At 48.7% G+C, this 72089-nt stretch overlaps 1 protein-coding gene across 1 annotated transcript; it reads right to left on the reverse strand.

The window, feature by feature from the left end:
* Positions 1–5159: 5159 nt before the first annotated feature.
* LOC140419371 (sorting nexin-14-like) lies at positions 5160–45757 on the reverse strand. The gene is made up of 5 exons (XM_072503268.1): positions 45388–45757; positions 34780–34900; positions 8739–8815; positions 5289–5367; positions 5160–5216 (listed from the first exon to the last, which is right to left on the reverse strand). The coding sequence occupies exons 1-5, from the start codon at positions 45522–45524 to the stop codon at positions 5160–5162; spliced, it is 471 nt and encodes a 156-aa protein (XP_072359369.1). The 5' UTR covers positions 45525–45757.
* Between the last annotated feature and the right edge of the window lie 26332 nt (positions 45758–72089).

A 72089-nucleotide genomic window follows, 5' to 3' on the forward strand; every position in this document is an offset into this window, starting at 1 on the left:
CCTACAAGCAGAATGTAGGGAGTTAGGAGCCAAGTTAAAAGGTCGGACCTCAGAGGTAATAATCTCAGGACTGCTACCAGTGCCACGTGGTAGTCAGAGTAGAAATGAAAGAATAGGCAGGATGAATGCGTGGCTTGAGAGATGGTGCAGGAGGGAGGGGTTCAGATTTTTGGGACATTGGGACCAGTTCTGGGGGAGGTGGGACTATTACAAATTGGACGGTCTACACCTGGGCCAGAATGGAACCAATGTCCTTGGGGTTGCTTTTGCCAATGCTGTGGGGGAGGGTTTAAACTAATATGGCAAGGGGATGGAAACCAAGTGAGGAGGTTAGTGGGCAGTAAGGAGGTAGTAATTAAAGCCTGTAAGGAACTAGATCATGAATTCAGCGTGACTAAGGGGAAGAGTAGGCAGGGAGCAGATGATGAACGTAAAGGGACTGGTGGTCTGAGGTGCATTTGTTTTAATTCAAGAAGTGTAGTAGGCAAGGCAGATGAACTTAGGGTTTGGATTAGTACCTGGGAGTATGATGTTATTGCTATTATTGAGACTTGGTTGAGGGAAGGGCATGATTGGCAACTAAATATCCCAGGATATCGATGCTTCAGGTGGGATAAAGAGGGAGGTAAAAGGGGTGGAGGAGTTGCATTACTGGTCAGAGATGATATCACAGCTGTGCTGAAGGAGGGCACTATGGAGGACTCGAGCAGTGAGGCGATATGGGCAGAGCTCAGAAATAGGAAGGGTGCGGTAACAATGTTGGGGCTGTACTACAGACCTTCCAACAGCGAGCGTGAGATAGAGGTACAAATATGTAAACAGATTATGGAAAGATGTAGGAGCAACAGGGTGGTGGTGATAGGAGATTTTAATTTTCCCAACATTGACTGGGATACACTTAGTGTTAGAGGTCTAGATGGAGCAGAATTTGTAAGGAGCATCCAGGAGGGTTTTCTAGAGCAGTATGTAAATAGTCCTACTCGGGAAGGGGCCATACTGGACCTGGTGTTAGGGAATGAGCCCGGCCAGGTGGTTAAAGTTTCAGTAGGGGATTACTTTGGGAATAGTGATCACAATTCCGTAAGTTTTAGAATACTCATGGACAAAGACGAGAGCGGTCCTAAAGGAAGTGCGCTAAATTGGGGAAGGACAACTCTACCAAAATTCGGCAGAAGCTTGGGAATGTTGATTGGGAGTAGCTGTTTGAAGGTAAATCCACATTTGATATGTGGGAGGCTTTTAAAGAGAGGTTGATTAGAATGCAGGACAGACATGTCCCTGTGAAAATGAGGGATAGAAATTAAGATTAGGGAACCATGGATGACAGTGAAATTGAGAGACTAGCTAAGAGGAAAAAGCATACATAAGGTCTAGGCGACTGAAGACAGACAAAGCTTTGGAAGAATATCGGGAATGTAGGACCAATCTGAAACGAGGAATCAAGAGGGTTAAAAGGGGTCATGAAATATCTTTAGCAAACAGGGTTAAGGAAAATCCCAAAGCCTTTTATTCATATATAAGGAGCAAGAGGGCAACTAGAGAAAGGGTTGGCCCACTCAAGGACAAGGGAGGAAAGTTATGCGTGGAGTCAGAGAAAATGGGTGAGATTCTTAACGAGTACTTTGCATCGGTATTCACCAAGGAGAGGGCCATGACGGATGTTGAGGTTAGGGATAGATGTTTAATTACTCTAGGTCAAGTCGGCATAAGGAGGGAGGATGTGTTGGGTATTCTAAAAGGCATTAAGGTGGACAAGTCCCCAGGTCCGGATGGGATCTATCCCAGGTTACTGACGGAAGAGAGAGAGGAAATAGCTGGGGCCTTAACAGATATCTTTGCAGCATCCTTGAACACGGGTGAGGTACTGGAAGACTGGAGAATTGCTAATGTCGTCCCCTTTTTTAAGAAGGGTAGCAGGGATAATCCAGGTAATTATAGACCGGTGAGCCTGACGTCAGTGGTAGGGAAACTGCTGGAGAAGATACTGAGGGATAGGATCTATTCCCATTTGGAAGAAAATGGGCTTATCAGTGATAGGCAACATGGTTTTGTGCAGGGAAGGTAATGTCTTACCAACTTAATAGAATTCTTTGAGGAAGTGACAACGTTGATTGATGAGGGAAGGGCTGTAGATGTCATATACATGGACTTCAGTAAGGTGTTTGATAAGGTTCCCCATGGTAGGCTGATGGAGAAAGTGAAGTCTCATGGGGTCCAGGGTGTACTAGCTAGATGGATAAAGAACTGGCTGGGCAACAGGAGACAGAGAAGAGTAGTGGAAGGGAGTTTCTCAAAATGGAGAACTGTGACCAGTGGTGTTCCACAGGGATCCATGCTGGGACCACTGTTGTTTGTGATATACATAAATGATCTGGAGGAAGGTATAGGTGGTCTGATTAGCAAGTTTGCAGGTGACACTAAGATTGGTGGAGTAGCAGATAGTGAATGGGACTGTCAGAGAATACAGCAGAATATAGGTAGATTGGAGAGTTGGGTGGAGAAATGACAGATGGAGTTTAATCCTGGCAAATGCGAGGTGATGCATTTTGGAAGATCCAATTCAAGAGCGAACTATACAGTAAATGAAAAAGCCCTGGGAAAATTGATGTACAGAGAGATCTGGGTGTTCAGGTCCGTTGTACCCTGAAGGTGGCTTCGCAGGTCGATAGAGTGGTCAAGAAGGCATACGGCATGCTTTCCTTCATCGGAAGGGATATTGAGTACAAGAGTTGGCAGGTCATGTTAAAGTTGTATAAGACTTCGGTTCGGCCACATCTGGAATACTGCATACAGTTCTGGTCGCCACATTGCCAAAAGGATGTGGATGCTTTGGAGAAGGTGCAGAGGAGGTTCACCAGGATGTTGCCTGGTATGGAGGGCACTATCTATGAAGAGAGGTTGAGTAGATTAGGATTATTTTCATTAGAAAGACAGAGGTTGAGGGGGGACCTCATTGAGGTCTACAAAATCATGAGAGGTATAGACAGGGTGGCTAGCAAGAAGCTTTTCCCCCAGAGTGGGGGACTCAATTACCAGGGGTCACGAGTTCAAGGTGAGAGGGGAAAAGTTTCAGGGAGATATACGTGGAAAGTTCTTTATGCAGAGGGTGGTGGGTGCCTGGAACACATTGCCAGCAAAGGTGGTAGAGGCGGGCACGATAGTGTCATTTAAGATGTATCTAGACAGATACATGAATGGGCAGGGAGCAGAGGGTTACAGATCCTTAGAAAATAGGCAACAGTTTTAGATAGAGGATCTGGATCGGCGCAGGCTTAGAGGGCCGAAGGGCCTGTTCCTGTGCTGTAATTTTTCTTTGTTCTTTATTTCCACAGAATCATTATAGAGCAGAAGGTGGCCACTTGGACTACACCAGCTCTCCAAATGAGCAACTCACCCAAACGCCATTTGCCTGCCTTCTCCTTGTAGCCCTACATATTCTTTTCTCTATCTACTCTGTTCAGATCCCTCATGATTTTGAATCCTTCTATAAAATCTCCTCTCAAACTTCTCTTCTCCAAGGAAAACCACCCTAACTTCTTCAATCTAGTTACATAACTGAAGTTCCTCATCTATGGAACCATTCTCGTGATTCATTTCTGCACTCTCTCCAATGCCTTTACATCTTTCCTGAAGTGTGCCACCCAGAACTCTCAATTTTCTTGTTGAGGCCAATCCAGGGTTTTATACAAGTTTAACACTGCCTTCCTTGCCCTTGTACTCTTATGACTCTATTAACAGAACCTAGATTACTTTATTAACCACCCTCTCAACCGGTCCTGTCACCTTAATTCAATAATTTATGCACACGTACATTCAGGTCCCTATGCTTCAGCAACCCTTTAGAATTATACCCTTTTGTTTCTCTATGTTCTTCCTACCAAAATCAATTACATTATGTTTCTCTACATCCAATTTCATCTGCCGCCTATCCATCCATTCCACCAGCTTGTCTACGTCCTTAACTGCACACTATCCTCTTCACAGTTCACAATGCTTATACATTGTGTCATTTGTAGATTTTGAAATTGTGCTCTGTCCTAAGTCCAATCGTTGATATGCCAGGAAAAATAAGGGTCCTGACAGCAGCCCCATGGAAAATTCACGAAAACCTTCCTCCAATCCAAAAATCATCCATGAGCCACGACTCTCTCTTTATAATTCAGTCAATTTTCTATCCATGGTGCTATTGTCCCTTTTATTCCATAAGCTATTACTTTGCTCACAATTTTGTTGTGTGGCACTGTGTCAAATGCCTTTTGGAAGTCCATGTACACATCACCAGCATTACCCTCATCAACCCTCTCTGTTACCTCTTCAAAAAATTCAAGTTAAACACGATTTGCCCTTAACAAATCCATCTGAATTTCCGTAATTAACCTGCAGTTGAGACGATTAATTTTGTCCCAGGGCAGCACGATGGCACAGTGGTTGGCACTGCTGCCTCACGGCACCAAGGTCCCAGGTTCAATCCCGTCTCTGGATCACTGTCCATGTGGAGTTTGCACATTCTTCCTGTGTTTTCATGGGTTTTGCCCCCACAACCCAAAGATGTGCAGGGTAGGTGGATTGGCCATGTTAAATTGCCCCTTAATTGGGAAAAATGAATTGGGCACTCAATGTGTTTATTTTTAATCTTTGTGGCCCGATTTGTTATTTCTAGAAGCTTCCCGACTTCCCCAAAGTTAAACTGACTGTAATTGCTAGGCTCACCTTGACACCCTTTTTTGAACAATGGTGTAACATTCACAATCCTCCAGTCCTCTGGCATCACCTGAGTCTAAGTCAGACTGAAAAATTATGACCAAAGCCTCCACAATTTCCACACACTTCTCTCAGCATTCTTCGGTGCATCTCAACTGCTCTTGGCGCCTTACCAATTTTAAGTACAGGCAGCCAAATCAATACTTCTTTCTTTTCAATTTTAAACCCTCCAAATGTCTGAACGACCTCCTCGTTCACTATGACCCAGGTTGTATCTTCTTCTTTGGTAATGACAACATGCAAAGTTTTCATTTACTACCTCGATTACACACTATGCCTCCATACTATCACAAATAGTCAGTCTGCTGTATGGGTTCTACATGATTCAAATTGTATTAAACTCAAGACACGGAGAATACTCACATTATGCACAGTAACAAATATTTGCAAATGAAACTTTAATGCTGAGTCATTAACGAAGGGAACATGACAACTGGATTTTCATTAACAATTATCTAAAAAGTCAAATTGTTTCAAATGAGCAAAAGGTATGTGACCCCTGCATAACAAGCAATAGGCGAACTTACTTCAGAAAGAGATGCATCCACCTTTGAGCTAATTGTCAAACCCAGCCACGGCTGGTAGTTTTCCAAAAGTAGCGTGGCCCTGACAACAGATAACATAGTATTATAAAGTAGCATTTTACCCATAAACAGTCTTTGTTGCTTTTTATTTGAAGATAGATGCAAGTGAAAAGAATGAAAGAGAAAAATAACCCCCACTGAAGACTCCATTTGAAACTAGGTTTCGACAGGTGGAGAATCGGACATGAACCCAACATATCAAAAACATGCTCCCTGGTTAAACTCCTGACCACGCTCCCGTCATTCACATACTACAGAAAATCATGTGGCACACATCAAACATTTTAAAAGCAACCATAATGATGAGGTAATACATCCGAGGACAAAAAAAGGCAAGGGGCTAGGCAATAAATGGTAGGACAGAGTAATTACTCACTAAACTTACTGCGTTCCCGAAAAGTGCACCTTTAAATGAAACAGCATTTGAACAAATCAGATTTTCCCATCACAATCAATGCAAAAGATGGGAGAAGTTTCACGTCAGAAAAGGGCATTATGCCCCGCAAGTTGAAACACTGTACATTCCTAAATTCAAATATTTACAAATATTTGTAAATCACAATGTAAAAAAATTTATAAAATATAGCACATTAAAAAATATAAAAGGTGCAAATTCTTTCTACTTACTTCCCACTCGCCGACCCTTCCTCTCGCTCATGGCAATAAAGCAAGTGGGAGGGAAGAAGCAAGCGAAGGGGTGGGAGGCAGGCCCGGCCAGCAGAAAGGACCACTTCAAACTGGTGCCAACTGGGTCAGTTTAATGTTGACCTCAGCGCAAAACAGCACTAAAATGGAAATTGCAACACTATGTATGAATTCTGACCACATTATATTCGCAACATTAAAGTGGAACAATTTAAAATGGGGGCTCACTGGACTGAAACATGTAGAGGAATAGAAAGACCTTGGAGTACAAGTCCCTAAACTTTTAAGAAAATTAAATAAAGTGGTTAAGAAGGATATAGAATAATTACCTTTATTGGTTAAGGTTATAGAGAGGTTATGTTAGAATTGTGTAAAACTCTACTTAGGACATAGCTAGTTCTCGTCACTACATTACAGGAAGAAGAAGTGATAGCCCTGGAGATGGTACAAGGAGATGCTAAAACAGCTTGAGGACCTTTGACGAAGCAACACAGTAAGGAAAATGTGTAATTTCTTTAAAATGTCTGTGGAATTTGTAATTGTTTTTAAGAATGTTTGAAAAGGACTTTGAAGAGTTTGTGCCAAACGTAAAGGGATCAACCGTAATTTTTCTTGGATAAGAAATACTAGTCCACGTGACCTGCAGCCATAATGGAGTGCTACAAGCAGAGGAACTGGGCGTAAAGGCAATCAGTGCAAATTTAGTCACAAAGAGGCAATCAGTGCAAAATTAGTCACAAAGGTAAGGCAGACAGAGACAGAAAGGGAAACAAAGAATTCTTGAGGAAAAGAAACAAAGCACTTATTCAGGAGAAAAGGAGACGGGAGCTCTTGATAGTATAGTGCAAGCTGAATAGAAAAGGTCTAAAACCTAGAAACCTGCATGAATAGCTCAAAGACACTTAAGAGATGGGTGTTTTCCCAGATGTATTCAAACCATGAACCGGCGTGTTATTGGTTGCTCGGTTGAAAGGGAACTCTGGAAAGCTACATGTTCAGGACTGTCGTGATGCGAGGGAGAGCGAGGATGTAGAAGGGGCATTGCTGATGATATTTATACCCAGGAAACTCAGAGGCTACGGTTCTTGTCATTTGAGACTCCTGGCCTACCTTATGTGAATAAGGAACAGCATATGGTGGAATAGTATAGCGCCAGACGTCTGCAGGGAGTGATGTGGGGGGTTATTAAGATGCATTTTTTGTATCGACTAAGTGAAATTAAGCTCTTTTTGAAGTGTCATGTTTAACTTACATTGGCTCTGATCCGTATTAAATGAAAAGTACAAGAAGTGAAATCTTGTTGGAAATCTCTTTATTTGGGAATCATTTGGTAAATTCGGTTTACAGTTCCCCCGAAGGAATCTCAACACTGCATATAATGCTACTACAGTCATAGCTCATTCTGGTCATTGCACTACATAAAGTGTGATAGAAACCCTCATTGTATTTTTAAAAAATAGCTGGATTCGTATTTGAAATGCTGTAACTTACAGGGCAACAGACCAAGAATTGGAAAGTGGGATGAAGTTGGATATCTTTTCAAGCAACACAGATATAATGGGTTAAATGACCTCCTTCTGTTATAAATTTCTAGATGCAATGTGTGCATTCTCACCTTAATCTGTCCTCATTCCATCTCATTATAATTACTCTTTGCAGACCTACTATGACCTGCGATATACCTGCAACGGGATTCTGAGGCCTCCCGACCACATGTTTCTCAGTGGCGCGAGGCAGCGCACAGTTCGCTAGCAGAGGGATTCTCTGCTCCCGCCGCTGTCAATGGGAATTCCCATTGAAGCCAACCCACGCCGCTGGGAAACCAGAGAATCCCACCGGCATGAACGGCCGGAGAAATCTGGCCATGGTTTGTAGTAAAACAAAAAATAAGCAGAACAAATAATGCTCAGAATTTTCAGTTGCCTGATAAATATGCTGTCTGATCTAATCGGTAGCGCACTGTAATGCTGCATGAAAGTGGCTTCACTTAATAGAATGAGATGCAGCAACTGACATACAAATAAAGAGGATAAATAGTTTAATACGTCATTATCAAGGCTTCATTACATAATGCTAACTAGATTCTAAACATAGTAATATCTTCCATAATACAAATCTGCATTCCACTCAATATGAATTTCTACTACGGAGATGGAGCATTTACCCAACCAATCCATGTAAATGTGAGGGACTCACTTTTATAAATTAAAATGTACAAATCCAAAGATGTGCAGATTAAGTGGATTGGCCATGATCAAACGCGGCGTCACGGGGATAGGGTGGGGGAGTGGACCTATGTAGAGCGCTCGATCGGAGGGTCAGTGCAGACTCGAGGGGTCGAATGATCTTCTTCCGCACTGTAAGGACTCTATGGATTTTAATAAAAATTCAGAGAAAGAGCAGGAGAGTGGCACTAATTGTATAAACCCACAGATGCAATGGTCTAAATGGTCTCCTTTTGAGCTGTATGATTTTATGTTCCTCCTAACACAACTACTAAACCTTCCAGGTATTTTGAAGGCAGATGGTGTTGCATTACCAATGAATAAACAGAAAGTTGATGCAAAAGCACCATCACTCCCCTTCCCTTACACCAATGGACTGCTGCTACATAGACAAACCAAAAACGTGTACATAGTTCCAACTTGTACACATTAGCCTCGAGTTATAAACTTAAAATGATCTCAGTGCATTCTAGCATTCTATATATTTTCTCTCAGGAATAGTACTCTTTGATGATGAACTTACTTATGTCTTTTACATTTGACTTTCCCACAGACAGCACAGCTATGACCTTGGGGAAACAATTCTTGCTGTTCCAGCTGCTGTTAATAAAAAAAGTAAAATTAGCAGAACACTAACTTTGAAACCGAACATAATAAACATTGCATGTACAGCATCTATTTTGATGGATGAATATTAAAGTGCAAATGAAGACAAAGAACTATGTCATAAATATAGCACATTAACAGTAATCCTGTTTTTGCAGCGTTATATCTCCAGATTCACCTCAAGGAAAAGATTTGCTTTTTTAAACTTAAAAAGAAATAGCTTCAAAAGATGCTCCGAGTGAAGAATGAGACGGTATTTCAATTGAGAGGGTGGCGATGCAGTAGGGAAGAGTGTGCCTGGTAAACCAGGTCAGGTACAGGGTTATCACCTCTAGCCCCTGGGTCCATGATCAACACAGACTGATGGAATCAAAGTTTCCCATCTGCTAGATGCCAAGGGGCTGCAGTGAAAGAAGGATAGGCAGCTTCAGCCCGGTTCAGCACCAACTCGCATCGCCACTCAGAGACCAGCGTGATACAGAAAAATATTAGATTGCTGCAGTGGGAAATCATATGAAGTTGGAATAAAACAAAGTACTGGAATGTAGGGAAACTTACTCTACCTCTAATAGTACTGCCCTGGACTTCAAGGGTGCCTGAAAAGAAATGTGCTCCATTGCAGAAGCTCAATTAATAAACACAAAAAGAAAAAGAGAAACACATTTCTGGCTACACAAATAGTAACCAGTCTACAGTAGAATCCTTCCCAATTATTTTTAAATGATATTCCCTTCTCATGAGTAAGAACTAGCAATCACATAGAACCATAGAATTCCTACAGTGTAAAAGGAGACCAATCGGTCCATCAAAGAATAATACAGCAAAGGAACAGGCCCTTCGGCCGTCCAACCCTGTACCGGTCATGATACTAAAATCCACAGAACTACCTTGTGCCGCACCACTCTATATCATTCCTATCCATGTGTTTGTCAAGATGCCATTGAATTTGCACTGAAAGAACACCCCACCCGGCCCCATTCCCCCATCATATTCCCATAACCCATACATCCCTGGACACTAAGGAGCAATTCAGCATAGCCAATCCACCTAACCAGCACAGCTCTGGACTGTGGGAGGAAACCGGAGCACCCGGAGGAAGCCCACACAGACAAGGGGAGGAAGTGCAAACTCCACACAGGCAGTCACCCAAGGCCGTAATCGAACCCGTTTCCTGGTGCTGCAAAGCAGCAGTGATAACCATTGTGCCACCGTGCTGCGGGAGTAACGTCCTTGAACAGGACTCCTTTACACCTCCAGCTTTACCTCGATCTGCTGTTCCAGTTTCCTCCTCCGTCTTCTCCTCAAGGCATTGATTCTGGTTGATGTAACACCTTTTATCCCCTCACTTTTCTCCTAATGGGCAATGACTCTTTGTATAAAACTTTACTTTGCCCAAGTAGTCATTCATGAGTGACCCTTGATCAGAAACGATCTGATCCTGACCCAACATCACAACACATTAAACAGTTGCTGCTGAATGATGATCAGAATAAAAATAAACTCTTTCACTTTATCTTTCCCTAACCCAAACAGATTGATACCAACTACTGTGCCAACAATAAAGCTGAGATCAGCTCATTCAGAACCATAGAATTTACAGTGCAGAAGGAGGCCATGCAGCCCATCGAGTCTGCACCAACTCCTGGAAAGAGCACCCCACCCAAGCCCACATCTCCACCCTATCCCCATAACCCAGTAACCCCACCCAAGATTGGGACACAAATGTGAAATTTTCATGATTTGTAGAACTCAGCAACTTATTGGATAAGTAGGCAGCACCATCATGGAGAACCTTATTGCTGCCCTTTATTTTTATAAATAAATTTAGAGTACCCAATTATTTTTTCCAATTAAGAGGCAATTTATAATAATAATCTTTATTATTGTCACATGTAGGCTTACATTAACACTGCAATGAAGTTACTGCGAAAATCCCCTAGTTACCACATTCCGGCGCCTGTTCGGGTACACAGAGGGAGAATTCAGAATGTCCAATTCACCTAACAAGCACGTCTATTGGGACTTGTGGGAGGAAACCGGAGCACCCGGAGGAAACCCACTCAGACACGGGGAGAACGTGCAGACTCCGCACAGACAGTGACCCAAGCCGGGAATCGAACCTTGGACCCTAAAGCTGTGAAGCAACTCTGCTAACCACTGTGCTACCGTGCAGGTATATAAAATAAAACAGATCGGTCTATTGATTGATTATATTTGCGTAAATAAATCTAATTTATTTACACTTAAGTCACCAAATTCCAGTTCCTATAGGGATAGGGAATAAATGCTGGCCTAGCCAGTGACACCCATATCCTATGAATGAATATTTTTTAAAACATCAGAACCGTACCATGGCTGCACCAAAACAATGATCAGAATTTTGAACCCAGTTTCTTTTCTTTTTGTAATTGCAGAAAATAACCTGCAGACAAATTACAAACTTAACACGACTGAGAAAAGCTTTGTGTCTCGAGGCAAAGTTTAACCTAAGAAAACAAATCGAGCCTACAAAAAGTTATATATTTTTTAAATTACATTTTCATAGCGCTCAAGGCATTTTTCGGATTGGACAGATTTATCATCCTCTTATTTCCATTCAGCAATTTGAGAGCTCACCGATTTTGCAGACAGTATACCATGTTCAGTGGTTAAGGAGCTAATCTGATGATTAATTTAAAGTTATAGAGATGAGCTGCATAACCTTTTGTCTGAAAGTGACATTATCCTTGTTCCGCAGTTAAACCAAAAATGATATTATTACAAGAATACAAAAAAAAAAGAGTTCACAGTGCATTGTCTATTGAGGACCAATGTAAAGTCAAATTTAAATGAACCTCTCAGAGCTAAAGGCCAACAAGAATAATTTGCAACCATATTCTTGAACTGCAAACTACGAGAAGCTGTGGTATATGGTGTACTGACAAAGAGGGGGCAGGCTTTGAAGCAATGTGGTCAGATTTTCAGCAGCTGTGGAACAAGTTCAAAAACAGGACATGGAAGTGGGTAATCTCTGGATTACTCCAGTGCGAGAGGAGGAGGATTAGGAAGATAAGGTGGATCAATTCGTAACCTGACACATGAAGGGCGAGGGTTCAGATTCTTGGGCATTGAGGGGGGGGGGGGGGGGGGGGGGGGGGGGCAGTAGAAAACAGGAAAAGGTGCATAAAGGAGTTGTGAACTGAACAGTACTGGAGAAGGAAGTAGTACCATGTTAAATAAGGGCACATTAACAGGATTGAAGAGAGTACAGGACACGCTTAGAACCCATACATGTAAAAAAACATGGTATAAGGTTGGTGGAGCTGCAAGCCATGTGGGAATATGATTTAATGGCAATAAGGGAAATGCGGTTAAATACGGTGAGGACTGGGTGCTTAATATTCAGGGACAGAAGACAATAAGAACATAGAACATAGAAAAATACAGCACAGAACAGGCCCTTCGGCCCATGATGGTGTGCCGAACCTTTGTCCTAGATTAATCATAGATTATCATGGAATTTGCAGTGCAGAAGGAGGCCACCCGGCCCATCGAGTCTGCACCAGCTCTTGGAAAGAGCACCCTATCCAAGGTCAACACCTCCACCCTATCCCCATAACCCAGCCACCCCACCCAACACTAAGGGCAATTTGGACACTAAGGGCAATTTATCATGGCCAATCCACCTAACCTGCACATCCTTGGACTGTGGGAGGAAACCGGAGCACCCGGAGGAAACCCACGCACACACTGGGAGGATGTGCAGACTCCGCACAGACAGTGACCCAAGCCGGAATTGAACCTGGAACCCTGGAGCTGTTAAGCAATTGTGCTTTCCACAATGCTACCGTGCTGCCCTTAAGAACAAATTAATCTACGCTACGTCATTCTACCGTAATCCAAGTACCTATCCAATAGCTACTTGAAGGTCCCTAATATTTCCGACTCAACTACTTCCACAGGCAGTGCATTCCATGCCCCCACTACTCTCTGGGTAAAGAACCTACCTCTGACATCCCCCTATACCTTCCACCATTCACCTTAAAGTTATGTCCCCTTGTAATGGTTTGTTCCACCCGGGGAAAAAATCTGACTGTCTACTCTGTCTATTCCCCTGATCATCTTATAAACCTCTATCAAGTCGGCCCTCATCCTTCTCCTTTCTAATGAGAAAAGGCCTAGCACCCTCAACCTTTCCTCGTAAGACCTACTCTCCATTCCAGGCAACATCCTGGTAAATCTCCTTTGCACCTTTTCCAAAGCTTCCACATCCTTCCTAAAATGAGGCGACCAGAACTGTACACAGTACTCCAAATGTGGCCTTACCAAGGTATTGTACAGCTGCATCATCACCTCACGGCTCTTAAATTCAATCCCTCTGTTAATGAACGCTAGCACACCATAGGTCTTCTTCACAGCTCTATCCACTTGAGTGGCAACTTTCAAAGATATATGAACATGACGAATGTGATATAAAATAGTTACTTTAGAGATATTAGTTACTGTAATGTAGATATAGGCCGGTCTGATTCTGTTAGTTCACAGACAAGGATTTCAGAACGCATGGCAAAGCAAGGGGGTGGGGTGTTGAAGGAATCTTTAATTATAGGATCTTAACCTGTCGAACCACGCCAAGTTTGGGGGAAGCTTAGTTGATGAATCAAGTCCTGGCGCAATACGACAAGTTATAAGATTTGTAATATTTCTAGACTGTGTTAAGTTGTTGTTCGATTCCTTGTATTATTCGACTGTGTATAGTTGAAGGAATTTATATCATCTCTGCTATTCGGTTATCAGTAGCACTTTGCGAATACTGGAACTCAGCAGAAATTTGCAGTATAAACTCCTCAGGTGCCAAAAAGAATTGTTTTATTTGTAGTCGCTTGATTACAATTTGAAAGTCATTTAAAAGGCAATTCGTAGACAATTCGAAGCTTTCAGAGAATTACAGACATTATCTTTCTTTGCTTAGGCAGACAGCTCGAAAGTAACTTTTAAAAGGTCAAAGTCTGGCAATGAAACATGAAGAGAGAGAGAAAGCTAATCTTCAGCTAAACTCAAACTCAAAGTCAAAAGTGGACTAACATCACTGACACAGACTGTTAAACTGACAACCCCCAAAAGACATCTCTAAAATGGAGACTAGAATTAAAGGCAAAAACTGACTAAACTAACAGAAAGACAAAACTTAAAAACTAAACAGACAATACTCACAAAGACAACAAAACCCAACCTAACCTAACCTAACCTAACCTAACCTAACCCAACCTAACCCAACCTAACCCAACCTTACAAAGACAATAAAACCTAAAATGGCCGGAAGAAACTTTTTAGTTATACACTTTCATATCTGTCTTAAACCGTCTAATTACACCCCAATATAATCCTAATTGGTTTGGGTTAGACTCAAACACATTTGATTTGATGGCAAGCCGTCCATCTTCAATGTGCAACATCAGCTTTTCTGACCTAGCTGTTATCTGCATTGTGAACAATGGTGCTGTGTATTCAATCCCTTGACCTTGACAATTAGCACAAGACAGTGTCATTATCTTGAAAATATGCATTTGCCAGAACAACGGACTTCAGTAAAAGTGAATTATGCTGTATAAATGGGTATTTAAAACTGGGGCTCAACATTTATGCTTAAACAGCTATCTTTTACCTATACTAGTTGTATTTGAAATACTTGGCTTCTACAGGTGTCCAGCTAAGGAGGAGAAAAGGATGCTGGGTAATAGGAGGCCAGAGGAAGGGATGAGAAGTGAGCAAATCAGGATGTATGGCCAGGTCAGGAGGGGTATAGGATGACCTATGGGAATCGTGTATGTGAAACTTGATGCCATTTGAATGCATTTGCAGAAATCCCTTTGTCTCCTTCTTCATTCGTTTCCCAGGGGTCCAGGAGACTGGTTCTGTGTCTGTGTGAAACGAGTCAGACTTGCAAGTCAAATAAAATAACTAATGCTATGCCTGCAAATCCATCTCGAGTTTTATTGAGGCCAGACTGACGGGTAAAGACATTTATAATTTGTCATTTGGTGCCGGAAACCCGGGATTTCTCCAGATGGTCATCGACCAGCTGCGAACTCAGAATTAGACTGATTTTGGACAAAGGAGAGTGGAAAAGGGGCCCACAATGTATAGCAGGAAAATGACCGCGCATTGATTTTTCCCCTCTTCTTATCGTCTGATTAGTCTGGTCACTCGCGGTTGGTACGGAAAGATTGTCTCGACGAAAACAAAGGTCAGTCTGGGGATTAGAAATTTAATTGATGGGATTTCATATTTGTTGATTCGGTTTTGGGATTGATGCAACATCTAAAAAAGATGGTTTAATTCCATGTGTGAGTTCTGATTCGGTTTTGGGTTAGGTTTTGGGATTGATGCAACATCTAAAAAAGATGGTTCAATTCCATGTGTGAGTTCTGATTCGGTTTTGGGTTAGGTTTTGGGATTGATGCAACATCTAAAAAAAAAAAAAGATGGTATAATTCCATGTGTGAGTGTTTTAAATCTATAGTTGATTGAGCTAAAATTGTACCCTTGGACTGTAGTGGCGAGAAACGATAAATTTTAAAACAAACTGGATGCTGCATGTTAGTTAAAGCAGAAGTCTCTTAAAGGGTTAACAGCAGCTTGAGATAACAGGCAGCTTGTGGTGTAATTGGATACCTTTCCTTCGAGTCAGTGAACTCCAGCAAAGTTAAGTTTTGAATTAATTAAAGAAAACCAGTGGGTTTCTCCACCTCTTTGATAAAAGTTAGTATTTTCGAAAGCAATTGATTGCAATTGCCAGAATCTTAAGTTTTACTTACTTGAAATAATGTTTATCTCATTTTATTTGTGAATTAATAGAAACCGAAAGAAACTCACTGACACCATTTTAAAAAGTGTAAATCTGGAGATGACAGTTGGACCCGATCTCGGACAGCGAGAGAAGGGCCTGATCCTATCCAGAAACAATCACGCATACCACCTAAATCCCTTCAGACTGATAAGGAGGGACAGAAAAGTCCGAGAACAGGGAGAGGATAGGGATGACTCTGAGGAGCTGGAGCTCCCTCTAGTGACAGGGAGGCACGTCAAAGTCTTGGAAGAGCCAGAGGAAACAGCTAGAGTGCCCCCTGGTGAGTCTCTGAGACAGTTGCCGATTAGGAAAATACCAAACCCTGACGCTGTGACGGCGGAGGCCCAGCCCACGATAGACGTTTATTTCCCATGGAGACCCAGTGAAATGATGGCTAATATGGCTGTAATCCCAGGCAGAAAAAAATCTCCTGCTGCTTTCGTGGATCATATGAGAACTACCATCTCAGTTTATCAAGCTGATTAAAGGGACCTCTGGGCCCTAGTCCAGCAGCTTTTAACCCCAGCAGAGCACCGCAGTTACCTCAACCACTTGAATTATGCTAGCCACGCCGCAGTTCACCAAGCCCATGCGTTGGACGATGATAGACAGACACAAATCCTGAATGCGTTGAATAACACATTTCAAAAGCCCATAAACATCTCTGCTATCTTAGACCTCAAACCTAAAAAGGCTGAAGAGCCAGAGGAATTTCTGGAACGTTTTAATGAAATCTACTGTGGGCAGTCAGGCGACTTGCCATATCAAAATGGTCAGAATTCCCCTCAATATTGTGCTATGTTAATGCATTGCCTACCACCTTCCGTGGCTACTGCCGTGAAATGTAATAACATGAATTGGACAGAGAACGACCCTTCCCGAATGGCCAGGGCAGTCAGATTTTATTGGAAGGAGTGGGTAGGACAGGAAGGAGGCTCAGTTACAAAGATTAAGACTGAGTATGTAATGAAAAAGGATGATCTGAGACCCCAACCAGCAGCAGAAACGGTGGAACTCCAATATTGTGACTTTGGGTGGGTGGATCAACATGGGGAGGATATCAAACCCACCCAAATGGACCCTCAGCTCCTCTTTATGGCCCACCGTACGTACCAACAGCTTTACAACTGCCACCCCCTCGGAGGGGCCATTGGTCTACTGGGAGAAGAGGACGGGACAGATTTAGAGGGAACAATGCATGTTTTAATTGCGGCCGTGCAGATCACTGGCAACAGGAATGCCCCTTTAAACGACGGGCAGCAGAAGGAGACTACCCGACCCAAAGGAGGGGGTACCCACCAAGGGGAGGACAGACGAGGTACACTGACTTCTCCCAGGCAAACCCTTTCCCAACACAGGATTGACTAGCTAATTTAGTCATAAAGACTCTCCAATCGGACAGGGAACCTATTATCTCTCTGCAAATAGGAGATCAACATCACCCATTTTTAATCGACACTGGAGCAGCCATGTCTTCAGTGCAATCAGAACTTTGACTATCACTATCTGACCACACGCAGCATTTTTCGGGGTTCCAAGGACAGGTGTGTGAGTATCCTATTTCTGAACCTGTGACAGTCACTTACGAGAATAAGTCTGCAGATCATCAGTTTGTAGTGACTACTGGATTGGACTGTAACTTGTTGGCCCGAGATTTACTGTGTATCTTCCAGCTGCAGCTAGAGTGCGGAGACGAAGGGGTAACAGTTCAATCATGGAGGATGAGACAACAGTGCTATATTTCTATCACTCCCCAGTGGTGGACATTAGACATTGAACATTCACTGCATCACGCTACCCTGGCCTATGACAGAACCGGACAAAACAGGGAGTTGGAGGACAAATACCGGCCGTTAATTGGGACCGAATGGCCAGTCAAGGTTACAGCCACAGTCACGGGAAAAGAAGGTACAGCCGATTTTGTTACAATACCACCACATTTATGGCCACAGTCAGCTTCTGTAGGCCCTCATATTACACGTCAGGTCCACGACCAGTACCATGCCAAGGATCTGGGGCCTATGGGAAGGGTAGGCAGTGGCAACCAAACATCTATGCAAAGCTGCTGACGCCTTACACTAGGGAAGGGGGGAATTTTACTCTCACCACCGAGGCACTCGAAGCCTTCCGTTGCTTGAAGCAGGCCTTGTTACAAGCACCGGCCCTCGGGAGGCCCTTGTACAACCGACCGTTCCAGATATACTGTACTGTTCTGGAAGGATGTTCAACAGCGGTACTCACCCAGCAACATGGGGACAAGCACCGGCCCGTAGCATATTACTCTTCCAAACTCGACCCAGTGGCGATGGGCCACCCTGTTTGCACCCAGATCTTGGCAGTGATTTACAATAGTTTGCAGGCTGCTGCCAATATAACTCTCCAACAGGATATTATGGTATATAGCTCCCACTCGGTAATCGCACTATTGGGGAAACTGCAGACTCAGCAACTTACCGCAGCTCGTCAGAATAGGTATGAAATATACTTTTGAACAATCCACGTCTGACATTTAAATACTGTACCACTACCAATCCAGCCTGTTTTCTTAGCGGTCCCCCTGTCCATGAGGACGCACCTGGCCACGACTGTTTAGCCTTGATTCAGGAAATTACCACAATAAGGGACGATCTGAGTGATATTCCGTTAGAACAACCTGACATGATTATGTGTGGTCAAATATCCCACCGGGGTTTAGTTAATGACCTACTACAGGCCCTCCTTATGCCCGCGCAGATTTCCGACATTAAATGCGCTGCCCATACAAACGGTAAGACCTTAGTTGACGTTGGTAATGAACAAGCAGATAGTGCAGCACGGACAGCCGCGCAAATTCAGCAAGTGATGGTGCCTAAAATGTTAGGTCAGACTAAACGTTCTGCAATAAATAGGTCTGCCTCTGACAAGCCAATGCCAACCATCCAAGACGTCATAAGGTTACAGGAGGACGCTCCCGAGAGTGATAAACAAATGTGGAAACGGTTAGGTTGTACATATGATTCTGTTTCCGCTTTATGGACCACGCCAGCACATCAGACTTGAATGTCTGATGTACTGGCTTTATGGGTCGTTGAATGTGTACACTTTGCAACTCATTGTGGGGCTCGGGTGACTAGCGATTTGTTGCTGGACACTTGGTGGCACCCTAAAATGCAGGGGTTGGCCCAGAGTATCAGCAATCAGTGTTTGATTTGTCAGCAATATAACACCGGCAAAGATATCCCTTGTGGTATGGGGCAAACCCCGTTGCCCAATGGTCCCTTTGAGGTGCTCCAAATGGATTACATGGAGTTAGACAGGTGTCAATGTTATACATATGTTTTGGTCATTGTGGAGGTGTTCAGCAGATGGGTTGAGGCGTTTCCGACTATCGATAATAAAGCTGCTACTGTGGTTAAAGTTCTGATGCGGGAAATCATTCCCCGGTACGGTATACCAGCTCAGTTGAGTGCTGATAACGGGCCTCATTGTTTTGGACAGATTAACCTGCCTCCCTTCCCCAGCGCTATTTTACAGGTGTGGAGCATGATGGGGTGGCTACGCACCGCCTGTGTGATCTTCGGCCTCACCTCGCTTGGAGTGGCATCGGCGACGGACATGGAAAAGGGACATATTATCTACATTTGTAACCCCAACCAAACTACAAGGACATTTTGTTTATGCAGAGGTGATGTTCTTCGGTGCTCCCATATACGAGGGCATGGTATCGACTCATGGAAGGTCACCAGGATAACGGACAATGCAGGACTCATGAAGCAATTGCACCGGTCCCGGCGATGGGACGGGAGTACATGTAAATTTGATTTTGGGATGTGTTAAGATTGGTGCCATAAAGGTAAAATCAGACCGTCAGGAGAGGGTAGGAAGAGGTTGTGAGAGAGAGAGAGGGGGACTAAAGAGAGGACGGGGCGTGTAACGAGGGGAGTACAACTGGAACGTAGGTTATCAGGAGATACACTTAAGTCATTTAGGGCCCAGACTGCGGAAAACCCGGGTAGTATGAATCTCTTCTACCAGATTTACCACCGCTTGTATGGTCAGGGACTTGTCTGCTACCCGAACCCCGCAGCGGTGTCTAGGTTATTTTCTGTTTCACCGCTTTGGGGCACTCCCCAAATGGTGGTTCATTGTCAGCATTCCGAGCCACCGCCCGAGCAAGTCACTCTTCCTTACGATCCGGGTTCAGCACCACCGGCTATTTGCCTTCCCCTTCCTCGGGATAATTCCCATTCACAGTACGATAGGCTGCAACGGTGGAGGGCGTACATACCTAGCCACTTCACTCCCAATAGGGACTCCCGGTCGTACGAGAATTGCTTCAGCAGTGAAGGATATGGCTGTTTGCGGGTCGAGGTGGAATCGAATATAACATGTCTGTTCCCCACCTGTATGGACAGGTGGTGTCATATCACCCAGGCGTCTGGCAAATGCATTTGTTACAACAACACTTGCGTTCCACTGAACGCCGGCCTCCAGCTCCTTTGTGGCTGGGCGAATGTCTCTCATATCACTGTTGGGACTAGGGCTTTCCGCATTGCTAGGCGGCCCGAATGGGCGTTCCAAAGCTGGATAAACTGGGCTACTGGGGGATCCCTACGCAACCGATATACTGATTGTGATGCTAGCCTGTACACGGAGCTAGGATACTACTTTTTATATAATGGCACAGCGACCAATGTTTTGTCACCCCCATTTCCCCGCCAAATTGCTATTGGAATTCTAGTCCCTACCACAGTCCCCTGCCCCTCGGCGTGGATGCTGCATAATCAGTTAGCACGCCGGGCAGTCTCAGCTGAATTCTGCGAGAACTGGGAAAAACCTCAGGTTCTCGCACCCAACCGGGGCCACTCAGCCGGGTGCGGAATTCTGAGCGTCTTGACACTGGGAGGTGTGGGGGGTTCCTTGGCGGTCAGCGATAGGAATTATTTTATTTGAGGCCTTACCATCTTGGGAAATGAAACCTTGGGAGCCCTTGGGGCAATAACCAAGGAATTGTCTCAGCTGCGGTTGTTTGCAATGCAGAACCGGTATGCTCTTGACTATCTTCTGGCCCGTGAGGGTGGGGTATGCGCCATAGTGCAGGGCAAGTGTATCATGGGAGTTCAAGACCTAACCGCTAACATCATTAAATTTATGGATCGCATACGGGATCACCTGGACGGAATGCAGGATCCTGACTCTTGGGGTAACTGGGGATTTGGAGGTTGGAAGGACTGGTTGATAAATATGGCCATGTATTTAGCGGGGGCTATTGGCTGCATCTTTGTGGGCCTGGCCATCCTTAAATGCGTGATGGGTAGAATGCGGGGTGCACTGGAACAGATCAACGCCCCTAGAATCTTGGCTGTTAAAATCCACGAGCGTGCAGCGGATGAAGGGGGCTACAACAGGAATTGGAAATGCAGCAACAAATCTTTTTAGATGAGGGACCGTAGCTATGGATTCAATAGTTTGGTTATCATGAAATGATAAAAGGAGGGAATGACGAATGTGATATCAAATAGTTACTTTCGAGATATTAGTTACTGTAATGTAGATATAGGCCGGTCTGATTCAGTTAGTTCACAGACAAAGGATTTCAGAACACATGGCAAAGCAAGGGGGAGGGGTGTCCAGCTAAGGAGGAGAAAAGGATGCTGAGTAATAGGAGGCCAGAGGAAGGGATGAGAAGTGAGCAAATCAGGATGTATGGCCAGGTCAGGAGGGGTATAGGATGACCTATGGGAATCGTGTATGTGAAACTTGATGCCATTTGAATGCATTTGCAGAAATCCCTTTGTCTCCTTCTTCATTCGTTTCCCAGGGGTCCAGGAGACTGGTTCTGTGTCCGTGTGAAACGAGTCAGACTTGCAAGTCAAATAAAATAACTTAATGCTATGCCTGCAAATCCATCTCGAGTTTTATTGAGGCCAGACTGACGGGTAAAGAAATATATAATCTGTCAAACATAGACCCCAAGATCTCTCTGCTCCTCCACATTGCCAAGAACCCTACCGTTAACCCTGTATTCCGCATTTATATTTGTCCTTCCAAAATGGACAACCTCACACTTTTCAGGGTTAAACTCCATCTGCCACTTCTCAGCCCTGCTCTGCATCCTATCTATGTCTCTTTGCAGCTGTCAACAGCACTCCTCACTACCCACAACTCCACCAATCTTCGTATCGTCTGCAAATTTACTGACCCACCCTTCAACTCCCTCATCCAAATCATTAATGAAAATCATCACAAACAGCGGAGGACCCAGAACTGATCCCTGCGGTACGCCACTGGTAACTGGGATCCAGGCTGAATATTTGCCATCCACCACCACTCTCTGACTTCTATTGGTTAGCCAGTTCGTTATCCAACTGGCCAAATTTCCTACTATTCCATGCCTCCTTACTTTCTGCAAAAGCCTACCATGGGGAACCTTATCAAATGCCTTACTAAAATCCATGTACACTACATCCACTGCTTGGCTATCTTGTATCCATCCAGCGCCCTGTCTGAATATTGTTTCCTCAGCCTTACACAAGTCTCCTTCTTCCTCTTAACAAGACATTCAACCTCTCTTGTCAACCATGGTTCCCTCACTCGACCATCTCTTCCCTGCCTGACAGGGACATACATATCAAGGACACGTAGTACCTGTTCCTTGAACAAGTTCCACATTTCACTTGTGTCCTTCCCTGACAGCCTATGTTCCCAACTTATGCACTTCAATTCTTGTCTGACATCATATTTACCCTTCCCCCAATTGTAAACCTTGCCCTGTTGTACGCGCCTATCCCTCTCCATTACTAAAGTGAAAGTCACAGAATTGTGGTCACTACCTCCAAAATGCTCCCCCACGAACAAATCTATCATTTGCCCTGGTTCATTACCAAGTACCAAATCCAATATTGCCTCCCCTCTGGTCGGACAATCTACATACTGTGTTAGAAAAGCTTCCTGGACACACTGCACAAACACCACCCCATCCAAACTATTTGATCTAAAGAGTTTCCACTCAATGTTTGGGAAGTTGAAGTCACCCATGACTTCTACCCTGTGACTTCGGCACCTTTCCAAAATCTGTTTCCCAATCTGATCCTCCACATCTCTGCTACTATTGGGGGGCCTATAGAAAACTCTCAACAAGGTGACTGCTCGTTTCCTATTTCTGACTTCAACCCATACTACCTCAGTAGGCTGATACTCCTCGAACTGCCTTTCTGCAGCTGTTATACTATCTCTAATTAACAGTGCCACCCCCCCCCCCCCCACCTCTTTTACCATCCTCCCTAATCTTATTGAAACATCTATAACCAGGGACCTTCAACAGCCATTTCTGTCCCTCTTCTATCCAAGTTTCCGCGATGGCCACCACATCGTAGTCCCAAGTACCGACCCATGCCTTATGTTCACCCACCTTATTCCTGATGCTTCTTGCGTTGAAGTATACAGCACTAACTAGGGAAGGAATGGTGGTGCCAGAAAGAGTGGAAGCTAATGGACAGGATCCATTTGGTTTGCCTTGAGAAGCACAAAGAGGATGATCACGCTACCTGGGGTATTCTATAGATATCCAAACAGTGACATTGACACAGGAGCAAATCCGCATGGAAATCACAGCAATGTGCATGAACCAAAGACTGGTGATATTGGAGGACTTTAATTACCCAAACAATTACTGGGATAATGTTAGGCCAAAGGGAAAAGAGGGGGAGGAATTTCAGAAATGTGTTCCTTGACCAGTATGTTTTCGGTCCAATCAGGAAAAAAACATGGTTACATCTGGTGTTGGGGAATGTGGTGGGTGGAGTGTCTACATGGGAACATTTGGAAAGCGTGATCACATCTCACAGTTTAATTAATAACAAGTTACAATCTGAAATAGAACTTCTGAATTGGAAAAGGGTTATGGGGTGAAAAGGATCTAGCCTAGTTAAAATGGAGCAATAGACTGAGAATGAACAGTAACAGAACAATGATCTTTAAGGAGACAGACATTGAGGGAAGGTTTCTCAGAGGTGTACAAGATTATAATAAGTTTAGATAAGATAGACAAAGAATAAGAATATCTGATGGCACAAGAAGGAGATACACATTTAAGGTTTTGGTCAAACGATGCGGGGGGGGGGGTACAAGGCACCACCTTTTTTTGCAGAAAGTGGCAATGAACTGGAACTCAAGGATGGTGGAAGTGGAGATGATTAATGTTCCAAAAGAGTTGACAGGAAAAATTCAGGGAAAGACTATGGGAATAAAGCAGGGCAACAGAACTGAGTGGATTGTTCTACAGACAGCTGGCCTGGATTGGGTGGCCTGCATGTACTGTAATGACTTGGACTATCAAACTGACACTGGGAAAAATAGTATGTCAACATTATTTTGCACTGACTGGAACTAACTGGAAAATGAATGAGTAACTATATTCTAAAGCACACAGACACTGGGAAATGATATGCTAACTATATTATCTATCACACTGACACCAACTGAATAATGATGATATGGTGTAGACTTCTGGTGGCGGCTATGGAGTGAACAGTCGCACATTTGGCAGCTCCCGCTCTTGGTTTGTCTTTTTATGGCTTTTAAGCTGGATTTCCATAGGAACTTTCTAGAATAAGGGTGTAAAAGTGAGAGGTGAAGGAGGCGACGCCTAGTTTATGGATCTGCGCCCGAGGAAAAATTGAAAAAGGAGTGATCAAAAGTTGGCTGGAAGAGAGGACCAGAGTTTGAAGGAGGCAATGGCGGGGAAGCAGGGTTTGACCTCGGCAGCTCAATGGGCGATGGATCAGTTGGTGGACTTCTTGACTGAGAAGTTCACTCAACATTACAAGGAATGTGCGGAGGACCTGGCCCGGGCGGTGGACTCAATCAGGGTGGTGGTCGCCCGTGTGGAAGAGAGATCGACGACCCAAGGACAGGCGATCCAGAAGTTGGGAGGAGCTGGCAGTGGAATGAGAGAACCAGTCCACTGCGATGGCAATGGAGATCGGGATGCTACAGGACCAACAGAAACAGCTGCTGGAGAAGGTGAAGGACCTGGAGAACCGTGCTCAGAAACAGAATATCCGGATCGTCGGTCTGCCAGAGGGGAAGGAAGGATCAGATGCCGGTGAGGAAGATGCTAGAGAAGCTGATAGGGGAAGGTTCGTTCCCCAAGCCATTGGAGGTAGACCGGGCCCGTAGTGCGCTTATGCGTAAGCCCCAAGGGAGTGAGCAGCCGAGGGCGATGGTGGTACAGCTGCATCGGTTCCTAGATAAGGAAGGCATCATGAGGTGCGCCAAGTGTACCAGGACTTGGGAGCAGAATTCGCAAAGAGGAGGGCGCGTTTTAATAAAGTCAAGGCAGCCCTGTACGAGAAGCAAATAGTTTGGTCTGCTTTACCCGGCCCATCTTTGGGTGACCTATGAGGGCCGAGAGCTGTACTTTGGCTCGCCGGAGGAAGTGGCGGACTTCATGAAGGACAATAACCTGGTAGACAAACAAGGATCTTAAACCTTGACTGTGGAGAGCTGAGTTGCAAGTTATGCGTTGCCCTTTTAAAAACCTTAGTCTTTTAACTCTGTAATTTAAGTTAGAATAGAATCATAGAATCATAGAAGTTTACAGCATGGAAACAGGCCCTTCGGCCCAACCAGTCCATGCCGCCCAGTTTTTACCATTAAGCTAGTCCTAGTTGCCCACACTTGGCCCATTACCCTCTATACCCATCTTACCCATGTAACCATCTAAATGCTTTTTAAAAGACACAATTGTACCCACCTCTACTACTACCTCTGGCAGCACATTCCAGACACTCACTACCCTCGGAGTGAAGAAATTGCCCCTCTGGGCCCTTCTGAATCTCTCCCCTCTCACCTTAAACCTATGCCCTCTAGTTTTAGACGCCCCTGCCTTTGGGAAAAGATGTTGACTATATACCTTATCTATGCCCCTCATTATTTTATAGACCTCCATAAGATCACCCCTAAGCCTCCGACGCTCCAGGGAAAAAAGTCCCAGTCTATCCAGCCTCTCCTTATAACTCAAACCATCAAGTCCCGGCAACATCCTAGTAAATCGTTTCTGCTCTCTTTCCAGTTTAATAATATCCTTTCTATAATAGGGTGACCAGAACTGCACACAGTATTCCAAGTGTGGCCGTACCAATGTCTTGTACAACTTCAACAAGACGTCCCAACTCCTGTATTCAATGTTCTGACCAATGAAACCAAGCATGCCGAATGCCTTCTTCACCACCCTGTCCACCTGCGACTCCACCTTCAAGGAGCTATGAACCTGTACTCCTAGATCTCTTTGTTCTATAACTCTCCCCAACGCCATACCATTAACTGAGTAGGTCCTGGCCTGATTCGATCTGCCAAAATGCATCACCTCACATTTATCTAAATTAAACTCCATCTGCCATTCGTCGGCCCACTGGCCTAATTGATCAAGATCCCGTTGCAATCCTAGATAACCTTCTTCACTATCCACTGTGCCACCAATCTTGGTGTCAACTGCAAATTTACTAACCATGCCTCCTAAATTCTCATCCAAATCATTAATATAAATTACAAATAACAGTGGACCCAGCACCGATCCCTGAGGCACACCACTGGTCACAGGCCTCCAGTTTGAAAAACAACCCTCTACAACCACCCTCTGCCGTCCAGCCAATTTTGAATCCAATTGGCAATGTTTGCGATGTTTGAAAAGCTGTTCGAGTTTTTACCTGTATAATTCCTTTTTCTTTGTCCGGGCTTTTCTATTTGGTCCTGCTTGAAAGGGTTAGAATAGATAAGATTTTGTTATGGGAGAAGGGGTGGGCCTCTGTGCTTGGACCTTGGGAAGGACTGTTTGTTTGTTTTTTGTGCTTTGTGCCATTGTTATGGGGATCCAATGTAGGAAGTCAGAGGGAAGTAAAACGGGGCCAGAAACAAAAAGCAGTAAGGGAGAAAATGTAAGGCAGAGAAGCCATAGTCAAAAATCAATAAGGGCCACAGTACAGGGTACAGTGACTGAGGAGAGTGTGAAAAGGGAGGTGGTCAATGCAGGATTGAGGGAGTTGTACTTAAATGCATGCAGTATACGGAACAAGGTAAATGAGCTTGTTGCGCACATTGAAATTGTCCGGTACGATGTTGTGGGCATCACAGAGGCGTGGCTGCAAGGGGATCAGGGCTGGGATCTAAATATCCAAGAATATATGTCCTATTGAAAGAACAGGCAGATGGACAAAGGGGGCGGGGTTGCATTGTTAGTAAGGAATGAAGTTAACTCGATAGCAAGGAGTGATATATGATCAGAAGGCATAGAATCTCGGTGGGTAGAGTTGAGGAATCGCAAAGGTAAAGGCCCCCCCAACAGTAGTCAGGATGTGGGGCAGAAAATAAATCAGGAGATAGAAAAGGCATGAAAAAAGGCAATATTACAATTATGGGGGACTTCAATACGCAGGTGGACTGGGAAAATCAGGTTGGTAGTGGATCCCAAGAAATGGAATTTGTGGAATGTCTAAGAGATGGTTTTTTGGAGCAGCTTGTGACAGAGCCTACTTGGGAACAGGCAATTCTGGATTTGGTGATGTGTAATGAGGCAGACTTGATTAGGGAACTTAAGGTGAAGGAACCCTTAGGGAGCAGTGACCACAATTTGATAGAATTTACCCTGCAGTTTGAGAGGGAGAAGCTGCAATCAGATGTAACAGTATTACAATTAAATAAGGGTAACTACAAAGACATGAGGGAGGAGCTGGCCAGAGTTGATTGGAGAAGGAGCCTAGCAGGGAAGACAGTGGAACAGCAATGGCAGGAGTTTTTGGGGGTTATTAGGGAGGCACAACAGAAATTCATCCCAAGGAGGAGGAAACATGCTAAGGGGAGGACAAGGCATCCATGGCTGACGAGGGGTGTCAAGGACAGCATAAAGGCTAAGGAAAAAGCATACAAAGTGGTGAGGATTAGTGGGAAACCAGAGGATTGGTAAGCCTTTAAAAGCAAGCAGAGGACAACTAAAAAAGCAATAAAGGGGGAGAAGATGAAGTACAAGTGCAAGTTAGCTAGTAATATAAAGGAAGATAGGAAGAGATTTTTTCAATATATAAAAGGTAAGAGAGAGGCAAAAATAGACATTGGCCCACTAGAAAATGTGGCTGGAGAAGTAACAATAGGAAACAAAGAAATGGCAAATGAACTGAATAGTTACTTTGCATCAGTCTTCACGGTGGAAGACACCAGTGGGTGCCAGAGCTCCAGGAGAACCAGGGGGGCAGAGGTGAGTGCAGTGACCATTACTAAAGAGAAGGTTCTGGGGAAACTGAAAGGTCTGAAGGTGGATAAGTCACCTGCACCGGATGGACTACACCTCAGGGTCCTAAAAGAGATAGCTGAGGAAATTGTGGAGGCATTAGTGATGATCTTTCAGGAATCACTGGAGGCAGGAAGGGTCCCAGAGGACTGGAAGGTGGCTAATGTAACAGCACTGTTTAAAAAGGGAGGGAGGCAGAAGACGGGAAATTATGGGCCGGTTAGCCTGACTTCGGTCATTGGTAAGATTTTAAAGCCTGTTATTAAAGATGAGATCGCTAAGCACTTGGAAGTACATGGAATAGGACTGAGTCAGCACAGCTTTGTCAGAGGGAGGTTGAGTCTAACAAATCTGTTAGTTCTTTGAGGAGGTAACAAGCAAGTTAGACAAAGGAGAATCAGTGGACGTGATTTATTTAGATTTCCAGAAGGTCTTTGTCAAGGTGCCGCGTAGGAGACTGTTAAATAAGTTAAAAGCCCATGGTGTTCGTTGGCAATTGCTCAGAGCCTCGAGGGGCTGGAGAGGACTGGTTCGGGGGGGGGGGGGGGGGGGGGGGGGGGGGGGGGAAAGAGAAAGGGAGTGAGATGTTTGTGGTCCAGGCGAGGGGACAGGAGAGGCGACTGGGAGAGCTGCCATTTAGGTTAGTAAAGGGAAGCTTTAGGTACCGAGGCATCCAAGTGGCATGGGAATGGGATCGGCTGCATAAATTGAACCTAGCCCGGCTGGTGGACCAAATGAAGGACGATTTTCGGAGATGGGGGCGTGCTTCCGTTGTCTCTGGCTGGGAGGGTGCAAACGGTGAAGATGACTGTCTTCCCGAGATTCCTATTTGTATTTCAGTGTCTCCCCATCTTTATTCCGCGGTCCTTTTTTAAGCGATCACGGGCTGCACCTGGGCAGGCAAGACCCCGCGAGTAAGGAAGGTAGTGCTTGAGTAGAGTCAGGGAGAGGGCGGGCTGGCGCTGCCAAATTTTAGTAACTATTACTGGGCGGCGAATATAGCTATGATCAGGAAGTGGGTGGTGGGGGGGGGGGGGGGGGGGGGGGGAAAGAGTAGCGAGTAGTTTAGATTAAAGTAGGGGTCAATAAGTGTGGGACCTGTACAAGAGGCAAATGGCTTTTGCTCTATGTTGATGGTTTCATGTATATTGTTTCTTTTGTAGTTGTCACTATACCAAAAATACCTCAATAAAATGTTTATTAAAATTTAAAAAGCCCATGGTGTTGAGGGTAAGAACCTGGCATGGATAGAGGATTGGCTGACTGGCAGAAGGCAAAGAGTGGTGGCAGCATGGTGGTGCAGTGGGTTAGCACTGTGGCCTCACGGCGCCGAGGTTCCAGGTTCGATCCCGGCTCTGGGTCACTGTCCGTGTGGAGTTTGTACATTCGCCCCGTGTTTGCGTGGGTTTCGCCCGCACAACCCAAAAATGTGCAAGCTAGGTGGACTGGCCAAGATAAATCGGCCCTTATTTGGAAAACATGAATTGGGTACTCTAAATTGTTTTTTAAAGGGCAAAGAGTGGGGATAAAGGGGTCTTTTTCAGGATGGAAGCCTCAGGAGTCTGTGCTGGGACCACAACTTTTTACAATATACATTAATGATCTGGAAGAAGGTACTGAAGGCACTGTTGCTACGTTTGCAGATGATACAAAGATCTGTAGAGGGACAGGTAGTATTGAGGAAGCAATGGGGCTGCAGAAGGACTTGGACAAGCTAGGAGAGTGGGCAACGAAGTGGCAAATGAAATACAATGTGGAAAAGTGTGTGGTTATGCACTTTGGAAGGAGGAATATAGGCATAGACTATTTTCTAAATGGGGAATGCTTCGGAAAGCAGAAGCACAAAGGGATTTGGGAGTCCTTGTTCACGATTCTCTTAAGGTTAATGTGTAGGTTCAGTCGGCAGTTAAGGCGGCAAATGCAATCAATATTAGCATTCATGTCAAGAGGGCTAGAATACAAGACCAGTGATGTACTTCTGAGGCTGGATAAGGCTCTGGTCAAACCCCATTTGGAGTATTGTGAGTAGTTTTGGGCCCCATATCGAAGGAAGGATGTGCTGGCCTTGGAAAGGGTCCAGAGGAGGTTCACAAGAATGATCCCTGGAATGAAGAACTTGTCATAGGAGGAACGTTTGAGGACTTTGGGTCTGTACTTGTTGGAGTTTAGAATGATGAGAAGGGATCTTATTGAAACTTACAAGATACTGCGAGGCCTGGATAGAGTGGACGTGGAGAGGGTGTTTCCACTTGTAGGAAAAACTAGAACCAGAGGACACCATCTCAGATTAAAGGGACGATCCTTTGAAACAGAGATGAGGAGGAATTTTTTCAGCGGGAGGGTGGCGAATCTGTGGAACTCCTTGCCGCAGAAGGCTGTGCAGGCCAATTCACTGAGTGTCTTTAAGACAGAGACAGATAGGTTCTTAATTAATAAGGGTAACAGGGGTTATGGGGAGAAGGCAGGAGAATAGGGATGAGAAAATATCAGTCATGATTGAATGGCGGAGCAGACTCGATGGGCCAAGTGGCCTAATTCTGCTCCTATGTCTTCTGGTCATATACTAAGAGTGGGGGGAGGGGAACTAGCAGGTGGTAGGATGCTAGGCGCCGGGGGCGGGAGCTGACAGGCTAGCTGAGAGGGCTAGTTCACGGAAGCAAAGTGGGGGATGAGCTGAAGATTAATGTAGTTGGGGGGGGGGGGGGGCAGGAACGGAAGGGGGGGGGGGGACTGCTGACGAGGAGGGGACTTTTAAGAGGTTGGAGGAGGAGAGTAGATGACAGTAGCTGCCGAGGGCCAGGTGCGGGATATGGGCAAAATAAGGGGTGGTGGCAATCCTGGTTAATAAAAAGGTGCCATTCGAGGCGGGGAAGGTAGAGGCAGACCCGGGGGGTAGATATATAATGGGTAGCGGGAAGCTGGAGCGAATGGCAGCGGTGTTGGTCAATATATATGTCCCAAACTGGGATGATGTTGCGTTTGTCAGGAGGGTGCGGGGGAAGATTCCGGACTTCGATTTCGATTCGCACCGGCTGATGATGGGGGGGGCAAGGAGTATTCATTCTACTCCCACATGCACAAGGTATATTTCAGGATAGACTTTTTCGTACTTGACAAAACGCTGTTAGCAGGGTGGAGAACACAGTATTCAGCAATCGTGGTGTCGGACCACGCTCCACACTGGATAGACCTACGAGTGAGCACAGGAAAGACCCAGCGTCCACAGTGGAGTTTAGATTTAGGGCTGCTAGCGGTGGATAAGATTTGTGAGCGGGTGAGGGAGGCCATTCGGGGCTACATAAAGAGCAATGACTCGGGAGAGACCGCAGAAGGGGTGGTTTGGGAAGCATTGAAGTTTGTGGAGGCCAATTCATTGAGTGTCTTTAAGACAGAGGGGAATTTATTTTGATTTGAGCCCACAGGGAGAAGACTGAACGGGCGGAGTTGGACAGAGTGGTAGGTGAAATCTTACAGGTGGACAGGAGATATGCGGAGTCACCGGATGAGGAGCTCCTCAAGGAGAATCAGAGACTCCAAATGGAATTTGGGCTCCTGTCCACAGGTAAGGCAGAAGGGCAGCTGAGGAGGGTGAAAGAGGCAATATACGAATATGGGGAGAAAGCCAGTAGGATGTTAGCACATCAACTGAGGAAGCAGGAGGCGAGAGGAATTGGGAAAGTAAAGGATATGAGAGGGAAGGTAGTGATGGACCCGGGGGCGATAAATGATGTGTTTCGGGAATTCTACAGTCGACTCTATGAATCGGAACCCCCAGCCGGGGAAGAGGATACAAAGCAATTTTTGGAGAGGCTAGAGTTCCCGAAGGTAGATGAGGAGCTGGTGGAATGCCTGGGGGGCCCCAATTGGGCTCGGGAAGGTGATTGATGGGTTGGGGTCAATGCAATCGGGAAGGCCCCAGGACCTGATGGATACCTAGTGGAGTTTTATAAAAGGTTTTCTGGGTTACTGGGGCCGCTCCTGGGTCAGGCCTTTAACGAGTCTAAGGAGCTGGGAGTGCTCCCGCCAACGTTATCACAAGCATCGATCGCTCTCATCTTGAAGCGGGAGAAAAACCCGGAGAGCTGTGGATCATCCAGGCCAATTTCCCTTTTGAACTTAGACCTAAATTACTGACAAAGATCTTGGCCACACGTATTTGTGGATTGGGTCCGATTGCTATACCATGCTTTGGTGGCGAATGTAAGAACCAACCGGGTCCGGTCAGAATATTTTAGTCTCTGTAGGGGGACAAGACAGGGGTGCCCGCTCTCCCCACTATGTTTGCCTTGGCAATGGCCCCTTAGGTCATCAAATGCTTGGCGGGGGATAGTGAGAGGGGGTGGAGCACAGGGTCTCGCTCCAAGCGGACGATTTACTGTTTTATATCACAGACCCATTGGCTGGGATGGCTGAAATGATGGAGACGCTGGTAGAATATGGGCAGTTTTCAGGCTACAAGTTAAACATGGGAAAGAGCGAGGTGTTTGCGATTCAGGCGCGGGGACAGGAAAGGAGACTGAGGGAGTTACCTTTTAAAGGTGGTGGGGAGGAGCTTCAGGTGTCTGGGGATCCAGGTGGCTAAGGATTGGGGGCAGCTCCACAAGTTAAATCTGGGCAAAGTGGTCGATCAGATGAAAAGGGATTTCCGCAGGTGAGACATGCTCCCGCTGACGGGGAGGGTGCAGACGGTGAAGATGACAGTCCTCCCGAGACTGCTGGGGGTTTTTTTCTCCAACGTCTCCCGATTTTTGTCCCGAAGGCCTTTTTTAGGAAAATGAATGCGACGATCTTGGATTGTGTGTGGGCTGGTAAAACCCAGAGAGTCAAGAAGGCACTCCTGGAACGGGTGCTTGGCCCTCCCGAGTTTTATTAATTATTACTGGGCGGCCAACTTATCGATGGTCAGGAAGTGGGTAGTGGGGGAGGGGTCAGTTTGGGAGCGAGTAGAGGCGGCATCCTGTAAGGGTACGAGTTTGGAGGCTTTATTGACAGCGCCCCTGCCATTCTTGCCGGCTCGGTACACCACAAGCCCAGTGGTGGGGACAATGGAGACAGCACATGAGATTGGCGGGGGATAGTGAGAGGGGGTGGAGCACAGGGTCTCGCTCCAAGCGGAAGATTTACTGTTTTATATCACAGACCCATTGGCTGGGATGGCTGAAATGATGGAGACGCTGGTAGAATTTGGGCAGTTTTCAGGCTACAAGTTAAACATGGGAAAGAGCGAGATGTTTGCGATTCAGGCGCGGGGACAGGAAAGGAGACTGAGGGAGTTACCTTTTAAGGTGGTGGGGATAGTGTGGTCACCGATCTGTGACAATCATTGTTTTGTTCCTGAGGGGGTTGGATGTGGGCTTTAGGAGGTGGCAGTGGACAGGGATTGAGAGATTTGGGGATCTCTTCATTCAGGAGGGTTTCCCGAGCCTGGAGGTATTAGAGGAGGAGTTTGAGTTACCGGATGGGAACGGGTTTCGGTACCTGCAGGTATGGGACTTTGTACAGAGGCAGGTTCCAAGCTTTCCTCGCCTCCTCCTGAGGGGACTGCAGGATAAGGTGATGTCAAAAATGGGGGCTGGGAGGGGAGGGTCTCGTAGATATACAAGGAGTTGATGGGGTGGGAGGGAGTCCCTATCGGGGAGGTGAAGAGGAAGTGGGAAGAGGAGCTGGGAGGAGAGTTGGAAATCAAATTATGGGAAAAGGCTTTGAAGAGAGTTTTTTTTTTTTTTTTAAATAAATTTAGAATCCCCAATTCATTTTTTCCAATTAAGGGGCAATTTAGCGTGGCCAATCCACCTAGCTTGCACTTTTTTTTGGGGTTGTGGGGGTGAAACCCACGCAAACTCCACACGGACAGTGACCCAGAGCCAGGATCGAACCTGGGACCTCGGCGCCGTGAGGCCACTGTGCTAACCCACTGCGCCACTGTGCTGCCCCGGCTTTGAAGAGAGTTAATTCATCCTAGTCTTGTGCCAAACTTAGCCTGATCAAGTTCAAGGTGGTTCATAGGGCCCACATGACGGTAGCCCGGATGAGCAGGTTTTCTGAGGAAGTGGAGGATGGGTGCAGACGCTGTGGGGGAAGCCCTGTAAATCATGTACATACGTTCTGGGCATGTCCGAAGTGGAGGGGATTCTGGCAGGGATTTGCGGACGTTATGTCAGAGGTCCTGGAAGGGAGGGTGACTCCGAGTACAGAATTGGCAACATTTGGGTATCGGAAGATCCAGGGGCCTGGGGGTGTGGGCGATATTCTGGCCTTCTCCTCCATGGTGGGCCGGAGGCGGATTCTGCAGGGATGGAGAGACTCGGAACCTCCAAAGTCAGGATCGTGGTCAGCGACATGGTGGAGTTTCTCAGGCTGGAAAAGATCAAGTTCACCTTGAGAGGATCAATTCAAGGGTTCACCCAGTGGTGGCAGCCGTTCATCGACTTCTTCAAGGAAAATTGAACGTCAGCAGTAAGGCGGGGGGGGGGGGGGGGGGGATGGGAGGCATGGTAGTGTAAGACAAGGACAGGAAACCTAGTACATGGGTAATTAGGAAATCGGGAGGGGGTAGCAGGGGATGTTTTTAATTTTTTTGCGTGTGTCGGCCCGCGCGGTTGTTTAAGGAATGTGCAAGTGTTAAACTGTAAAAATTACAGATTCTTCAATAAAATATTTTCCAAAAAAAATGATATGGTGTTACAGTGGCATTAAAATATTATAACTATATTATATACTGCATAGACACTGAGAAATTATAGGATGACCATATTACACAAACAGAAAAAGTGAATTTTATATTTACCAATATTACCTGGAAAACAATAGTGGGGTTAAATAAATTTTCCTGATTAGAAAATGGGAAATAAAAATCTTCAGATTTACCTTTGGTTTTCGCACAATAGTGAAGAGAATGTTGGGCAGAAGCGTGTCAGGTCCAAGTGAACAGTAGAAAGTGACAACTCCAGCGAGGAATGACCAGAACATCATAAGAATGTGAAGATACCTTTAGATAAAACAGAGTGATATCATTCAAGCTGCAACAGCAGTGTCATACGTTTATGGATGCATGACTGCTACTTAATAATTATTGAAAATATAATTTGCTTTTATATTTGAGCAAAAACACTCAGTACAACTAAACTTTTTTTTTTTTAATTTAGAGTACCAATTAAGGGGCAATTTAGCGTGGCCAATCCACCTAACCTGCACATCTTTGGGTTGTGGGGTGAAACCCACGCAAACACAGGGAGAATGTGCAAACTGCACACGGACAGCAGGGCTGGGATTCGAACCCGAGTCCTCAGCGCCATTGTCCCAGTGCTAACCACTGCGCCACGTACCACCCATTCAGTATAACTAAACGAAGAGTTGGCCATTCCCATCACACCTCTACATCTCTCTGCCACCCCCATGATGCACACTATCCACATATGCAATAATTCAATGTCTCAAAAACACACTGGCAAGACATTCGATGAACACTTGGGGTGAACTGCCGCTAGTGATTGTTCTACAAAACGAGGTTTTCAAACTGATGTACTCTTGTTTCTAAATCATGCTGTTATTCACAAATAGTTTCCCACAATCACAGCATCACTTTCAGTCATTTGGAAGTTGGAACTTGGGTGCTAATATCAGGGATACCCTCAAGATTATCACGTAAAAAAGATTAAAAACCACCAATTTTAAAAAGTGCCAGGGCCCTCACTTTATTAGTATGAAAGTCCTTGCACATGAAGCCGCTCGAGTGGCTAGGATTTGAAGCACACTGCCTGATCGGGAAGTGGAAGTCGCCTTCAAAAGGGAAGCTGAGGAAAACAAATTACAAGAAAACAGGAAAGAGTGAGGTATTATTGTTCTTCAAAAGAACTGACGTAGATTAAATAGGGAAAGAGTGGGGTAGTTTTGTTCTTCCAAAGAATGGATGTAGACTCAATGAGGAAAGAGTGGCTAGTATTATTCTTCCAAAGACCTAACGTAAGCTCATGGGTCAAATGGCCACTTTCTGTGCTGTACAAGTGTATGATTCAAAAGTTCTCATTGCCTCGTTAATCATAAAACAAAAGTGGTGGTACTGCTCGCTTTCGAAATGTGTTTCAGTTTTTAAAAATCCACTTTATTTTGCTGGGATTTTGCATCAGTTGCATGTACCCTTCAATCAATGCCAATCTCTCTTGCTTTGATACCATCCCTACCAGATTTGGATGTAAGCAGTGTCATAATGGTTAACAAAAATTGCAGCTGGGGGTACAATAAGTAGTTAAAAGACTTGTATGGCATAGATCCATTCAGACACTGACAACGAAATGCAAATAAAAGATGAAGTTATTGGACAAAGATGTTTAGAATTATGTAGGGATGGGAGAGTAGGCAAAAGTAAAGGAGCGGCACAGTGGTTAGCACTGCTGCCTCACATTGCCAGGGACCCGGGTTCGATTCCAGTCTTGGATGACTATCTGTATGTGTGGAGTTTGAACTTTCTCCCCTTGTCTGCGTGGGTTTCCTCCAGGTGCTCCCGTTTCCTCCCACAGTCCAAAGATTTTTTTATAAATTCAGAGCACCCAGTTCTTTTTTTCCCCAATTAAGGGGCAATTCGGTACGGACAATCCACCTACCCTGCACAACTTTGGGTTGTGGGGGGTTAAGACCCACGCAGACATGGGGAGAATGTGCAAACTCCACACGGACAAGTGACCCGGGACCGGGATTGAACCCAGGTCCTCAGCACCGTGAGGCAGCGGTGCTAACCACTGCACCACCATACTGCCCCCACAGTCCAAAGATGTACAGGTTAGGTGGACTGGCAAAGCTAAATTGCCTCTTAGTACCCAAAGATGTGCAGATTAGATGGGCTTGTGGGGAATAGGCTGGGGGAGTGAGCCTTGGTAGGGTGCTCTTTCAGAGGGTCAGTGCAGACTCAATGGGCTGACTGGCCTCCTTCTGAAATGTAGGGATTCTATCATTCTATGAAAACATACCTTGTGATTAATGGAACATGCACAAAAGATGTGGCATAAGAAATTTAGAAGAAATGTCAGAAGAGTTTTTGGTTTTACAGAGGCTTGAGAAGTGTGGGATGTACTGCTGAAGTTCGTGATTGAAGAAGGGATCATTTAAGAATAGATTAAACAAATAGTTAAAGGAAAAATAATAAATGATGTGAACATGGTAGGTGTGCGGGATTAGGAAAACACGTAAAAAGATTAACAGCAACGTGGACTGATCGGGTTAAAGGGATCATCTGGCTTCTTTCCTCTCCTGCATACAGTCTTCTAAAACTCCACCCACCCTCCCCCTCACCCTGTCCCCACCACCAAACTTGCTCTAAAAGATGCCAGCTGCCCTAGCCTTGAACAGGCATCTTTTTCGAGTTCCTCTTTTTTTTTTAATAAATAGTTTTATTGGGAGTTTTTAAATTTATAACAGGCAAGTCATATCATCATACAGTTCTAATATACAGTTGCGTCAATCAAACAGAGGCTATAGGTAATTTACACCTTTTTACTATACATCTGTAAATAGTGTTTATCAAACAAAAACAGAAGGCAAAAGAAAAAATACAACAGAGATGTGGTCTATTTACATTGCAATGACCAGCGTGTGTAGATATAGTCCGAGCTGCCCCTTTGAATCCTGAAGCGGCGGATCCCACCGCGCACCACACGGAAGGAGCGAAACAGAGGATAGCTCTAGCACTGCGGTTACACCCTTTGTATGGCAGCATTACTCTGTTGCCATATGTGGGCACCCGCATCCCTCAGTGTGTTGCGCAGATTCCACCTTCGCCTCACTGTGGCGTGGCTGTTTCACACCCCCCTCCCTTCTCGGGTTGTTTCTCCCCCCCCCACACCCCTCCCCCATACCAGCTGCTGGGGACGAACAGGTTTTCAAAGAGGCTGATTAATTGGTCCACGTGCGGTGGAACCCTCCCTCTGATCCCCTGATGCCGAACTTTATTTTATTTTTTCTAGTCTTAGAAACTCCATTAGTCCGGAGAGCCAATTGAGGCCTTGGGTAGCGCTGCCGACCTTCGTCCAAGCAGAAGTCTTAGCCGGGCAATAAGGGAGGCGATGGCCAGGGCATCAGCCCCTCTCCCCTCAAAGAGCTCTGGACGCTCCAATACCCAGGAGACTGCCACTGAAGGGCATGGCTCCATCTTCACCCCTATCAGCTTGAATGTCACCTCGAAGGAGGTGGTCCAGAAGCGGATGAGGTTGGGGCAGGACCAGAACATGTGGCTGCGTTCTGTATCCCCATGTACCTGAACTTGGTTTGGGTCAGTTTGAACGGCAGCATCCCCAGCCGTTTCTCTTCCTGTCTAACTTAAAACCTTTTACTCTTCCGGAGTCAGCGGACTGTTGGTCAGTATTTAAAAACTCTGCGACCGGCCTGAACGAGTACGCCACTACAGTAACTGACTTCATTAGTTCGTGTGCAGAAGACTATGTGCCAAAAAAGCGAAACCCTGGATGAACAGGGATATCCACTGCTTGCTGAAGTCTAGGTCTCAGACGTTCATGTCAGGCGACCCTGACCTGTACAAGAAAGCCAGATATGATCTTAGGAGATCAATCAAAGATGCCAAAAGACAGTACCGGACCAAGCTCAAGTCCCAGGCTAGCCACACGGACCCCCGCCAACTATGGCAAGGTCTGCAAGACATAACGGGCTACAAGATGAAGGCATGTAAAATCGCTGGCTCCAACGCACCCCTCCCCGATGAGCCCAACGCATTCTATGCCCGCTTTGAGCAAATCTTCGACGAGAGCACACCCTCCACCCCAGAAGCCTCGGATGAACTTGTATCGGAGGTCACCATTGCAGATGTCAAAACAGCCTTCGCAAAGGTCACCCCACGCGAAGCCACTGACCCGGATGGGGTACCCGGACGAGCATTCAGGTCTTGAGCGAATCAACTGGCGGGGGTATTTGCAGACATCTTCAACCTCTCTTTATGAGGTCCCTATCTGCTTCAAGAAGATGACCATCATCCCTGTACCAAGAAAATCCAAGCAGCGTGCCTTAATGACTATCGTCCAGTGGCTCTGACATCCATCATTATGAAGTGCTTCGAAAGGTTAGTCATGGCACGAATCAACTCCAGCCTCCCGATTGCCTTGATCCACTGCAGTTCGCCTACTGCTGCAACAGGTCCACAGCAGACACCATCTCCATGCCCCTGCTCTCTACCCTGGAACACCTCGATAACAAAGACACCCATGTAGTATTCATTGACTACAGCTCAGCCTTCAACACCATTATTCCTACCAAACTCATCTCCAAACTCCGTGGACCTCGGCTCCTCCATCTGCGACTGGGTCCTGAACTTCCAAACCCACAGGCCACAATCAGTAAGGATAGGCAACAACACCTCCATGATCATTCACAACACTGGTGCCCCACAAGGCTGTGTCCTCAGCCCCCTACTATACTCCTTATACACCTTTGACTGACTGTGTGGCCAAATTCCTCTCGAACTCGATTTTCAAATTTGCTGATGACACCACCATAGTGGGTCGGATCTCAAACAATGACGAGACAGAGTACAGGAATGAGATAGAGAATCTGGTGAACTGGTGCGACAATAATCTCTCCCTCAACGTCAACAAAACAAAGGAGATTGTCATTGGCTTCAGGAAGCGTAGTGGAGAACATGCCGCTGTCTATACCAATGGGAACAAAGTAGAAAGAGTAGAGCTTCAAGTTTTTAGGTATCCAGATCACCAACAACCTGTTCTGGTCCCCCCCCCATGCTGACACTATAGTTAAGAAAGCCCACCAACTTTCTCAGAAGACTAAGGAAATTTGGCATGTCAGCTACGACTCACCAACTTTTACAGATGCACCACAGAAAGCATTCTTTCTAGTTGTATCACAGCTTAGTACGGATCCTGCTCTGCCTAAGACCGCAAGAAACTAGAAAAGGTTGTGAATGTAGCCCAATCCATCACGCAAACCAGCCTCCCATCCATTGACTCGGTCTACAATTCCCACTGCCTCAAAAAGGCAGCCAGCATAAGTAAGGACCCCACGCACCTCGGACATACTCTCTTCCATCTTCTTCTGTCAGGAAAAAGGTACAAAGGTTTGAGGTCACGTACCAACCAACTCAAGAACAGCTTCTTCCCTGCCGCCATCAGACTTTTGAATGGACTTACCTCGTATTAAGTTGATCTTTTCTCTACACCCTAACATTACATTCTGAAGTTTCTCCTTCCTTCCCTATGTACGGTATGCATTGTCTGTATAGCATGCAAGAAACAATACTTTTCACTGTATACTAATACATGTGACAATAGTCAATACCCCTCTATTCATGTATTTGTCAAGACGCACGTTAAACATCCCTATCATACCTGCTTCCACCACCTACTCTCGCAACAAGTTCCAAGCACACACTACCCTCTATGTAAAAAAACTTCCCTCACAGATAAGTGGCAGAAGGTGGCAGAGGGAACACGAGGAAATACTTTTTTACGTAGTGGGAGTCCGGAATTCGCTGTCCGAGTTGGTGGTGGAGGTAGAGACCCTAAACTTAAAGTACCTGGATCTGCACCTTAAGTGCTCTAAGCTACAGCGCCATGGACCTGGTGCAGAAAGGTGGGATTACAAAGGGCACTTCAGGCCGGCATGGACAGGATGGGCAGAATGGCCTCCGTCTGTGCTGTAACTTTTCTATGATTCTATATCCTCTAACTTTGCTCCTCGCACCTTAAACTTATGTCCTCTGGTAATTGACTCTTCCACCCTGGGAAAAAGCTTCTGAGTATCCACGCCTCTCGTCATTTTGTAGACTTCTGTCAGGTTGCCCCTCAACCTCCATCGTTCCAGTGAGAACAAACCAAGATTATCCAACCTCTTCTCATAGCTAATGCCCTAGATACCAGGCACTATCCTGGTAAACCTCTTCTGTATCCTCTCTAAAGCCTCCAGATCCCTCTGGTAGTGTGGTGACCAGAATTGAACACTAAACTCCAAGTGTGACCTAAGGTTTGACACAGCGGCAGCATGACTTGCCAATTTTTAAACTCAATGCCCCGACCGATGAAGGCAAGCATGCCGTATGCCTTCTTGACCAACCTCTCCACCCGTGTTGCCATTTTCCTGTGAACCTGTACACCCAGATCCCTCTGCCTGTCAATATTCTTCAAGGTTCTGCCATATACTGTATATTTCCCACCTGTATTAGACCTTCCAAAATGCATTACCTCACATTTATCCGGATTAAACTCCATCTGCCATTTCTCCGCCCAAGTCTCTAACTGATCTAAATCCTGCTATATCCTGACATCGCTATCCGCAATTCCACCAACCTTTGTATCGTCCGCAAACTTACTAATCAGACCAGCAACGGCGACCACGAGCACCCTGCCTGTGCAGCTGGAAATATTCAGAGCTGGTGCTGTTCATCTGTACGCGTGACATGGTAGCGGCTTCTTTCCTAATGCACTCTGACCTCATCTTGTCATGCAACTCAACTCCTGTTCCTTCAACACTACCCAGCATCCCCCTCCCCCAACATCCTTAATGGTCTCTCTCTTCAGGTGCTGTTCCTCTTTCCATTATGTCTCTCATCATCAGGGCAGCACGGCGGCATAGTGGTTAGTACTGCTGTCTCACAGCACCGAGTTCCCAGGTCCGATCCCGGCTTTGGGTCACTGTCCATGTGGAGTTTCCACATTCTCCGTGTCTGCGTGGGTTTCACCCCCACAACCCAAAGATGAGCAGGCTAGGTGGATTGGCCACGCTAAATTGCCCGTTTATTGGGAAAAAATAATTGAGTCCCCTAAATTTGTTTTTAAATGCCACCCATCATCACCCTATCCTCAGAAAAAAAAATCCTTGACCCCACTAGCCCTGCAAACTATCGGCCTTTCCTCTCAAGTCTTTAAACGTGTTGACTGCTCCCAAATCCATTTCCATTTTTCCAGGTATTCCATATTTGAATCCCACCAATCAGGTTCCTGCCCCTTCCAGATTGCCAAACTGGCTTTTATCAAAGTCACAAATGATGTATGATTATGGCGATGGCAAACTATCCTTTCTCATGCTTCTCGACCTATCACCATCCTTTTTTTTTTTTTAAATTCATTTACGGGATGTGGGCATCGTTGGTTAGGCCAGCATTTATTGCCCAGTCCTAGCTGCCCTTCAGAAGGTGGTGGTGAGTTGCATTCTTGAAGCGCCGCTGTCCTCGAGGTGTAGGTACACCCACTGTGCTATTAGGGAGGGGGTTCCAGGATTTTGCCCCAGCGACAGCGAAGGAACAGAGATATATTTTCAAGTCAGGATGGTGGGTGACTTGGAGGGGAACCTCCAGATGCTGGGGCTCCCAAGTATCTGCTGCTCTTGGCCTTCTGAGTGGTAGTGGTCTTGGGTTTGGATGGTGCTTGTCAAAGGAACCTTGGAGAGTTACTGCATTGCATCTTGTACATGGTACACACGGCTGCCATTGTTCTTCAGTGGTGGAGGGTTTGAGGAAGGGGGAGCAATCAAGCGGACTGCTTTGTCCTGGATAGTAATACTAATAATAATAACTTGTCACAAGTAGGCTTCAATGAAGTTACTGTGAAAAACCCCTAGTCGTCACATTCCGGCGCCTGTTCGGTGAGGCCGGTACGGGAATTAAACCTGCACTGCTGGCATTGTTCTGCATTACAAGCCAGCTGTTTAATCCACTGTGCTAAACCAACCCCTCGAAGGTGTTGAGCTTCTGGAGTGTTGTTGGAACTCATCCAAGCAAATGGAGAGTATTCCATTACACTCCTAACTTGTGCCTTGTAGATGGTGGACAGGCTTTTGGGTGGGGAGGGGGTAAGAAGTAGAGTTACTCGCTGTAGGATTCCTAGCCTTTGACCTGTCCTGGTAGCCACAGTGTTAATATAGCTGGTCCAGTTCAGTTTCTGATCAATGGTAATCCCCAGGATGTTGATTGTGGGGGTTTCAGCAATGGTAATGCCATGGAATGTCAAAGGGCAGAGGTTAGATCCTCTCTTGCAGGAGAGAGCCTGGCATTTGTGAGACGCAAATGTAACTTGCCACTTGTCAGCCCAAGCCTGGATATTGTCCAGGTTTTGCTGCATTTGGACATGGACTGCTCCGGTATCTGAGGAGTCACAAATAGTGCTGAACATTGTGCAGTCAGTCATCCGCAAACATTCCCACTTCTGATCTTATGATGGAAGGGAAGTCATTGATGAAGCAGCTGAAGATGGTTGGGCCTAGGACACTACCCTGAGGAACTCCTGCAGTGATGTCCTGGAGCTGAGATGATTGACCTCCAACCACCACAACCATGTTCCTTTGTGCATGGTATGATTCCAACCTACGGAGAGTTTTCACCCCGATTCCCATTGACTCCATATTTGCTAGGGCTCCTTGATGCTATACTGTAGTCAAATGCTGCCTTGATGTCAAGGGCAGTCACAATCACCTCTCCTCTGTCGTTCAGCTTTTTTGCCCATGTTTGAACCAAGGATGTAATGAAGTCAGAAGCTGAGTGACCCTGGCGGAACCCAAACTAAGTGTCCATGACAGGTTATTGCTGAGTAAGTGCTGCTTGATAGCACTGTTGGTGACTCCTTCCATCACTTTGCTGATGATGGAGAGCAGACCGACAGGGCAGTAATTGGCTGGGTTGGATTTGTCCTATTTCCTGTGCACAGGACATACCTGGGCAATTTTCTCTCATTGCTGGGTAGATGCCAGTGTTGCAGCTGTACTGGAACAGCTTGGCTAGGGGTGTGGCCAGTTCTGGAGCACAAGTCTTCAGCACTATTGCTGGGATATTGTCAGGGCCCATAGCTTTTGCAGTATCCAGTGCCTTTGGCCGTTTCTTGATATCACGTGTGGAGTGAATAGTATTGGCTGAAGACTGACACCTGTGATGCTGTGGACCTCCGGAGGAGACCGAGATGGATCATCCACTCAGCACTTCTGGCTGAAGATTGTTGCGAATGACTTTTGTACATATTGTTGGGCTCCTCCATCATGGAGGTTGGGGATATTTGTAGAGCCTCCTCCTCCAGTGAGATGTTTAATTGTCCACTTCCATTCATGGCAGGATGAGGCAGGACTACAAAGCTTAGGTCTGATGTGCTTGTTGTGCAATCGCTTAGCTCTGCCTAATACTTGCTGCTTATGCTGGTTGGCACACAAGTTGTAGTTTCATTGGGTCGACACCTCATTTTTCAGTATGCCTGATATTGCTCCCGACAAGCTCTCCAGCACTCTTCATTGAACCCGGGTTCGTGGCACGTCCTTAGCACTGCTGCCTCACAGCGCCAGTGACCCGGGTTCAATTCAGACTTAAGGTGACTGTGTGAAGTTTGCACTTTCTCCCCGTCAGCGTGGGTTTCCTCCCACAGTTCAAAGATGTGCAGGTTAGGTGGATTGGCTATGCCAAATTGCTCTTAGGTGGGGTTCCGGGGATAGGATGGGAGATTGGGTCTAGGTAGGTGCTCTCTCAGAGCGCGGATGCAGACTCAATAGGACAAATGGCCTCCTTCTGAACTGTAGGGATTCTATGATTCTATGTTCCTCTGGCTTGGTGGTAATGAGAGAGTAGGGGATAATCCAGGCCATAGGATACAGATTGTGGTTGAATACAATTCTGCTGATGGCCCACAGTGCCTCATGGATGCCCAATCTTGAGTTGCTAGATCTAGTCAAACTCTGTCCCACAGTGGTAGTACCACACAACAGGATGGAGGTATCCTTTGTGTGAAGACGGGACTTTGTCTCCACAAGGACTGTGCAGTGGTCATTTCTACTGATACTTCATGGCCAGATGCATCTGCAGCAGGCAGGTTATGAAATGAGATCAAGTATGTTTTTCTCTCTTATTCGTTCCCTCACCACCTGCTGCAGTCCCAGTCTAGCAACTAAGTCCTTTAGGACCCAGCCTGTCCAGTCTGTGGTGGTACTACCGAGCCACTCTAGGTGATGGACATTCAAGTCCCCCACCCAGAGCATATTCTGCTCCCTTGCCAACCTTAGTGCTGCTTCAAAGTGTGTGTTCAACAACACTTCTCCGCTGTCTTTCGCGTGAGTGCTTGCAGCTGCTTCCATTCTTATCTAATCATAGCCAGAATATCAGTTGTAATGGTCTCTCTTCCTGTTCCTGAACCACGACATCTAATGTACCTCCTTCCCCCTCAGGATCAGTGTCTGGCCCTGCCATATCTAATTTATACAGTGCCTCAGAAACATCATGTGAAAACTAATCTTGTGCTACAGATGTAGAGTTGCTGAGTTGTCATACTGCTTATCCAATATTGGACGAGCAGGTGTTTCCTCCAATTAAATGGTGGAAAGAATTAAACCCTGGTTTTTGGTCTTCACTCCAAAACTCCATTCCCTCGCTGTGACTCCAGCCTCACCTTGGCAATAGCCTGAAACCCAGAACAGCAAGTTCGCAATCTTGTTGTCAGATAATGCCGGGCCTCCTCCCCGGGCCCTCCAGCCACCAGGCCCGGGATATCTATTTACCTGTTGAACAGCAGCGTGGAAAGGGTGAGCAGCACAATTATGAAGCAGAAGACAGGATATTGACGACCGATGTCCCGGACCAGGTGAAACCTGAGCCTCAGCCCCAGCTCCTGGAGCGCCCTCCGCACCGACACCATTTTCACCTCCTCCCAGGCCTCGGCTCATCAGCGCCGCCGCATCGCTCCCTCACCCGGCAACACCGGCCGCCGACAGCGGCGCAGCCGTCGCCCCTGCGTCAGGCTCCAGCCAAAGGCCAGACCCGCTCCCGGTTCGTCTCCTGCTGGCGATTTTTCGCCCCTAACAGGTTCTCAATGGAACAACTTTCACTGGGTTGCTTCGACCGTCTGTAAAATCCCAATAGGACTGAGCCCGCCCCCGCTCAGCTCAGCCCCGCCCCCGCTCAGCTCAGCCCCGCCCCCTCTCAGCTCAGCCCCGCCCCCTCTCAGCTCAGCCCCGCCCCCGCTCAGCTCAGCGCCGCCCCCACTCAGCTCAGCCCCGCCCCCGCTCAGCTCAGACCCGCCCCCACTCAGCTCAGACCCGCCCCCACTCAGCTCAGACCCGCCCCCACTCAGCTCAGACCCGCCCCCACTCAGCTCAGACCCGCCCCCACTCAGCTCAGCCCCGCCCCCACTCAGCTCAGACCCGCCCCCGCTCAGCTCAGCCCCGCCCCCGCTCAGCTCAGACCCGCCCCCACTCAGCTCCGCCCCCGCTCAGCTCCGCCCCGCCCCCGCCCCCGCTCAGCTCCGCCCCGCCCCCGCCCCCGCTCAGCTCCGCCCCGCCCCCGCCCCCGCTCAGCCCCGCCCCCGCTCAGCTCAGCCCCGCCCCCACTCAGCTCCGCCCCGCCCCCACTCAGCTCCGCCCCCGCTCAGCTCCGCCCCCACTCAGCTCAGCCCCGCCCCACTCAGCTCAGCCCCGCCCCCACTCAGCTCAGCCCCGCCCAAACTCAGCTCAGCCCCGCCCCCACTCAGCTCAGCTCCGCCCCCGCTCAGCTCAGACCCCGCTCAGCTCCGCCCCCACTCAGCTCAGACCCGCCCCCGCTCAGCTCCGCCCCCACTCAGATCAGACCCGCCCCCACTCAGCTCAGACCCGCCCCCGCTCAGCTCAGACCCGCCCCCACTCAGCTCCACCCCGCCCCCGCTCAGCTACGCCGCGCCCCCACTCAGCTCCACCCCCACTCAGCTCCACCCCGCCCCCGCTCAGCTACGCCCCCACTCAGCTCAGACCCGCCCCCACTCAGCTCCACCCCCACTCAGCTCAGACCCGCCCCCACACAGCTCCACCCCGCCCCCACTCAGCTCAGCTCCGCTCCCACTCAGCTCAGACCCGCCCCCACACAGCTCCACCCCGCCCCCACTCAGCTCAGACCCGCCCCCACTCAGCTCAGCTCCGCCCCACTCAGCTCAGCTCCACCCCCACCCACATTCAGTCCTGCCCCCACACAGCTGAGCCCCGCCCCCACACAGCTCAGCTCCGCCCCCATCAGCTCAGCCCCGCCCCCACACAGCTCAGCCGCACCCCCACACAGCTCCACCCCGCCCCCACTCAGCTCAGACCCGCCCCCACACAGCTCCACCCCGCCCCCACTCAGCTCAGTCCCGCCCCCACTCAGCTCAGCCCCGCCCCCACTCAGCTCAGCCCCGCCCCCACTCAGCTCAGACCCGCCCCCAATCAGCTCAGCCCCGCCCCGACTCAGCTCAGACCCGCCCCCACACAGTTCAGCCCCGCCCCCACTCAGCTCCACCCCGCCCCCACTCAGCTCAGACCCGCCCCACTCAGCTCAGACCCGCCCCCACTCAGCTCAGACCCGCCCCCACTCAGCTCAGACCCGCCCCCACTCAGCTCAGACCCGCCCCCACACAGCTCAGCCCCGCCCCCACTCAGCTCAGACCCGCCCCCACACAGCTCAGACCCGCCCCCACTCAGCTCAGCCCCACCCCCATCAGCTCAGCCCCGCCCCCCACACAGCTCAGCCCCGCCCCCACACAACTCAGCCCCACCCCCATCAGCTCAGCCCCGCCCCCCACACAGCTCAGCCCCACCTCACCCGCTCTCGGTCCCACCCCCACACTCAGCCCCGCCCCTCTCCCTGTAACTGCTGTTGCAGTTTGGGTAATTTTATGACCTTTGGTTGCTTCTCGGCCTCTCCTGCACCAAACGTTTTGGTTTATGCACTTCAATGCTCTATTATTTACACCATCGTATGGTTTGCTTATGTATTGTCTCCCTCGGCCTGGGGTCTCTTTGCCCCTTCGGTGCTTTGTCAGGTGCGTTGTACATTTTTTTTTACCTCAGCGCTCTTCACAATTTGTAGGTTAAAATGTTTGTCAAAGATATTTCATCTCTCAGCAAATGTGGTTGAGGATTCATCTCTACCTTGTTTTAGCATTGTGTCATCCAGAAAAATGCCAAACAAGTACAAAAATGTTTTAACTTTTATCACAGAACAATACCATGCGGAAGAGGCCCTTCAGCCCATCGGGTCTGCACCAAAATGTGAAGAACACCTGATCTGCTAATCCTCATCCCATTTCCCACTACCTGGCCCATAGTCTTGAATGTAATGAGGTGCCAAGTGCTCATCCAGGTACTTTTTAAAGGATGTGGGGCAACTCGCCTCTACCACCCTCCGGGCAGTGCATTCCAGACCGTCACCATCCTCTGGGTAAAAATGTTTTTCTTGACATACCCTCAAACCTCCTGCCCCTGAACTTGAACTTGTGTCCTCTCGTAACTGACCCTTCAACTAAGGTGGGCAACACGGTGGCACAATGGTTAACATTGCTGCCTACGGTGCTGAGGACCCGGGTTCGAATCCCGGCCCTGGGTCACTGTCCGTGTGGAGTTTGCACATTCTCCCCATGTCTGCGTGGGTTTCACCCCACAACCCAAAGATGTGCAAGATAGGGTGGATTGGCCATGCTAAATTGCCCCTTAATTGGAAAAAATAAGTGGGTACTCTAAATTCATTTTTAAAAACTCAGGGGAACAGCTGCTCCCTATTCACCTGTCCATGCCCCATATAATGTTGTACATCTTAATCAGGTCACTCCTCAGTTTTCTCTGGTCCAATGAAAACAGCCAAGCCTATCCAACCTCTCCTCATAACTTAAATGCTCCACCCCAGGCAACATCCTGGTAAATATCCTCTGCACCCTTTCCAGTGCTAGCACATCCCATCTAGAATGTGGATTCCAGAACTGCACACAATACTCTAGCTGTGGTCTAGCCAACATTTTATACAGTTCCAGCATAGCTCCCTGCTCTTAAGCTCTATGTCTCGACTAAAATAGGAAAATATACCATATGCCTCCTTTTTATTACTTGTACATTTTTACACTGTACATTTGTTAGAGATAGATGGGACGGGTACAGTTTACATGTTGTTCCTTTTCAGCAACCCCCCACTCCACCCACCAACTTCCCATCTTTCGCTAGTTTTGGGTCTTATCCTAGGTCCTTTACTTCACCATGGGTGGTTGTTTGGTGTTTGTCTGTGCACAGTGCCCTTCTTCTCCCTTCGTTCTCCCTGTCGCTTGGCCTCCCGTCCCTTCTTTTCAGCTCTTCCCATCCTGTTGTCTGCCTGCTTTTTGAGGGTTATTTTTATGTCACCTTGTGTTGGGCCCTCTGGTCCCCATGCCGGTCACTCTCTGGCCTCACCCTTTGTGTTTCATCTGGTTCTCACTCCCACCCCCACTACCCCTTTTCTCCCCCTCTCATTTCTGTCTGCTCTCTCTAGTCTCGGTGGCTTGCGTGCGTCCCCCCAACCCACACCACCCCGCTCTATTAGTTGTTGGCTTCGAACAGGTCTTGGAACAGGTTAGTGAATATACCCTCACGCTTTCAGAAAGCCATCTTCAGACCCACGGATGGTGAACTTAATCTTCTTCAAGTGGAGAAATTCCGATAGGTCTGCCAGCCAGTCTGCATCTGTGGGTGGTGTTGCTGATCGCCAGTTGAGCAGAATTCTCCAACGGGCGATGAGAGAAACAAAGGCAAGGACGTCAGCCCTCTTCCCCATAAGTAGTTCTTGCTCGTCCGATACCTTGAAGACTACTACCCTTGGGTGTGGCTCCAGCCACACCCCCACAACCTTAGACATCGCCCTCGAAGAAAGCTGTCTAAAACCCGGCAAGACTGGGGCAGGCCCAGAACATGTGGGCGTGGTCGGCCGGGCCACCCTGGCAGCGTTCACAATTATCCTCCACCTCTGGGAAGAACCTGCCCTTTCGGGTTCTTGTCAATCCAAAGATGTGCAGGTTAGGTGGATTGGCCATGCTAAAATTGTCTGCCCTTAGTGTCGAAAAAGGGTGGGGGGGTTACGGGGATAGGGTGGAGGTGTGGACTTAAGTAGGGTGCTCTTTCCAAGGGCCGGTGCAGACTCGATAAGCCGAATAGCCTCCTTCTGCACTGTAAGTTCTATGATTGTATGTGCTCTGTGCACCACTTTAAGCTGCATGAGATTTAGCCTTGCGCAGGAATAGGTGGGGCTGGATTCTCCGATTGCCGATTCCCCCCCACCCATCCACACAAACGCCATAATCATTTTGTCTATTGTTTGGAAAAAGGCTTTGTAGATCGGTATGGATTTAAATAAGAAGAGGAACCTGGGCAGCACGTTCATCGTGATTGACTGCACCGCCCCCACCAGGGAAAGCGGAGTGCATCCCATCTCTTGATGGTCCTTTTTTACTTCCTCCGTCAGACTGGTCAGGTTCCATTTGTGGATCCGTGTCCAATCATGGAATATCTGGATCCCCAGGTAACAGAATTTGTTTCGGGCTATTTTAAATGGTGGACCCTCCAGCTCTGCCCTCCCCCTCTCGGGTTCACCAAGAAAGCTTTGTTTTTGCCCAAGATGAGCTTGTAGCCCAAACTCTCCCAGGAGCTTTGTGATTTCTTTCATGCCGTTTTGCGGGTTTGAGATGTACAGGAGCAGGTCATCTGAATAGAGTGAGACTCTGTGCTCTCTGCCTCCTCTTTGGATTCCCCTCCAGCCTCGCGTGTCTTGCATGGTGACCGCCAGCGGCTCATTTGCCAAGGCGAACAAGAGCGGAGACAGCGAGCCTTGTGCCTCTGTGCAGCTGGAAGTATTCAGAACTGGTGGTATTAGCCCGAACGGTGGCCTTGGGGACATTGTATAGGTGTTTCACCCATGAGGTGAACCCTGTCCCGAGCCCAAAGCACTCTAATACCTCAATGAGATACTTCCACTCAACTCAGTCCAAAGTCTTTCCTGCGTCCAGGAAGACGATCACCTCTGGTGTTCTCTTCACCGAATGGCATCAATATCACATTCAGCAGCCGCCTAATGTTCGCTGTTAGCTGTCTACCTTGAACAAAGCCTGTCTGGTCCTCTGCAACCACCTCTGGTACGCAGCTCTGCAGTCTCTTGGCCAGAAGATTTGCGTCCACAGACCAAAATAGGTGTGTATGATCTGCATTCCTTTGGGTCCTTGTCTTTTTTTCAGTGATATGGAGCAAATATTATAAAAGTCTGCCGGGAAACCATCGGGTCCCGCACCTTGCCCACCTGCATGGAGCTGATGCTCTCCATGACCTCATCCAGTCCTATTGGTGCTTCCGAGCTCCCTCCGTCTACCGACCCCACGACTGGCATGTCCAGTCTATCGAGGAACCGTTTCATCCTTGTGTCCCCGTCGGGGAGCTCGGAAGTGTACAGTCTCCGGTAGAAGGCCTCAAACTCTTTGTTGACCTTTTTTGTTTTGGCTACCAGTCCTCCTCTGCTACACTTCACCTGTGCTATTTCCCTTGTGGCTGCCTGCTTTCTCAGCTGGTGAGCCAGCAGGCAGCTAGCCTTCACTGTTCAGAAAAGGTTCCTCGTGCCTGGCAGAGTTGGGACATTGCTTTCCTGTGGATAGCAGGTTGAAGTCCATTTGTCGTTTTCCCTCCGCCAGAAGCTCTATGGTTGGGGCCTCAGAGTATCTTCTGTCGATGAGTATGGAGTGAATCAGTTGTTGCCTTAGCCGCCCTCTCTTCCCTATCTCAAAGAGCATTGTGGGCAATAATTTCTCCCCTAATCACAGCTTTCAATGCCTCCCAGAACGTGGAAGATGAGACTGTTCCGGTTGTTCGTAAAATACTCGCCTCATGCCTGTGATTTTTTCTGGCAGAAGACTTTGTCGTCCAAGAGGGTCATGTCCAACCTCCATGGGGGTCGTTGCCTTGGCCCGTCTCCAACCTCACAACCCTGTAATGTGAAGCGTGGTGAGAGATTAAGATCTCAGAGTACCCAGCTCCGACAATTTCTGGAAGCACTGATTTCACCACTGCAAAAAACTCGATCCGGGTGTAGACCTTGTGTGCTGGTGAGAAGAACGAAAACTCCTTCTCATCTGGTGCATGACCCTCCATGGGTTCACTGCCCCCATTTGCTCCATAAACATTCCAAGTTCTCGAGCCATGCCTGCCGTTTTCCCCGTTCTGGGTTTGATCTGTCCCTCAATGGGTCTTGTACACAGTTAAAATACCCCCCCATGAGGGCAGCACGGTGGTGCAGTGGGTTACCCCTGCTGTCTCGCGGCGTCGAGGTCCCAAGTTCGGTCCCGGCTCTGGGTCACCGTCCGTGTGGAGTTTGCACATTCTCCCCGTGTTTGCGTGGGTTTCACCCACACAACCCAAAGATGTGCAGGGTAGGCGAATTGGCCATGCTAAATTGCCCTTAATTGGAAAAACTGAATTGGGTATTCGAAATTTTTTTTAAAAACATGATTAGTCGGTGGGTATATAAGTCGGGGATTTCCACCATGGTCTTCTTTATAATTTCTCCCTAGCTCTCATCCCATATCAGGAATGGTACATTTGTCCCACCCAGCCCTTCCTTATCCGCAGTTGGTCCTTCTCCCTCAGGTGCGTATCTTGGAGGAAGACTATGTCGGCTTTCATAGTTTTCAGGTGGGTGAAGACACTGAATCTTTTCACTCGGTCATTAAGTCCCCTGACGTTCCAGGTGACTATCCTGATGGAGGGGTTTCTGCCCCCCCCCCCTTCCTGTGGGATCAACCACACTTACCTGGTGGATGCGCCCCTGCACTCCGGGTTTTCCCTTTGTTCAGGGATCCTCAAAGTGGCTGCTCACAATGCCATCTTGTTCTATCTTCTGGAACCTGACCTGCTGAAGCCAGTCGAGAGCCCTTCCCTTCCTTATCCTTATGTTCTTCCCGTGGTCCTTGATGTGTTGGGTGTTCTGGATCATATACTGGTGTATATTATGACAGTCCTGATTCCCTCTGTATCCCTCTCTTTGCCCTCTCCCACACACCCCTGTGCCCCCCCTTTCTATCTGCCCGCCTACCTTCTCCCCCGTCCCAGTGTTTCCCTCCCCGCCAGACACTCCCTCGCCGCTGGGAGATTTGCCACGGCTCCCGTCTCTCTCATCCTTCCTGGCACTAGCTTTCCCGCTATGTGGTGCCCCCCCCCCACCCCCCAGGGTTGCTCTGACCCCCTCCTACTACACCTGTTCCATTGGTGTCCTCACTGTCTCCTCCTCACCCTCACCTGCGCTCAGCTGCCCTCCTATGAGCTACTTCCCTTACTCATTGTGAGGCAGTGCAGTCCTGCGCAAAATTGTCCATGTCCACCACTTTTTCTCTCTCTCTGTGTCTTCCTCTCCGCTGCCTCGTTTGCCTTTTGTCTAGTCCGTTTGTACGGATGAACTCGTCCACCTCTGCCAGGGTAGTAAAATAGTGCTCCTTATTCTGGTACATCACCCAGAGCCTGGCTGGGAATAACATCCCGAATTTATCATTGTTTTGGGGCCGACTTTACGTGGTTGTGTTCGGTCCTGCGCTTTGCCAGGTTCGCCCCAATGTCCTGGTATACTCTTATCCTGTGTCCCTCCCAACTGCTTGCTTTTGTCTGCCAAGCCCGATGCAGGATCCTCTCCCAATCCTAGTATCCGTGCAGCTTAGCTATTTTCACCCTCGGCTGCTCCCTGGCCTTGGGCTGTGTACCCTGTCGATCTCTTAGGGAAGCTGTCCCTCCCAACCAAGTTAGCCATCTGGGCCACGTAGTCAGTTGGGTCTCTGCCCTTAATTCCCTCTGGCAGGCCACTTTTCGGATGTATTGTCACCTGGATAGGTTCTCTGGGTCCTCAACATTCCCCTTCAGGCTCCCTTGGGCCTCCAGCAACCTCTTTATCGCGGCCTCCAGGGCAACAATCCAGTTGCTCTGGTACGTTGATGCCTTTTCGAGTTCTTGGATCGTTTTCCCCTGGGCCTCCAGCCTCTTTCCCATCCCGTTGAGTGCTGTCTGCATGGCAGCCAGTGCCTCCGCCGTTTGCATCTCCACCTTGATCTCATCTTTCATTGAGTTCAGTTCCTCAGTTAGGAACATCTTCCAACCATCTCCAGGTGGGGGGGAGGGGCGAGGAGCCTGCTTTCCAGGCCGCCAGTCTCCCTTTCTTGGGGGTGGCTGGGGACCCCTCACCTCATGGGCCTGCCGACCCACCCGCTTGCTGCTCCTGCCCTTTTCCGCCATTTCTGGCTTCCCTGCGGCCTCTCAAGCGAATGCTTTCTGGCATACTTTTCATCTTCTCTGTCTTTGTGGGTGAAGGGATCAATGAGATTTTTCAGGCTAAATCTGGCCAAAAATGCTTATTTTGCTGTGTTCAGAAGGAGAGACACCTGATGTGCGACTACTCAGCACATCCCGTCACCAGAGGTTTTCCATGTCGATCACCATACGCCTTCATAACTACTATATCCACCTGCACTGCTATCTTAAGGGACCGGTGTACATGCACACCAAGGTCCCTCTGATCCTCGGTGCTTCCCAGTGTCCTGCCATTTATCATGTATTCTCTTGCTTTGTTTGTCCTGCTGAAGTGCATCACCTCACACTTATCCTGTGTTCTTCTGACTTTCAGCCTTTAAAAAATAACTTTGCTCTGCCTGTGTGTTCTGGCTAGGTCTCTTGATTTTGTGTTCGATCAGGTCTACCAATGGACTTCCCCATGTCCTGCCGGAGCCCTTTAGCCTCCAATGGAGCATGTTTTTAGATGATCTCCAATGGTATCTTCAGTTTAGGCACATTTTGTTCAGTACAGACTTAGTGGGCGGAATTCTCCATCGGCCAACGCTGGAATCATAAACGTGATTGGGCGAAGAATCGGTTTTGACGCTGAAATCGTGGTGGGCACCAGCTTCACGCCAAATCGCAATTCTCTGGTACCTCAACAGTGGCATCAAAACATACGTACAGTAAACGCCATTGACAAATCATTAGCGGACCTGACCAGGTATTCTCCGGGGCCTCCGCGATTCTTCGCCTCCACTGGGGCGAAATTCCGATGGTGAGGTTCACTTGTGCTTTTACAAAATGGGAAAGGGAGGCAGTGGTTAGCACCGCTGCCTCACGGTGCCGAGGACCCGTGTTCAATATCGGCACCAGTTCACTGTCCGTGTAGAGTTTGCACATTCTCCCCATGTCTGCGTGGGTCTCACCCCAACAACCCAAAGAGATGTGCAGGATATGTGAATTGGTCACGCTAAATTGTGTCTTAATTGACAAAAAAAAGAGTTGGATTCTCTACATTTTTTAAAAATCGGGAAACAAGCGCCATGGCTCATGAGGGAGAGAGAGGAGGGAGGACACGACGCGACCGTGGCTGCCGGTCCTGACACTGGCCGGGCTGGCTGAGGGGGGGGGCTGGTGGTGATGGAGGAATGGGCCATGGCCCCCACAGGACTGGGGGGGGGGGGGGGGGTAACCAAGCATGGACCGCCATTGACGCGGCCTGTTTGCTGCGCACCCCACTGACCACCCACCCAGCCCCTGGTTCTGAAGAGTGCCACTAGCTGTATGGGTGCCCCCACCCCTGCACCCCAACCCCACCTTACACCCCACCAACCCCGCACCCCACCCTCTGCCATATCACCCCCCCCCCCCAACCGGACATCATCTGCTAGTGGGACATCATGCAACATCCACAGTAGCCCCTACATGGGAGGCTCTGGACCAGGGCCGGGGACCATACCGCTGGCATGAGCCAGGCATCAACGGTACCCTTGGAGGCAGGGACGGGCACCAGGGCCAGAGGCCCCCAAGGTTCCGGCCATTGACGGGGCCAGAGGTGCGGTAAGAAGGGGGAGAGGAGGACATGCGGGTGCAGGGGCCGCACTGCCAACCTGGGCCATCATGTACCCCATTGGACCTGGTTGGGCATGGAGATATTCACCATGCTAACGTGTCAGCCTTTCACCCCCTGCAGACAATCGATATTGGAATTCAAACAGCAATGGTGACCTTCCCCTAGGAGGCAGCCACTGAGGATGGAGAGCAGGCCACCCAACAGGCCGAGGAGAAGGAGATGCAAAGGAGGCGCTGTAAGAGGCCTTGTGTGTACCGGCAGTGCCTGCAATTCAAGTACGTAACCGACCAGGCATGCCGCCGTAGGATCCGGCTGTGCATGGGGACAGTGCGATTTATCTGCCAGACCATGGCGCATTTGGCAGCGCCGGGGAACGGGGGAGGACACCCCATCCAGGTGGTTGTCAAGGTGACAATCGCCCTGACTTCTACGTCACATGGTCCATCCAGGCGCTGAGTGGGGACCTGTCCAAGATCTCACAGAGGTGCTATATGCCCAGTCGGCATAATACATCGATTTCAATGTGGACCAAATTAGCGTGATACCTGTCATTGGGAAGAAGCTGGAATCCATTAGGGAATTAGGAGCCGGACATTGTGCAGCAGAGGGGCGATATGCAGGAGGATCAACGCCAGTCCTCATCTGAGGGGAGGGCGAGGATGGGCAGGACATTGGGCCCAGGCAGGCACTGTGATACCTGCTGCACTACGGGGGTGCGGGCCCTGGGTTGGCAGTAACGGCGGGTCTGGTCCATGGGATGAAGGATGATGATGACCCGTTCTGCTATGAGCCTTGGTGCTTCTCATCGTTTGACAATGTCTGACTCCTGCCCACAGTAGCACTTCCCATTGTCCACCTGGGTGATCCCTGCTTGCGAGCTAGCCATTCTATCACACAGTCTCATCGAATCCCTGGGGTGGCGGAGGTGGGACAGTGGGGGGAAAAGATGGGAGGGTTTGGACACCCGAGCCGTGAATGCTGGCTGAACTGCTGTCCCTGAGCGTCTGCCAATTCTACCTCCCCCTCCATCCTCCACCTCTCCCCATTCTGTGGCCAGTCCAGACCAGCCCACCCCTCGCACCCTTCTGACAGAGCACCGAGGCAGCTTGTAAATTGTACCGGAGCATTTGTGTGGTGCGCACCAGAAAGTGTCTCAGGAGCCTCTTCATTAAAGGACCCAACCGAGGTGAGTGTCTCTGGCATGGTGGAGGGTGTTGGAGACAGTTGTGACGGGAAATTGGTGTCAACATCGGACTCGTGCTCTGGGGTGTCTTCCATTACAGATATATGGGTCCCCTCCGTGTCGATGTCATCGTTGCTGCTCGGCAACACGAGAGGGTGGGGGGTTTCTGGCTGTGGTTGAGGGCGGGGGATACCAGAAGGACTGCACCATCTCCAGCAGGTCCTGCAAGACATAATTAGACTGTGGGTCGGGGGTAGGGGGGGATGGTTGGGGTCTGGGGATGGTGTGAGAGTGGTGTGGGGGTGAGGGTAGTTTTGGGGAGAGGCTGGTATGGGGGAGAGGGTGGTGTGAGGGTGTGGTGGAGAAGGTGGTGTGAGGGGGTGGGGGTGAGGGTGGTGTTGAGGGGGTTTTGACATACGTGTCACAAGGAACTGCAATTCGGGAGGAGGGGGGTCAGAAAACGCACAGTGATAGATAGTCCGACATATGCAGCCCAGGGGGTGGGTAGCTGGTTGCTTCAGTGGCCAGCGCACCCAGCCATCGCGGCCGGTATGGGTACCGGCATATGGTGTAGGGTGAAGGTTCTGCCGCCCTCCTGGTGGGGTGGGTGGGGGGTGGTTTAAGGTTACGGCTGTGTGGGACTGGAGTTGATGCCCGGGACACAGTGCTGCCTCCTCACACTGGCCGCCCTGAGGTGGTCTTGCAGTTTTTTCCAGCGCAGCTAGCCGGACCAGGTTGTGTTGCTGGTGGCACTTACTGTGTGGACACCTAAAATGGCCACCCGCAAATACCGCTGGGAAAAATATTCAAAGACAGAACACAGACAGGCTGCAGCTTGCAGATATACAAAAGCTGCAGCCCAGACTTTATAAAAGTAACACAGGAAAAAGGCCATTGAAAGGCCATCCAGGGACTTGGGCTCCAGGTAGAAACTGACAATAAGTGGCAGACTCGGTGGCGTCTGTTTTCCTTATTTGGGAAGGCCAACGTGCCACGGACACTAATGGCCATGGCCGATCTGGACCTGCCCCGCCATCAAGTTGACAACTCTTAATTGGTTAGGATCGATCAGGGTGATCAAGCCCTGATCGATCAAATTGACATCTGCCTGGGACTGACCAAAAATGCGCGGAACTGTTCAGGGATAAAAGGTGCTGCGCAGCCCACCACCTGCTCACTCAACTGCAGCTTTCGACAGCCAACAACAATGGTGATCCCTTCACCAGCCAAGAGGAAGACAATCACGCCATCCACAGAGGGACCTGAGCCGAAGACACAGAAGACCAGCAACGTACTTTCAGCAGTGCCTGATGACGGATCCAAGATAAGGCCATATCTGTCCTGTACTTGCCAGTCACCTGGAAGATGGGTTCAGGTCTTTCTTGTGTGTATTAGCTTAGAGTTCAACTTGCATGTGTGTGTGATTGATTAACATTAACTTTGTGTGTATGAAATAAAGGGTGGGATTTTCCGCTCCCGGGACTAAGTGCCCGCGCCGTCGTGAACACCGTCGCGTTTCATGATAGTGCGAACAGGGCCCAGGCATGACCTATTCTGGCCCCCACAGGGGGCCAGCACGGCGCTGGAGCGGTTCACGTCACTCCAGCCTCCTTACGCAGCGCCAAATGGGTGCCGCGTCATCCCGCGCATGCGCAGTTGGGGCAGCTCATTCCTGCGCATGCGCAGTTGGGCCGCGCCACCTGCGCATGCACGGGGAACTTCTTATGCGCACCAGCCCCTCACCAACATGACGCCCGGGTTCTGGGGCCGGCCGCGGAAGGAGGTAGGCCCGGGGGGGAAGAGACTGGCCCGCCGATCGGTGGGACCCGATCGCGGGCCAGACCCCATTGGAGGCCCTCCCCGGTGAAGGAGCCCCCCTCCCCACCCACACAGGCCGCCCTCCCCAGCGTTCCCGCCGCCGGCAGCGACCAAGGGTGAACGGCACCGGTGGGACTCATTTGTTTCGCCGGCCGCTCGGCCCATCTGGGCCAGAGAATCGCCGCTTGCCGTTTGCAGTGATTCTCCGAGCAGCCCGCCGTGATTCTCGCAGCGCTGGTTTCGGGGGGGTGGGAGAATCGCATGCGGGTGTCGGGGCGGCGAAGCGCTACTTGCGCCGCGCCCCGACGATTCTCCCACCCGCGTGGTGGGGGGGAGGATACCGCCTAAAGTATTCTTGCATTAAACAACTTGTGGTCATTTGTCCCTCAAGACACACTGTGGTTTAGAAGGAACAACAAATCTGGCGACTCGGGTGGGATTCGACTAGAAGTAACAACAGTTGCCCCGAAAGATCCCACAAGACCTACATTCTTGGAGATTTAGCCTGAGCCCGAATTAATAAGCCAAATGCCCTACGTGACGGACAGGATTTCAAGTAAATCGAAGGGAGTGTAAGGTCTCTATTTTTGGAATTACTAAAAATTCAAAAACCACAGGTGTAAATTCCGTATTGAACAAATCACCGAATTTCGGAAGTGTGTACTAACCGCATGCGCACGTAACAGGGGAGGATGGGGTATACTCTGCAAATTTGCATGCAAATTCAAAAGGGTTAGGGCCGGGAAATAGCCACAAGCCGTTTCCGCTGTCCGATCGACTCCCTACTGTCATGTGAGTGTCTCTTTAAGAAAGGTTTTTGTCTTATCACATGACTTCAGTGATGTCATTGTGTGGGTGGAGCTGAGCTGTGGCTGTGAGCTGTTTTTGGTTTTGTTTTCAGATTTGACTGCTGTGGACTACAGGCAGAGTAAATCAGTGTTTTGGCCTGTCTCTCTCTACTTTCATTTTAAATATCTGTTCCAGAAAAAAAAACATTGATTATAGCTACCTGCTTTGGTAACTTAAAAGATATAGTTTGCTTTCCGGAAGGGTTGAAACCTGCTGGTGAGATGGGGTCAGAAACTCAGAGAAAGCCAGTCTTATTCAAGTGAAAATGCAGAGTGCTGGGCCACGCCCTTGAAAAGGGGTTTTGGTTTATGTGATTTTGTTTTTGAATTGGAACAGTTAAGGGGGAATTCATTAAGTGCAATGCATAAATTACTGTACCTGTGGGGTGTCTTTATGTTTGTAGTTGATTAAAAAAATTCTTGCTGTGGGTTTATATAAATGTTAACTAAGTTCTTAGAATAAAGCTTGTTTTAATTAAAGTGTTTAGGAAGACTGATGAATCACACCTGAAGGGAAGGCTTTTGTGCTCATCCTCGCTAAATTCAACATAAAGGTTGTAGGTCAGGGGGACTTCATAATATACTTTGGAGTTTCTAAGCCCTGGCCCGTAATACTACCCCTTGTTCTAAATATGGCAGCTCAGAAATCAAGAATGCAGAAGTGTCCCATATGGGAGGAAGTACTTAGAAAATACATTGAAAGGATGGTCCATGTGGCCCGAATATTGTTCAAGCACCGAGACAGGCCCCGGAGCGATAGGACAGATTTAGCGGGAGGATTTAGGTAAAGTGCATGGGAAATGTGCGCAGAAGTACAGAAAGCCAATGGCCGTAGTGTGCTGCTAGGAACCGAGGAGGTCCTAGCGACCGTCCGTGGAAAGCTAGCAGAAGAAAAAGAGGAACTAAAGAAATTACAGGAGGAGGTAGAAAGGATAAAAGGCGATAAGCCTTTCTCCCAGCAGGAGATAAAGAAACTAAAAGAGGACAGAAAGGAGGAGGCAAAGAAGTTTAAAGAAGAAATGTAGACGCAAGCCCAAAACTTCAGAGAAGCACCATATTCAACTAGCACAGGTAGCAGCTGATAAGGATAGGGAAATCACCAAAGTTAAACATGCAAACCAGGCTAGTCTAGTACATTTGAGTAATTTCCAAACACAATGCAATAACGCCTACCAAGACACCCAGCGTGCTGTCTTGGTACGAGAGGAGGCCGAACATAAGGTCACTCACCTTGAAGTAAAATGCGCCAACCTACAGGCAGCATTGAAAGCACTCTACCTATCCACCAAGGAGCAGCGACAGATTAATGCTGACCACACTAAGTGCCAGCGAGAGATGAATAGACTTAAATCACGACTCTCGGTTCAGGAGGGATTTTGTGCACCTTCGGGACAGTAGAGGGAAAGTAGGAAGAGATGGCAGATTGGGCGGAGTTACAGGAGACTGCAAAGCTATATGTAGTATGAACCGAGAGTCGAAAGCAACCACCGCCACCCCGAGAAATAACCATACCGGTCACACTGGTTACACCAGTCACAGCGACCGCACCACCACAAACCTCAGTAAACGTCGAGCCCACCCCAGTACTGATGAACCCAGTCACTACCGAAAGGAGGATAGTGAATGCCTTGGGCCCAGCTATCACATACACTACACCGCTCACAGTGACCCAACTAAAAGATGCATGCAACAAAATTACAACTTTTGAGCCAACTGCTGACCCACACTGCTTCTTTGAAGATATCAGGCAGCACAAGATAATGGAGTGTAGCCACCTGAGTTGGCCACTTCCCGACTTAAAATGGAGAACCGCAAAGGCTGAAGGGAAATTCAGCCAACACAGGCAAAAACTAGCAGGTGTAAGTTACTGTGTATTAGACTCTGCAAAAACCCAGACAGCATTGATACAAGCAGCCATCTGCATAGTAATGTAGCAGCCATCGACATAGTAATGAGCGATCCCCAGGAACAATCGAAACATTTAAGGTAAACAAAGCCAAGCCAGACTCCTCGGCGCCAGCAGGAGCCAACACAAAAGAGGTTAACGGACACTTAAAGACCGCCCAACGATCAGGGAACAGCTCCACTACTGGCGAAATCAAACCAAGCAATTGGAACAAAGTCCAATCACTTGGAACCAGGTACGGGGTCCGCCCCAAAGGACGGGAAGCCCCTGGGGACTATAAAGTAAAGCCCCCGGTTCAAATCGGTCTTCTTGACAGGGTCACTCAGCAATGCGAAGCAACCCTTGACAGTGACCTGTCCGGCAGCCTCCAAAGAAGTAAGTCTCAAGTCAACGCTCGCTACGAGATAGGCACTCCCAGCTACCAGTCCATACCAGCTTTTGAATCCTGCAGTTTTAGAACCCGAACAAAAGGCCATTTGTTCCCCTGACCTGGTGGGCCAGTCCAAAGCTAAGTATAGGCATGTTAGTTACAGAAATAGCCTAGAATGTAGGGTTTATGCATGAGTAGCGATTTACTGTGTATAATAAATGTGTATTGATTTGAATCTTACTAATTGGTGTGTTGAGTTATTGATCATTACTTGAATTTGAACCTCGTGGCGGTATAAAGGTACCTGGCGACTCTAGAGCAAAGGCTATAAAACAGAGCCAATTGAACCAACCAAACGTTAGCAACATATAACTGGCAACTCTGGTGGGACCCGATCTAGAAGTGGCTTAACCACTCCGGGAGAACCCAAAATTTGAATTAGAAATCCAATTGGGAACAGAAAAAACACAAGTGTTCAAGGAGTTCTGGTCAATCCTCATAATTCGGAAGTGTGTTAATGCATGCCTAACTAACAGGGCGATAAGGTAACACTGATAGATTTTTTGTTGCGACAAAACTGTCGGGAGTTTGTATTCTGGAAAATAGCGAAAGCCGTACCCGTAATTACAGCACCACCTTAATACCCCTTGTTCCAAATTTCAAGAGAAGCATTTAGAGAGGAAAGATGGCAATGCAGGCAATGCAACACCTCATGAACCCCGAAGAATTTGTGGTCGCAGCGACCAGCAGTAGAGTACGACAGTGTCCCGTTTGGGAAGAGGAAATCAGAAAGTACCTCAAAGGGAAAGGATAGCCCCTTTGGAGCGAATTCTGTGAAAATGAGGAAACAGGTCCCGGGAGTATAGGACATACTTCGTGGGAGAACCTGAGCAAAATCCATAAGAAAAGCTTAGGAAAAGCTCGCAAGCCGATGGCAATCGTGTCCTGTTTGACACAATTGTGTGGCACAGAGGAGGTCGTTCGGATGCTTCGTAGAGAGATAGAGGAGGCACATTGAATGAGCAAGGTCGACGTGAGCGAGATAGAGAAAGAAAACGTAGAATTAAGAAGGAAGTTAGCAGCAAAGGACGGAGAGGTGGATGATGCCAAGTGGGCACACCAGTCTTGTCAGGCGCACTTAAGCAGCTTCCAATCCCAGTATGAAAAGGCCTATCAGGACACGCAAAGTGCAGTCCTGGTAAGAGAGGAAACAGAGAAACAGGTAGAGGCATTGCAAAGGCAGTGTAGCGACCTGAAAGCAGCACTGAGAGCACTCCATACTACCACCACGGAGCAAAGACAAAGCTCATTAGATCACGCAAAGTGCCGGAAGCAGATTGCAGAACTGCAATCTCTGCTTTCAGTTCAAAATGGATTCCAGGAAACCTTTGGATCACAGTTAGATGAGGAAGACGGCCCGGATTGGGAAGAATTGAGTGAGACAGCGCAGAGATAAGTTCAGGGAACATGTGCACAGGGAAAGCCCCAGAAGAGAAAAGCGCCCCAATCCCCCACAGAGCAGATAGTTCAGTATCCGATTAACCCAGTCACCACCCACCGCACAGCCACATCGGACGACACGGAATTTCTGTACACCACCCCATTATCAGTGACCCAATTATGGGACGTGTGCGATAAAATCAAACCGTTCCTCCCCACCTCAGACCCCCACCACTTCTTTGCCAGGGTAAAACAGCAGGCTACCATTTACGGCCTGGGTGAGCGAGAGCAAGTAAAGCTCACAGTTTTGAGATTAGACCCTTCGGTCGTAGCAGCCCTTCCGACCCACTGAATGTAGGAGGAGGCACCCTTGCAGAAATGCATACCGTGATCCTAGGTGCGATCGGGTATAACAGGGGTGACCCCGTAGATGGCCTCAATAAGTGCAGGCAAAAGAAAACCGAGCACGCCACAGCGTTTGCTGGACGCTTGTGGATCCATTTCGCAGCAGTTTTCCCCAGACAACATGGCCAAATGGACCCGCACCCTTATCTCCATTGCCACAGAAACAGGACAAAAAGCTTGTGTCAATTATGATCCCTCAGAGGAGGCTCATAATGAGAAATGGGTTGTAAAAAGATTGTCCCGCACCTGGGAGCAATCTGTTCAAAACAAACCCACGAATAAAAATCCCGAACAACAGCAGGCAGAAGCTGACATACACACAGTTAAGGCACACCAGAACCCCGCATGGGTAAATGAGGGCAGGAACAGCCCCCCCACAAAAGCCACAGGAGTGTTACAACTGTGGACAGTTGGGACACTTTGCAAGAGAATGCAATGCCCCACAAAAGCAACAGAGAGCCCAGCAGACAGGCACTCTAAATAAAACCAGGACAAAGGCAATACATAGCATTAGCACCCTTTCAGATCAGACAGACCTGACCGGAACGGACTGACGGTGTTCGGGCTCTCCCAGTTGGATCTGTGACACCCTTTGGGATAGGTCCGGTCGACCAGTAGTTGCAGCAAAAATATGGGGACAGCCCATCGAGTTTCTCTGGGACACAGGAGGGTCCCGCACCACAATCAATTCCTCCACCATGTTTCAAAAGGACACGTGGCCCACTACAGCCACCATCACCCTCAGCGGCTTTACAGGCCACTCACAGCAGGGACACATCACAGCCCCTGTACCCATTCAAATCGGCAACATCACCACCATGCACCCCATAGTTTTAGTCGATCTACCCCACACAGCAGAACACATTCTGGGCATTGATTTTATGAATTTCCACAACCTGTCCTTTGATCCAGTCAACCAATGTGTCTGGAAAATGGCAAAATCCGCAAGAGCCCCCGCAACGCTCACAATAGGAGAATACGCCAACAAGATTAGCGCAGTAGGCAAATTTTGGTTTGACCCGACTACGATTAGCACGGACAAGCAGGTTAGGGCAGTTTTACAAAAGAACAGGACAGCATTCGCCACCCACAAACATGACTGTGGCCGGATGACTGGTTCCGTTCAAATCACAGGACCTGACCCTAGACCCCAAAAGCAATACGGATTTCCCCAAGAGGCAGAGGGAGAAATCGCAAAAGTAATCAACAGCTTATTAGAGCAGGGCGTACTCAGATCAGTAGCCTCCACGAATAATGTCCCGATTTGGCCAGTGAGAAAGCCCGATGGATCATGGCGACTGCCATCGATTACCGGGAACTCAACAAAGTCACCCCTGCAGCAGCCCCCACGGTAGCCACAGGTCCCGAGAGCATGCTCAAACAGGGACTCAACTCACCATACTTTACAGTTTTGGACGTCAGTAATGGATTCTGGTCAATTCCATTGGCAAAAGGGTGCCAATACAAATTTGCCTTCGCTTTTAAAAATCAGCAGTACACATGGACATGCTGTGGTAATACCAGGTATTGCAGTACCTGAGAGGTGGATGCCCATCGGCTAGACCTAGGAGTCTACCATTGGCTAATGTACATAGCTCCGCCCTGAGAGGCGGGGTATAAGAACCAATGCCGTGCCAGCAGCCTTCACTTTCTGTATCAAAGCTGCTGGGTACAGTTCTAGCTGATTAAAGCCGATTAGTATGACTCACCTTGTCTCGAGAGTAATTGATTGTGCATCAATTTAATCAGCTATTACTTCTGAAAAGATGGACCGCCGCATCAAGCCGGTGTGCCTTCAGCTCAGTCCCCACGCAGACAACTCAGCTGCTATTTTTAAGCACTGGCTGGCGTGTTTTAAGAGCTTCGTCGGCACGGCCGCCGACACCCCCACGGAAAGGCAGAAGATGCACCATCTACTCTCCCGAGCCAGCCCTGCAATCTACCCTCTGATCGAGGAGGCGGAGAATTATGCTGCAGCTATTGAGATGCTAGAAGGACATTACATCAGTCCCCTGAACCAGGTCTACACCCGTCACCTGCTGGCAACCAGATGGCAGAGCCCTGAAGAAACACTGGAAGACTTCTATCGGGCTCTACTAGTGCTAGGCCGGAACTGTGGCTGCCCAGCAGTCACGGGGAACGAGCACACGGAACGCTTAATTTGGGACGCTTTTGTGGCAGGTATGACTTCCCCCGACATCCGCAGAAGGCTCCTTGAAATGGACACTCTGGGCCTCACTGAGGCACGGGCCCTGGCAGGGTCCATGGACGTTGCGTACAAAAACGCACTGACATTTGCTCCCGGATGCACGGCGCCCCCCTGGGCTGCGTGGCACCCCGTCGCGGCGGCCCCCCAGACTTTCCCGCTAACCCTGCAGGCCTGCGCCGCTAGACGGCCCATTTTCACCGCCGGCCAATGCTGCTTCTTCTGCGGCCAAGCGAATCATCCCCGCGCGCGCTGCCCGGCCCGCACCGCCACCTGCAAAGGGTGCGTCAAGAAAGGTCACTATGTCGCGGTCTGCCAGGGCCGCGCCGTGGCAACGGTCGCCAGCGACTATCAGCAGCCTTTGTTCCAGGTCCCGGTCGTCCAAGGCCCACCGCCGCCCTTCTATCCCCAGGCAACGTGCGACCCACGGGCGCGGCCATTTTTCCCCCCGGCCACCACGCTGGATGGGTGGGCGCCACCATTTTGTCCCTCGCCGATGCCATCTTCTGTATCCTCGGACTCCATGTGCGACCCGTGGCTGACGCCATCTTGGATGGGGCCTCAAGCCCCCAGCACTGCTGACTCCACGCTGCCTGACCAGAACTCCCCCTTGCTGCAGCTGGCCTTCGTTACCCTGGACCAGAGTCAGCCCCGGACGCTAGCGAAAGCCACCCCAATGATCGCCATCAACGGCCACGTGACGTCGTGCCTGATCGACTCCGGGAGCACGGGAAGCTTTGTCCACCCCGACACGTTAAGGCGCTGTTCTCTTGTCACCCATCCCATAAACCAACGGATCTCCCTGGCCTCCGGGTCACACGCAGTGGAGATAAAGGGGTTCTGCCTAGCAAACCTCACTGTCCAAGGCAGGGAATTCCACAATTTCCGCCTGTACATTCTGCCGCACCTCTGCGCAGCCACCCTTCTTGGGCTGGATTTCCAGTGCCAGCTACAAAGCCTGACCTTTAAATTTGGCAGCCCTATACCCCCCTTACTGTTTGCGGCCTCGTGACCCTTAAGGTCGACCCGCCTTCCCTGTTTGCGAACCTCACCCCGGATTGCAAACCCGTCGCCACCAGGAGCAGACGGTACAGTGCCCAGGACCGGACCTTCATCAGGTCCAAGGTCCAACGGCTGCTGAAGGAACGGGTCATCGAAGCAAGCAACAGCCCCTGGATGGCTCAAGTAGTGGTGGTAAAGAGCGGGGAGAAACATAGGATGGTCATCGACTATAGCCAGACCATCAACCGGTTTACGCAGCTGGACGCGTACCCTCTCCCCCGTATAGCCGACCTGGTAAACAGGATTGCGCAATACAAGGTTTTCTCCATGGTGGATCTCAAGTCTGCCTACCACCAGTGCCCCTCCGTCATGGGGACCGCCAGTACACTGCCTTTGAAGCAGATGAGCGGCTCTATCACTTTTTAAGGGTTCCCTTCGGTGTCACGAACGGGGTCTCGGTCTTCCAACGCGAGATGGACCGAATGGTTGACCGGTACGGCTTACGCGCAACGTTCCCGTATCTTGATAACGTCACCATCTGCTGCCATGACCGCAGGACCACGACACCAACCTCCGAAAATTTCTCCAGACCGCGAATATCCTTAATCTTTTTTTTTTAAATAATTTTTATTTAAGGTTTTAATAAAATATCAATAACAAAATGAGAAAGAAAAAAGAACCCAACAGGGGTAAGTACAAAACACAATCTAAAAAAGCAACCCCCCAAACCCCTCCCCCCCCCGTACCTAAATAATAAATTAACATTAACACCCCGATTTAACACAACAGGTGTATCCCCCCCCCCCAGACCCTACCAGTGTAAATAACATAAACAAAAATAAAGTAACCCCACCCCCCGAGCTGCTGCTGCCATTGACCAATGTCTAGCGTTCTGCCAGAAAGTCTAAGAACGGTTGCCACTTCCTAAAGAGCCCTTGTACCGACCCTCTCAAGGCAAATTTCACCCTCTCCAATTTAATGAACCCTGCCATATCGCTGATCCAGGATTCCACACTTGGGGGCCTCATATCTTTCCACTGAAGGAGACTCCTCCGCCGGGCTACCAGGGACGGAATATCCTTAATCTGACCTACAATAAGGATAAATGTGTGTTTAGCACCGACCGTCTAGCCATCCTAGGCTACGTAGTGTGAAATGGAGTCATAGGCCCCGACCCTGAATGCATGCACCCCCTCATGGAGTTCCCCCTCCCTCACTGCCCCAAGGCCCTAAAGCGCTGCCTCGGCTTCTTTAGCTATTATGCACAATGGGTCCCTAATTACGCAGACAAGGCTCGACCCCTGATCCAGTCCACAATCTTCCCCCTGTCGACGAATGCCCGCCAGGCCTTCTGCCGCATCAAAGCGGACATCGCAAAAGCCACGATGCGTGCCATCGACGAGTCCCTCCCCTACCAGGTCGAGAGCAACGCATCCGACGTAGCTCTGGCAGCCACCCTCAACCAAGCGGGCAGGCCCGTGGCTTTCTTCTCTCGCACTCTCCATGCTTCCGAAAGTCGCCACTCCTCGGTCGAAAAGGAGGCCCAGGCCATAGTAGAAGCTGTGTGACACTGGAGGCATTACCTGGCTGGCAGGAGATTCACTCTCCTCACGGACCAACTGTCGGTGGCCTTCATGTTCGATAATGCACAGCGGGGCAAGATTAAGAACGACAAGATCTTGCGGTGGAGGATAGAACTCTCCACCTACAATTACGAGATCTTGTACCGTCCCGGGAAGCTGAACGAGCCTCCTGATGCCCTGTCCCGCGGCACTTGCGCCACCGTGCAAGTGGACCGCCTCCGATCCCTCCACGAGGACCTCTGCCACCCGGGGGTCACTCGTTTCTTCCATTTCGTTAAGACATGTAACCTGCCCTACTCCATCGAGGAGGTCAGGACAGTCACCAGGGACTGCCAAATCTGCGCGGAGTGCAAACCGCACTTCTACCGGCCAGAGAGAGCGCATCTGATAAAGGCTTCCCGTCCCTTTGAACGCCTCAGCATGGATTTCAAGGGCCCCCTCCCCTCCACCGACCCCAACACACATTTCCTGAACGTGATTGACGAATACTCCCGGTTCCCATTCACCATCCCCTGCCCGGACATGACCACAACCACCGTCATCAAGGCCATCCAGGGTATTTTTACACTGTTCGGTTTTCCCGCCTACATACATAGTGATAGGGGGTCCTCCTTTATGAGCGACGAACTGCGTCAATTCCTGCTCAGCAAAGGCATCGCCTCCAGCAGGACGACCAGTTACAACCCCCGGGGAAACAGGCAGGTAGAGAGGGAGAACGGAACAGTCAGGAAGACCGTCCTGCTGGCCCTTCGGTCCAGGAATCTCCCAGTCTCCTGCTGGCAAGACGTCCTCCCAGTGGCCCTTCACTCCATTCGGTCGCTGCTCTGTACTACCACAAACCAGACACCTCACGAACGTCCGGGACCTCGCTCCCAACCTGGCTAGCGACACCCAGACCCGTCCTGATGCGGAAACATGTGAGGGCGCACAAGTCGGACCCGTTGGTCGTGAGGGTCCACCTGCTGCATGCTAACCCCCAGTACGCCTACGTAGCGTTCCCCGACGGCCGCCAAGACATGGTCTCCCTTCGGGACCTGGCTCCCGCCGGAGCCCCACGCGTACCCGCACCATTGCCCCCACCCCCACCCTACCCAGCGCCGAACAGGCACCGACACCCCCTACAGGCGCCCCTCCCCCCTGCCCACTTTTTGCCCCAACAGCGCCGCCTAGGGGTGACAAGGCTGCCAGGGAGGAAGACACCACGTTCCCGGAGCCACAGCCGCCGGGGCCCCCACCAGTATCATCGCCGAAGCCCAGACGCTCCAGAGGGACGACCAGGCCACCCAATCGTCTGATTGCTGCACCATAAAACAATAAAAACTTTCTCTGTTACCCTCGACATCACGGTACCTGCAATACCTGGCCCTACCATGCAGAAGGCGACAGTAACACTGGCCATCACCCCGCTGGGTTCTTTTTTTTAAACAGGGGGGTGAATGTGGTAATACCAGGTATTGCAGTACCTGAGAGGTGGATGCCCATTGGCTAGACCTAGGAGTCTACCATTGGCTAATGTACATAGCTCCACCCTGAGAGGTGGGGTATAAGAACCAATGCCGTCCCAGCAGCCTTCACTTTCTGCATCGAAGCTGCTGGGTACAATTCTAGCTGATTAAAGCCGATAAGTTATGACTCACCTTGTCTCGAGAGTAATTGATTGTGCATCACATGCCTTCCACAAGGATTCCACAACTCCCCCTCCATTTTCCACCGACAGCTGGCAAATGGTTCGTCAAAATTTTCTCGACCCGAATGTCTGGTCCAGTATGTAGACGACCTACTACTGCAGACAGACACCAAGGCAGAGCACATCAAGCTTCTGTCCGAACTCCTGGAACTCCTACAGAAAATTGGTTGCAAAGTTAACCCCATAAAGGCCCAGATTTTGGAAAACAAGGTGATATATTTGGGTACGATTATCACGCACGGTAAACACGAGATCGAGCACAAAAGAATTGACCCGATTGCCAAATTTCTCCTTCCCCAGAACGTTTCAGCCCTCCAGTCATTTTTAGGACTGGTTGGCCACTGCCGAAACCACATGAACGGTTTCGCCAGCAAGGCAACACCCCTCTCGGAACTCCTAAAGAAAGGAGCCCCTTGGGAATGGCTTCCGCAGCATACGGATGCTGTGAATGCTTTAAAAAGAGCCCTCACTGCAGCCCCTGCACTACAAGTTCCAGACCCGCTTTCCCCCTACGCTATAGAGATAGCTAGCACCGACCGCACCCTTTCGGCCGTGCTCCTCCAGGAACGGCACGAACAGTTAAGGCCCGTAGCTTACGCCTCCAGAGTTTTAGATGCTGTGGAGCAGGGATTTTCAGCCTGTGAAAAGCACCTGCTCGCAGTTTTTTGGGCAGTACAATATTTTCCTTACATAACCGGACTAAACCCCATCACAATCCTCACAGAACACACCTCCACCCAACTTTTACTTGACGGACGACTCAGTTAGTCAAATAAGAGCAGCCAGATGGACCCTTCTTTTGCAGGGACGGGACATCACTGTTAAAAGGACCACGACCCACACTTTCTTAGCAGATAACCTACACTACCCAGGCACCCCCCATGAATGTGAAATCATCTAGTTAGATAGTTACATGGGTAAGATGGGTATAGAGGGTTATGGGCAAGGTGCGGGCAACTGGGACTAGCTTAATGGTAAAAACTGGGCGGCATGGACTGGTTGGGTCGAAGGGCCTGTTTCCATGCTGTAAACTTCTATGATTCTATGATCTCACCGCACCACAACACAGGCACCTTTATTGCAAAGACACCCCCCAGAAAGATAGATAGTTCACCCCAGAGCCCCAAGCACACAGACACGTGTGAACCCATAAGAATATATGTGGATGGATCTTCCACAATATTAGAAGGGAAGCGCATAACAGGATGCGGCATTTATGTCGAGGATGCGCAGGGACGAGCCCTAGAAGAAATCGCAATAAGACTTCCAGGACACTCAGGCGCGCAGGCGGCAGAACTAGCAGCCGTGGCGTACATTGTAGAACACCCAGATTCCTTCCCCAGCCCAGCAGACATATACTCGGACAGCCTCTATGTCTGCAACAGCCTTGCAGAGTTCCTACCCCTGTGGAAAGCAAGAGGATTTGTTTCCGCAGATGGAAAACCCCTCCCCTCAGCCCCATTGCTCCATCACATTTTAGAAAAAGCACAGGGCAGGACTTTTGGAATAGTTAAAGTTCGTAGTCACCATCGTTCCTCCCCTCCTGGAAATGTAAAAGCCGACGCACTGGCAAAAGCAGGTTCTAGGCACGGATATTTTTGGACACCCACCCGAGAGCGCACCAGTGAATGCTGTTCAGGTCTCGCAGACTAATATTGAGGATTTAGTGCAGGCCCAGAAGGAGGATAACAATCTCAGGGAGATTTTAAAAGGAAAATTTACGGCACCTTACGATAGGTTTAAAAATGCACTGACCACACATGACGGTGTGGTGTTAAAAGACACCCTTTATGTGGTTCCTGAACAGGACAGGAATCAGCTCATTTGTTTATTCCATGACGGTCATGGACATCAGGGAATTGATCCCACTACAGCCCACCTCAGGCAACTCTGTTGGTGGCCCAGTTTAAAAGAAGACGTAACGTACTACGTTGAGAAATTGCCTTATCTGTGCCCAGAACAATCTGGACAGATGCGCCAAGAAAGCTCAACTTAGTCACACCCGCCCCGTTAATGCCCCTGGACTAACCTCCAGATCGATTTTATACGACCATTGCCCCCTTGCAGGAATGGTTATAAGTATGTACTCGTTGTGATAGGCACGTTTACAAAATGGGTAGAGGCATTCCCATCCAGAACGAACACG

Source organism: Scyliorhinus torazame, chromosome 1, assembly GCF_047496885.1.
Source record: "Scyliorhinus torazame isolate Kashiwa2021f chromosome 1, sScyTor2.1, whole genome shotgun sequence".
NCBI lineage: Eukaryota > Metazoa > Chordata > Chondrichthyes > Carcharhiniformes > Scyliorhinidae > Scyliorhinus > Scyliorhinus torazame.

What these genes read in the sequence shown, in the direction of transcription:
- LOC140419371 (XM_072503268.1), bottom strand. Translation starts at nt 45,524, where the DNA reads ATGGTGTCGGTGCGGAGGGCGCTCCAGGAGCTGGGGCTGAGGCTCAGG. An exon ending in CTATTGTGCGAAAACCAAAG is followed by an intron (nt 8,816 to 34,779) that starts GTAAATCTGAAG and finishes TTTTATTAACAG; the next exon opens with CAGCTGGAACAGCAAGAATT. An exon ending in TGGATGCATCTCTTTCTGAA is followed by an intron (nt 5,217 to 5,288) that starts GTAAGTTCGCCT and finishes TTGACTTTTTAG; the next exon opens with ATAATTGTTAATGAAAATCC.